This window comes from Poecile atricapillus, chromosome Z (genome assembly GCF_030490865.1).
Source record: "Poecile atricapillus isolate bPoeAtr1 chromosome Z, bPoeAtr1.hap1, whole genome shotgun sequence".
NCBI classification, from domain to species: Eukaryota; Metazoa; Chordata; class Aves; order Passeriformes; family Paridae; genus Poecile; species Poecile atricapillus.
In genome coordinates, this window is record NC_081289.1 from 80,002,467 (window position 1) to 80,074,555 (window position 72,089).

At 39.4% G+C, this 72,089-nt stretch overlaps 1 protein-coding gene across 1 annotated transcript; it reads right to left on the reverse strand.

Moving 5' to 3' along the window:
• Nucleotides 1–2,145: 2,145 nt before the first annotated feature.
• Nucleotides 2,146–53,123, reverse strand: ST8SIA4 (ST8 alpha-N-acetyl-neuraminide alpha-2,8-sialyltransferase 4). Its single transcript, XM_058827512.1, has 5 exons — nucleotides 52,697–53,123; nucleotides 50,486–50,617; nucleotides 40,566–40,823; nucleotides 30,528–30,821; nucleotides 2,146–6,899 (listed from the first exon to the last, which is right to left on the reverse strand). Exons 1-5 carry the CDS (start codon nucleotides 52,807–52,809, stop codon nucleotides 6,617–6,619), a joined length of 1,080 nt encoding a protein of 359 aa, XP_058683495.1. The 5' UTR covers nucleotides 52,810–53,123; the 3' UTR covers nucleotides 2,146–6,616.
• Nucleotides 53,124–72,089: the final 18,966 nt, after the last annotated feature.

The window sequence follows — 72,089 nt, forward strand, 5'->3', positions numbered from 1 at the left end:
GAGAGTGATGGATTTAATGGGCTTTAAATATACTGTATGGTACTTGCAGTATTATCTACTGTTTCTACATTACTTCATACAATCACTGAGCACAGTTTTTTCCATTTTATTTAAAAATCAAAAGTGCATGCAGAGTTTAAATCTAGATCTCACTGAGTCAGTTTTGCTCTCCTGTGAATTGCTTCAAACGTTTTATAATAGTTTCTATTAATGGGCTATTTGGGCCAGGACCTCTCCGGCCTGGCTGATATCCAGTGCCTGGGAGCCTGGGGTCTCTGCCCAGATGGAGCACTGTGTTTTTTCATTTTCAAGCACACAGAGAAGTGAAGCTGAGCATACATCCATCTGATACACAGAAGACACATGGGACATGGCTGGTCACTTGCACCGGCACTGCACAGTACCCCAGGGCTCCCTACTCTTCCTCCGGGGCTGGCAGGCAGAAGGTTCCTGATGCAACAGTCTGGGAATACTCTCCAGGTTCATGAGCATACACATGTCCACGGAGCCCTCTCTGCCTGCCTGGCATCCCTGCCCCCATCCCAGACCCCTCTTCAGACCCATGTGCACTCAACTTTCTGGCTGGTCCCGACAGAAGCTAAGCCCACCCAACCAGGTTTGGGGAGAACACAGACACTTTGCCCACACAGATAGACTCTGATCCGTGGTTCTACTGCAGCAACCAGGGCTGATCCTGTCATTTGCCTCACTCATGCAGAGCCTGCCCAGCGCTGGTTTTGGGAACACCCAGCATTCCCTTCCCCCGACAGGTTAGGGAACACTACTTGCTACAGTGCTGACACTGAACCACAAAATCATTAAGGTTGGAAAAGACCTCTGAAATCATTGTGTACAACTGCTAATACAGCACTGCCAAATCCATCACTACACCATGTCCCCCACGTCCGACTCCACCACTTCCCTGGGCAGGCTGTTTGAATACCCTAAATACCCTTTCAGTGAAGAAATTTTCCCTAATATCCAATGCAAAGCCCCCTGGCATAAAGCCCTTCATTTGGGTGATGGAAAGCGCATGGGAAAATTGTATATTTCCAATAAAATCATCAAAGTTGGAAGCGCTGGGGGGTCCTCCCCTTCTTTCACTCTGATCCATAGGATGAGGGGATTGGAGGGATCCAGCTGCTGGCTGGGACTGGGACAGACCCTTAAAAACAGCTAAACTTGTCAGGATTTGGGATCTGCCTAAGCACAGACACCTCAGAGGTATCGATATTATCATTTTCCCTGGCTGCTTCTTTAGAGTTTTTTGTAATACTTACAGAGAGTGACTGAGAGCCCCACCACTCGCTCCAGCAGCCACCGCCACAAGCCAGGGGCACCCACATCCCTCACCAGCTCTCCAGCAGCTGGCACCCAATCCTCTCACAACAGTCCCCCCTCATCTGGCACGGGGTCCCTCCAGAAAGCACATGCATGGGACAGACAGTGAGATTACACAGAGAAAAAGGTAAGGGGAGATTTAATGGACTGAAGATGGACTGGGGCAATCAGCCCTAGGAATCTGCCAGACAGACAAGCATACTGACCCGCCATCGTTTACACACAACCAGCCCCTTTTCTGTCTATTCCTCTTCTCCTCCTCCCCTGCACACTGCCCCATTTGCAAAGACTCACCAGCTTCCCTCCAACAATCCTGGATCCCCAGGATTGCATCCTTATCAGTTGCAATATACCATTTGCCCCCAGTTTCTTGATAGCTGTGCAGTCTGACTGATGAGGTTGGCTTCTTCTCTTTGTCTCCATTATGGTTTGCCTGTCAGGTTTGGGTCCACATACTCTGCTTCCCCCCTTCTCCTTAGTATCCCACTTGACAAAGTCCTTGATCAGAAAATCACACTGGAATACAAAAATCCTACACTCTAACCTAACCATTTTGTGTGACTCATCAGTTTTGGTTCTCATCTCTGCCTCCCTTGTTAGTGGTCAGACAAGTTTGTGTCTCTCTGTTCCTGTTTATGGCTTCCCCCTCTTCTTAATATCCCCTTTTGTGTTGAGAAAGTCCCTGATCAGACACCTTAAAGGAGCAGGCACTCCTCTTCCACAGATTCTTACAATTTAGCACAAGATTGATAAAATTACCATAACTGTGTTACAAAGGAATATGAAACAGAATATAGCTGAAAACATGAGAGGAAATTTTTATTTTTCAGTTATACAAATAAAAAACAATCCCCATAGCTGTACTTGAAATCAGACTAACAGTGTCAAACATGAAAATTCTGAGAGAGTATGTACCAATACTTTAAACCACTTAAATTGTATGGCATACACTCAGTAGCAATAGTACTGTGCAGGTAGGAATCTCTGTAAATGCTCTTCCTTTATCTACATTTATAACAATTGTGCTTTTCCCTACACAAAGTAACAGTGCTCTTAAAAATAAATAATGTGCAATTTCAGAGTTCTATCCTGAAATACGCTAATCTAGATCCCCATCTAAATCCTGGACATCTCTCTCCCAGGAAAGTCACTGCAAAGAGTGCTTAGCACTTTGCTAGATCAACCACTAAAAAAAGGTACCGAACCTGCACCAGTTTTTCTTCAAATCACAGTCAATTAGAGAAAAAGTACTGACCTCAAGCACATGTTGCTTATTTTGTTTAACAAAAGAATGATACAGTCGTTATTACACGTAAGACTCAGATCTGAAAGGTTCAGTAGATCTTTTATCCGGAGAGTGGCTCAGAGCTGTGGAAGAGAACTGTCCCAAGGCTGAAAAGTTAACAATCAAACATTTATCTATTATTTGTATGAAATGTGACAGACTGTCACAGAAACATTAACATGTATCTTAATAAGCAATTTACAATCAATTTATCGGGATGAAATCAGGTTATTTAATGCAAAGCTGCCATAAGCTTTAGAAAAATATACATGTTCTGCTGTCTGGATTTAGTTTCCAGTTCTTATTTTTAATGTACATTTAGGAACTACAGCAGGTAATTGGTATAGCTGATGAGAGAATAAATTTGTACAAATGTGAACACAACTGATTGGCATTTCAGCTGTTCCTCACCAGGGCAGATAACATTACAACATTAGGGATCTTCCTTTTTATCCTATTACTTCGTATTAGTTGTCGATAGTGTTGGATTATAAAGGTGGTAATTACAACATAAATTGATTATCTGCTCTGTGCTGTGGGCAGCAGAGGTGCAAATGTAGATAAAAACCAGAAATCACCCAAGGCAGCTATGAAGGTTTAAGCTGTTGACTGCTAACCAATGAAGGACCACAAAGTGAAATCTATTCCATCTCAAAGTCTCTATACAGCAGTTAAGACTTGGCTGCAATGCCCTGGGTCACCTTTAGGTAAAAAGTCACAGAGTGGACATAATCTGTTTTTCCATTTAGGTCCTGGGGTGCCTTAAGAGAAATGCTCCAAGAGCCCCAGGAGGTGTAAGGGAAAGGTAAGAAGGGTGTCTGCAATGACTCTATTGCTGCAGCTTCTCAGCTGTAGAGTGCAAACAACAGGGTAAATCCTGGGCATGTCTCATCTCAGGTCCCCACAGACCAAGCAGTAACTGGGGGTCACAAACCATCTCAAAACAACCTGTAGCACAACAAACCACACACCAGGGAGCCTCCCAGAACCTTTGGGCTTCACATGGACACAGGTCTTATGCAAGAACAGTAGTGTAAAATGACCCCAGTGCTTGTGAAAACCTACACAAAGTCAACTGCTGCAACTGCTACAACTACTGCAACTTGCCTCAGAGAATAGTTTGAGACCCACCCCTCAGTACATCACACCTCAGCTCAGGATAACGTGAGGCAGGTGAGAGAAGAGATGTGCTGGTGTGGAGTCCCATGGTTTTGGGAGGGAGGCACACCTAGGTGGTGGTTTGAGGGGAGAGTACTGTGAGAAGGTTGGGTATGGATGACAGCAGGGTGCCCTGAGCCTATAGCTCACAGTGTCCAAGAGTGCAGTACTGAAGGTAGAAAGCCTGCAGAAGATGAGGTTAAGGCCCAGTTTTGAGGAGGCATGGGAAAATTCTGTTGTCTTTGAATCAGGTGCTATTGTCATGTCTTATCCCAAACCAAGTCAGAGAAATTTAGTGATAGGATAAAAATCTGGACTCCATTGCTCATATACCAACATTAAATTCACTTGCAGAAAATCAAATGTGAAGCATGAAAAACCAAGGTTTAGGCCAGGGTTTAATTTGTCTACTGACTATTTAAGGGAAACCCTCTCACCTATCTTTCTGTTTACATGCTATTCTTTTCGTTTATTCATTTCCACAATTTTTTATTTTTAATTCTAAGGAGTAAGAGAGTCCCCGTTGACTTTGCTGTCAAATACAAAATCAACTGGCCTATTCAAACCTTCCACAGGTGAACAAAATCACCTGTCAGTTAATATTTTAGACTACTTGAGCATGCTGTTTGTTGATGGCCTGACACTAGAAAGAAGACATTCCCAGAAGACAAAGTTGAGCAGATGTTTCTTTGAGCTTCTGAGAGACTGGCAATCTGTGAATTCTTTATTTCAATAGCAATTCTGTCAATGTATATGAAATATGCTTTAGAAGATCAACAGTAGAAAAACCCTAACAGCAAGAACAGGAATATGTTCACCCTTCATAACAGAAATAACCTTGTCTTAAGATGAAGGTGTACATAATGAACAAATAGCACCCTCTGGTTTATCAACAACAAATTCTGCACGGCTGTTCAGTTCCTTGCGATGCCTTGGTTTCAGTCAGTTTCGTGTTAGGACCACTCATTGCACATCAGCACGTGGCCACAGTAAACTGTTCTAGGTAGGAGAATCTGGTGAGTAAGGAAAGATGTTACTGTGTCTTACATAGAACTGACTTTCTACTTCCTGTAACATTTGGCTGCAAGGTAATGATTTAGCTACCAAATTTGCATAGTCGCAGATCTCCAATCATGAATGACGAAATACATGAACTTAAGAGGAGAAAATGGGTAATAAAGAGCATTTTCAGGTAGTAAATGTTTTTGAGAGCGGTGATACATATGAAATTGCTCAAACTATTCAAAATTCAGCGGATACACTGCATATCATACTTGGAGACCAGGACCTAATGTAGTTCTGAAAACATAACAAGAAAATACCCATATATTATACCTGCATGCCTCCTCCTTATCCAAGCATAACAGGAAAGATGTGAAACCATGATGTTTATCCATTTATGTGCTCCTTTAGCACTAAAATATATCACAGGATGACAAGTTTTGTTTCTTAATGTATGCTGTACTTACACTCCACCCTCTCCTATGCTCCTGTAATAGCTTGTTCTCTTTTTTTGGAAAGAAGGAAATGAAATAACTCTTGGTGTTTTGGATAAAGAAGACTGATGATCAAAAAAACAACTGTGAGATAATGCAGCTCTGTGTTTTTGCAGTCAGTTACCCATCAGAACACCTCGATGATACAAAACAGGTATATTAAATAAACAGATTATTTAACAGCATTAGAAGTTTAAAAGAACTGTATAATCTGAATTTTTTTTCCAATAATTGGCTAGGTATTTTTTTTCCTTTAGTTCCACTGTCACCTGAGTTTTTTTAGACTTTTCCTTTCCACCATGAATAAAACCGTATATATATATATATACACGCACATATATATTTGAATGCACAAAGTAATTTCTTGAATCCTGCAGATTTTTCTGAAGAATTCTATAAGCAAAGGTAGTAAAGAGGCTTTGATTTTAGATACTTAAAAATATAAACAAAAAAGAATATTTTCCCTTAAGCAGCAAAGAAACATAAATCCACACTATTTCTCCAAGATAAGGAAAAAATGTGTAGAAAAGTAATCTTTGGCAGTGAAAACAAGGGCACCCTATGCAGTATCTTCAAATCCGTACAGGAGTGAAAAACTTCTCTTTAAGTCAGACCAAAATGTTGTTTCATGTAATGGGTACTGACAACAGTATCTAGAAAAACAATTGGGATGTTAAGGATTGTGTGATAGCAGGATTCAACACAACAACACTTGATAAAATATTTGATGTTCCCCTCCACCCTCCCATGCTTACAAATCTTCTTCCTTAGGACAATTCCGTAAGATGAAAAATTACTCATAACATCCTTGAAATCTTGAAAGAGCTCCAAAACTTAAAAGCAACAAAACCCAATCAATGGCAATAAGAAAAACAGCAACAAAAGCTGAGGTTACTGATTAGTTTGATCTTACAGACTTCACTTTCTCTACTCAAATCCATCATGATATTTTCTGCCAAAGTCTGATTTATTTACTCAAGTAAATATTCCATCCACTGGGTATTGTGTGGGCTGTCTGATCACAGTTGCAAATTGGCAGGCTCTTTTTCTTCTTCAATTCGTGATGAATGTGTCACTGCATCCTGTAAACACTACCGAGCATACATTCAAGCTTTGTTCTTAGTGAAAGTGGCACTTACTTGAACCCTTGCAGTCAAGATAGCTTAGTTATATAGCACTTCACAGGTATAATAGCTGGTTATGTACTTCTGATATGAGACATTTTTCCAATGAGTTAGTGGGTAATGAAAAAAATCCCCACTGTGGTCCCATTGCTATTCCACAACATCTTTATAATGAGGTGTGTATTCTGTATTTGTTGTACTTAACATGTGCTTTATTGCTGTATGCATTTCCCTGTTGTTAATTTAAGTGCTCCTCTATTGTGTAACACATACAATGTTTTAAACTCTAATGGCATTCTATGAGGACTAGCATTAGAAAAGTACCGATACTTCAGATTATCATAATAGTGATACTTGACTGGTTTTCCGTGTAAATCCTTTGGGAATGGCCAAAATCCATACAGGTGAATTTCGTCACAAAATCTGGTAGCAAGCGTATACATGAGGAGACCAGTGCTGGGTCGTTTGATGTGGACCTTGTTTGTCAGCCAATAGCTGCAAAGAAAGAAAAAGTGCATAAGAAACTCATATAACTCATATAAACTCACGTAACTTCATGTGAATAAATCCTGTGAACTTATTTTACCTACTATGCATTCATTCTACACGATGAAAAGGTGAAACTGCTCTCTGACCTGAGATTGTAATGACACTGTTCTGGTGCACCTTCATTCCTCCTAGAAGAGGTTAAGGGAGACCTTATTCAGCACAGTGCTGGAAAAAACCTGGCCAGCTAAGGGACTTCAGGCTTTAATCCCAACACAAGATCATGTCTGCAGAAGCTGGAAGACTGTAGTTCACCTCCTGAGCAAGATCAGGGAACAGTCTCTTGCTACAAAACCTGACCTGTTGTGGTATCCTGTTGCTATATTTTATATATTAGTAAAGGCCTGTATGCACAAACCAGCCTTTGAAATAAGTAGTGATATTAAGGGCTAAAATCCTTGAAAGTTGCCTGCAGAAGAGAGAGTAAACCAAAACAATATTCTTGTGTAAAAGGAAAAGAATGTAAACCTGTGTGTGCTAGCCAATAGTAGCTTGCTCTGCCCGCGGACCCTGTAAAACCCTATAAAAGGTGTGTTAATTATAGAAATAAATGGCATTCACAATTACTTCTGTGAAGACTGGTGAAGAGCTGGCGGTCTCTCAGTAGTATCCAATTCATGTGGTCGAGTCAGCCCAACACTGAATATTTGACTGGCCTAGTGGTTATGTCACAGATTGCTTGTCTAAGTAGAAAGCAAGCGGAAATGACAAGTATAAGAATGTAACTTTCAGAAGCCAGTAGAAGAGAAGCTCGATTTACTCACTTGTAATTAAACACATAAAACTACCTGTTGTTAAAGGCAGTCTCCAGATAAGCAAAACCTTACACTACTGATTTTTAAAAGGTTTTGTTTTGCACTCAAACATTCACTGGTCTGACTGAGGCTACAGGACAGTTTTCCTGAGCCAGGACCAAGCAGTCTGGTTATGGCTTTAAAAGCAGTAGAGAGTTTTCAAATACACAAATGGAAGCTTAACTGGATTCTAGCACGCAGCTCATGTTGGTACCCTCAAAGTCTGTCACCAACATTGTTCTACGTCTCTAACCTTTAAAATCAGAACCTCATTAAAACAGTGTCAGCTATTATCGGTAAAACACTTCTCCCAGGTCTGATTCAATAGAAAGTCCACTAGTACTTTATGGAAATAAAAAAGGTCACTTAGATTCTTAAACCTGGTCATTCTGCTGATTCAGACAAACACCAGTTGTACTGATCGGACTGTGGAAATGTGTGACTGCAAGTAAGGGAAGTAATTATTACTTGGCCTTACCACACAAATGTATTACCACTGTAGTGTGCCACTGTACTCAGCTATCAGCTGTTGTAGTTCATAGCTTGAAATGTATATTTTCCCATCTTTTAGTTGTGATTTCCCCCCCAGCTTCTCTTTCTCCTAATTGTTTACCTGGACTCAAGTTACCAAGGTTAGTGAAGTTTTTCTCCTCAGCTCCACGGCGAGAGGCCCGATAGAGTGGAGGGGAGACCCTGCTGGCATTTCCAGCTGCTTGAAGTTTACAGGACACTCTTCTTTCCAACATCGAAGTTTGTAACTCTGTTTTTCCTGTCCCAGAATGCCTCTGAGCTATGGAAGCTGAGGAGAGCATGCTTACCTTCCCTTCCCTTTCTTTCCCCCCCTGTGTTGCCAGGAAACCAAGCCCCCCCTCTCTCCCCCTCTGCCCCTCTGTGGAGAATACTCCTACACCTTTGTGGGCATTTGAAGAAGTTGGTGTCTCTTATTTCTTATCTTGGTGTGTGTAATCTTGATTTGTAGAAAGTTTGTAAGATGTACTAACTGAGAAAAATAATTGGTTCTCTCTCTGATGTTCCCTCCCTCCGAGAAACCCTGTTAAAAGAGACCCCCCAGACCCCAAACCCTTGGTCTCTTGTCCTTTGGATTCCCCTTCACAGAAATAAACTGTGGAATGCAAACCAGAGAGAGAGTTCCCCCGCCCCCGATTTCTTTACTCACTCTATAGACTTGAATTCTTGAAGAAAATCAGTGAACCCCACAAACATATGCTGGCTCAAAACCTGAGTGAAGAGAAACCTCATCACTGAGCTAGCCAGGCCACACTCGAGAAGATCGAGTCAATCAGCTGTGAATTGCTCCTACCACAGTCTAGGAAGAAGGTCAAGGGAGACAAGCCTCACCAGACCAGAGTTAACCTTGTTTTAAATGGGATTACAGTAAGGCTGGAACTTAAAAATTACACATCACGAGTGCTATAAAGGCATTAATGATGTAGCAGGAGGAACCTCCCACCCCCTAATATGAGACAGGACAGCAAAACTACATCTTTAATCAAAGCTTGAAGTGTGTTAAAAGCACCAGATAATATGCAACAGTTTTATTAACCATTCCATTGAAACTGGCCTTCTCAGTTTCATTCTTTTCCAAAACCATAGCCTTGAATCACAGATAGGTATGCAATGTGAAAGCTAGTCTGGTATTTTTGGTGGGTTTCTTTGGGGTTTTTTTTGTTCTGTTTTGGGTTTTTTTTGGGGGGGCTTCCTTCTGTTGTTACTGGCTTTTTTTGCTTTATCTTGGTTTTGGTTTTTTCTGCAGTATACTCAAGTTCAATTTTTAAAAGCTGAAGGACCCTGCAAGCAGAAAACAGTTCTGAGCTGAGTAACTACTTCTCTGAAGACAGCATAGGGAAGGACTCAGAATTTTGCTTGGCTGTAAAAACAGCATGGCAAAAAGCACATTTAAGGAGAGAATGCAACTGGGAATGGGTACATTGACAAATGACACATGCATGTATCATTTTTCATTGTCTTCATAAACATCACATTTTAGACATAACATGCTAAGGAGTTTACTTTTCAGTCTGACAAGCAGCAACTCTGTAAGACAAGATAAACCAAAGGAGGGACTCCATTCTAGAAAATAAATGCTTGATTAAGGAAAAGTTGCTGGAGAAATAAATCTGAACACTTTCAGCACTTCGTATCACTGACACAGCAGAGCAGATTAAAAGCTAATTACTTTATTTTTGTAGAAACTGGTAGCTGTCTCTTGAGAAGCTTTAATCTCATGCAGTCATCCATCTACATGAGTGTTTCTAGCCAAAGAGCAGTCAAAACTGGTGCATCTGGTACTACAGGGTACCACTGCTATCATTCCAGCCTTCCAGAACAGATGCTCATGCAGAAAGTTAAATTCATGAATAGGCAACTATTTGAAAAGAACACTACATCTTACTTAAGCATTTCCACCCAGAAATAAGTATGTAATGAAGGAATAAAGATGCAATGAAGACGCTCTTAGAATTTAAGCATATCTTCTCTTCTGTTTGTCATATTCAGTATTTGACTGAATAATATTTGTATTATACAAAACAGAAGTTTAACTATTTGGTATTTCTTAAAATTGAGAAGATCCAAACTGTCTCTCTGTATATACTGAAAATAGAGCACTTGATGTAACTACTATAAAAATTTTATAACTTATAATTTATAATTTTATAATTTTAAAATTTATTTATAATTATATTATAAATTAAATAATAAAATTTAAAATTATAATATAATTAAATTTATATTATAATTTTAAAATTTATACTTTAAAATTTATAATTTTATAATTATACTTCACATAAAAGAAATAAAATAATGCAATAAATTAAACAGTTGGAGGCACTCAGTGCTCTAGGCTTATGCTTCCTATCTTTGCAATTCCTGGCTCCCAACATCTGCTTGAATTAATAGAACTGTCAAGTCATGACAGATCTCACTTAATCTTTGTGATTTTTGTTCTGAAAGATATGTGTTAACTTTTCGGTTGCTCAGGCAGCTGTTCTAATATCAAGCTGAGTTGAGGCTGGTTAAGGGTCAAGTGATGTTGTAGATGCTTTAACCAATACTCATTTCTGTACCTGTTTTTAGTTTCTGGAGTTTTATTACAGCTTTAGTTTGAAGCATAAAGATACTCTCTTGATCTACTTTTCTGGGATGCACTCATTCTCTGTTTAACTAAGATTACATCATGAAGGAAGCAACTAAGCATAGAATAGAATGAGAAACTCTTCCTTTTTCTCATAGCTGACCTCTAGATCTTCACCCATGACCAATTCCTGATTTCCCAGCTGGATTAGGAATCAGCTTAACTGACAGGACTGGGTGGATCTCAAAATAGTCATTACTGTGAAGCCTCCAACTGGCCACATGGTGTACCACTACATGCACTCAATTTCTTGATGCCTCATGCTGAAAAACAACTCCTTTGTGGGGCCTGAAGGCTGAATTTATTGAAGATTAGTGAATGTGCAATGAATAAACACTCAATTCTATAATTTCTGTGACTTGAAGTTGAGTAGCTTGAATTCAAGGACATCTCTATTCCAATTACTTTAAAATATATGGCAGATGGTAGTGTAGTAAAGACACTGGCAAGACACCATGAATTTCAACTAATGGTCAAAAGTAATCTCTAGGGATAAGTGAAAAAAAGGACAAATAGAGAGCAGACTCTCTGCAAATGTAGAGAGTAATAGAGAACTTTCTGCAATGAAAGGAAAGTCAGGTCAGTACTTAGGTCCATGTATTGCATTTTATAAAACTGCCATTAATAAATACCATGTTGGCAACAGGTAACTAAAAAACCCCACAATACACTGTAAGAGTAAGGGTCACCTTGCTGACAGCAGAGAACTGCTAAAAATGCCGCCTCTACGAAAAGAAGGGGTATTTGAGCAGGTACTGGTTCCTGTAAAAATGCCCTTGTATGCCTGCTATCATTCACTTCAGCTCCTCCTCCCAAATCTAAGCATCTTTGCCTCCAAAACGTCTTACCCACTTCAGACATATTAGGTAGTGAGCCATGGCCACATGTCTGAGACTTCTTCTACACAGTCCAATATGGATCTCTTCTACAGTCATTTCTTTATACAGAGCACACACATTTCAAATAGATTTCACATTATTTTAAAATCTGAACAATGATCTCTTCCACGTTTCAACTGTATTTTACATTAAAAAATGAAAATAATCCAAGACATTTTTGGTATTTGTTAGTACCAGAAAGAAATACTGTCAATAATGGATTTGTGTCAGCATTATTCTAGAACTTTGTAGTACTAGATGCTTTACATGTTTTTTCCTTCCTTTTATTATTATTACCTTAATGAAACCTAGTTCTTATATGCAGTTTGACACCATAAATTAAAGACATTTTAAAATTCTGTATTCAAAAATGTATTTTTAGTAAAAGATCCTTCTTAGCTTCTACTAATACAAAAACTATAAAAATTATATAAAAATTGATTTTTAATTGAGTAGGTACAAAACCTAAACATGTGAACCATGAGATTATTCCTACTGGAAGGAATGTTAGCAGACCTCTGACAGATGTTAGACCAATCTCTTTGTCCAAGTAGGGTTCCTCAGCCATTGCTGGCTGTGCTCCAGCCCGACCACCTTTGTAGCTCATTCTTAAGCTTGCTTCAGTTGGAAAATATCTTTTGTGCTTTAGAGGGCCCAAAGGTGCTTAACCAGGTGGGAAACTCTATGTTTAAAATAAGCAATGAAAAAGTGGAAGTCTGCCCTGATGAATATGAGATAAATTATTTACAACCAAAAGCATTGTTAAAAGATTACTTTGACACTTACATTTGTCTTTGAAATATGGAACATCAATATTTTGGCTTTTAAAAATACTGAATACTGTTTTTACCACACAAAAATACCACCTGTAGGTAGATATGCAGTCAAATTCACCAGATTTTCACCTATATCTATCCTCATATTTATGAAAATGGAATGTTCTACTATCAGCATGACTGCTGGAAGAATGTCAGTTGAATAGCATGTTACTACCTGATAATGACTTCTTGCAGCTATTGACAAAAATTAAATTAAACACATAAAACCATAGACATCTGTTTTAAAAATAGTTAATGTTAAAATGATCTTCTGAGGAGACTCTATTACAATGACTAATGCATGCAACAATTGATGCCAATCATCATAACATAGGAATACTGCAGTATTCAAATTACAATTGTTCATCCTGCCATTGTGGAATAGATGAGTTCTGACTAAACTAAAACATGGGACGTGCTTTCCCATGGCTGTACTCAGTGAAGTGTTGTCTCAGACAAAGAAAATCAGATATGATGGGTTACATTCAAATACCAGGTAATTAAGTGTACTTAGCATCTTTATTTGCCTTATCTATAAATTCCATAAGATGTCATAGCATAAATAGAACCAGTATCTGTTTGCACATATTTCAATGGATTTTGAATTCCCTGTTTCTGGACAGGACTGAATTTGAGGAAACATGTATGTTTAAAGTCTGAATAGCTCAGAAGATTTTACACTGAGCTATGTTTCTTGAGATGTCCAAGCTGATCTCCAAGAAAACCTCCTCAACACAACTGGCTGCCACTGAAATACTGTTCCTTTTACAGACAGAGAGAATATTTTTAAAATGATCTGAGAAATCATATACGGTATTCGAGAAGTAAAAATATTAACATTAATAGGAAGGTAAGGGGAAAAAAATATTTTGAAAGATGACAAAACATCTCAGTGTTACTCAAAAGTGTCTGTGTGAGAAGCTCAAGGATGTATATATTGTTTTGATTACAACTCCCTCAAAAAATACCTCAGGACAAGACACAGAGTAAAGCAACATATGCTATTAGAAGAATAAAGTAACTTCTGTATGAAAAGATATAGAGTAGCTTGAAGAAGACAACTAGGTGGGGAGATGGCAAAACACTCCAAAGTTATTAAGTGGTGAAGGTGTTAAATAGGAATTTTATTACTACTTTAACATAAGCACTGTAACATAAAAAGTTATGGACTCAGTAAAGTAATTTATTAGCAGGTCTGAAATAAACAGATGAAGGTAACACAATGTTGAACTGGGAATTCAAGGCAATACAATGTCTTGGATGCTACTGGCAACTGACTAAAAAACCCACAACTTGTCAATGTTCACAACCCAGTGGTGCTGATGAAGCTCCTTCTCAAAGGTTTGCTAAACTGCTGGTGATGGGAGTATGTATCTCAAGGTAATCTTTCCTCTTTTTTCTAATTATTCTTCTGTTTCTGTGATGGCACCCGGCACTAGTAAGACTACAGGCTAGAAAGGGATCTCTTAAATAGCCACTTTTATGTTCTTGGACCCAACATCTGTTTTCTAAATAAGGTTTTAGGGCAAATATCTTCCTCTAATTCAAAGAATAAATCATTTTCTTGTGCTTTCTTGTGTTCAGTGGGATTAATCACACCTGTTGAGGGTAAAGTGTCCTTTTTTTGTTTTGTTTGTTGTTCTGGCCTGCCCGTGGAATTTTTACCCATTAGCTGCGGAGACAACCTAACTGTGGGTATTTAGTGGGTTCTCGATAAAGTACAAAGAGTGGCCAGGCCCAGGGGGGAAGGGGGCAGGAAAGGAGGGTGGGGACAGTTTTTGGCTGGCTTTCTTCGGCTTCGGGAAAAGACATTCGTTTGCTGGGTCGCGGAGCTGCTGCGGTGGAGAGAAGAGAATTTCACCATCACCCAGATGGAGCTGCTGCTTCTTCTCCTTCTTCCCTCTTTGTTGGTGGCCTCGCACTCCCTGTCCTGCTGGGACGTGTGGCAGTGCCAGGCACCGCTGTGGAGCTGCTGATCCACCTCACCCACCGGCCCAGGATCTCAGCTCATCCCTGCTGTTCCAGCCGACTGTTCCTCGGAGCCCTGCAGGAGCACCGGGATTGACTGCCCGAGGGGTTTGTGAAAACAAAGCCTCTCCTTCATCCCATCTCAGCCGAGAAAGCTGTCCCGGGGTCCCTGGTTCTGTTTTCTTGTTATTGCTGTAGTTATTGTTGTTTGTTTGCCTGGTTATACTAGTAAAGAACTGTTATTCCTATCCCCAGATCTCTGCCTGAAAGCCCCTTGATTTCAAAATTATAATAATTCGGAGGGAGGGGGGTCTACATTCTTTCATCCCAAGGGAAGCTTCTGCTCTCCCTAGCAGACACCTGTCTTCTAGAACCAAGACAACACCAATGATAGTAACAACCCTTCAATATACCATCTCAATTTGTGTGAATGTTTTAATTAAAAATGCACTATTTGTCTTTTTCTTAATGAGATGCTTTGTGCAGAATGCTCCACAAGGAATCTGAAGTATGAAAGAATTAAAGTGTGAACAACAACACAGAAAATGTGACAGCCAGCACAAAAGCACTGCTGAGTGTTTGCACAAGATCAACTTGAAAGTTTTCAGTGTACAATATTTTCAAAGAGCATACAAAAGACCCCTCTTTCATTGAAAGGAATAAAGCCCTTTAAGAAGAGCTGAAACTCCATCAGAGCTCAATATATGTCTACTGTAGAGATAATGGAGCAAAACATAGAATTCAATGAATTAGAGAATCACAGAATTGATTCAGTTGGGAGGCACCTTTAAAGATCAATCAGTCCTCTCCCCCTGTTCTGGGCATGGACTTACTTCACTAGACCAGATTGCTCAAAGCTCCATTCAACCTGGCCTTGAGCAATTTCAGTGATGGGACATCCGCAAACTCCCTGAACAACTTGCTCCAGTGTCTCAAACCCCTCATGATAAAACATTTATGCCTTCTGTCTACTCCAACCTACCTTCTTTCAGCTCAAAACCACTGTCCTTCGTACTGACTTGGAGAAATAGGTTAATAGTGTCTCCCTCCCCAGCTTTCTTGTGGGCTCCCTTCAGGTACTGGAGGGACACAGTAAGGTCTCCCTGGTGCATTCTCTTATCCAGGCTCAGCAAGCCCAGCTCTCTCTGCCTGTCTTCAGAGGAAGGATGCTCCAGCCCTCTGATCATTTCTGTGCTGCTGCTCTGTATCTGTAGCAGCAGTCTTCTTTCTGCTGAAGATTCTAGAGCCAGATGCACAATTCCAGGTGGGGTCTCAGCAGAACAAAATTGGACAGAATGAACCCTCTCGACTTGCTGGCCCTGCTCCTTTTCATGCAGCCCAAGATACAACTGTCTTTCTGGGCTGCAAGTGTGAATTTCCAGCTCACATACATATGAAGACATGCTAAGGTTTCCTTCAGCTTAAGAAGTCCTAAATCTCTCAAAAAACATTTTCAATTTTTTTTTTAAATCAATTTGTAGCCATAAGCTAGAAACCACCAGTGATAAACAAAAAGATTGCAACAATTTTTCTTTTACTCCCCACATAGACATTATAAATTAATGAACTACCTTCACAATTATAAAATTGAAGTCAATGTGCCTGTGTGTAATTTCAAATCAATCTGTTTTTAAGTAATACAGACTGAACCTGCATCAAGTGAACTATTTTTTGTTATACATTTGTTGGAAACTGCTAGCATTTCTGGGCTTTTTTGCTATCTTTAACCATTCCAACAGTTAAGATGACTATTTATTATTTTCTTTATTTTTTATCTTGTTCCATGGAACCATTTAAAAATATGGAAAAATTAAGGACTAAGATAAAACCTTAAAAATGTTGGAGAGCATTTGAACAGTGTGACTAATAGATGTAAAAATGGTGCTCAAGAACCTTTACAAGGATTTGCAAGGTCAGACAGATGTTTTTAGATGGTACATAAACAGTCAAATCTAAGTGAAATACAGTGTCTGTGGCAACATACAGTAGCAATGATAAAACACAAAAGAGAACGAATCTGATAAATTAGAAAGAACTAGAACAATCAAGTTGAATATTGAATGTAAACAACTATTTGCCATAATTTCATAGTCCTCCTTTGTTTCACTCTTTCTGCATGGAACCTCAGAAGCTAAACTAGTTACCTATGTCTATAACTATAAATCACAGTAACAAAAGAAAAAAACCTTGGCTGGAAAAATTCCATGGGATTGCCATTCTGGAGAGCATATTGGGCCCAATTCTAAGAAATTAAATACTTATAAAAGTAGGTAAAAAGAATGCAATTACATTTTAAATAAATAGGGCTACAAATTGTTTCAGAGTGAGTCACTGGCCTTTTCTCCTCTTGCATAGGGTGTAAATATTACTTATTTTCTTCTCTAGAAAGGGTACCGGTATTAGTTTGGATTAAACAGAAGCAATGAATCAAAGGGATGATTCATAAGCAGATTGAAGATAACACAACAATATTTGATTGGTTGAAAAAAATCAGTAAAACAAGATTACCTACCACTATTCCACACACAGAAACTTATGTGAAGGTGGGAGAAATAAGCCTGGAAGTAGGAAAAAGTGTCAGGCAAAAAATCCCCACACGTGTAGTGTACAGGAAAGTTCCAGAATTTCCTAACAACAACATGAGAAGGCAGTCACAGGAAAGAGATATTTCAGGTTTTAGGACCTTTATAGCCTAAGCTTGTATTTTGACTCATGCTCATGATGGGTCTGGTTTAGAAGTAGACTCCTCCCCTGAAGAAAAAGTTTGGCTGTGAGTGGTAACAACTGCTAGAAATAACTCCTTTGCTCTCCACTCATCTTCTAGGGCTCCTTTCTCACCTAGTGGTAGCACAAGAGACACAGCTGCTCTTCCCTCCTACTGGAACATTTTATTGACCTAGAGGTTGATCCAGACCAGCTGTGACACTGGTTGGCTTCCTTGTCAGGGATTTTGTCTGTGGCATCAGGACAGTTGATATCAGCAGCCATCCTCAAGGTGCAAGACAGCGATACAAGCCCAGTCTTCTGTGACTTCTTCTATTTCTGGAGCTAAACTGAGAAATCTGAACCCAAAAGTATACCCCACCTGGATTACAAGGGCAACTCCAGCAGAGATTGTGCAGGATGATAAATAAACAGCCTCAGAAAGAATATTGAAGCAGTCCCTTGACAGGAAACCTTGATAATGTCTTAGGTCAGCAAAGGTACCGCTGACAAGAAATTAATTTTAACCATGTTCTGCACAGTAATTTGGTTATACAGCCAATGCCATGGGGTATCTAAAAGCAAATGTTCATATTAAACTTGAACTTCATTAATCTTGAACCCCAAACTGTGTCCTGGGGTTTTGACTTTTTCTGGAAATTGGTAAGGGCATAACAAAAATTACATAATATTTCATTAAAAATTACCACAAAAAGACCTACCTATCTCCCATGCCAAATATAGGCAAATGGAGTGAAAGACTAATTAGGTTTGTAAAAAGAGTGCAACTGGCTGGATAAAACTCTTCAACTGTATTAGTGAAAGGTTGTCTGGGAAAGCAATGTCAAATTAAGAACATGGAGAAATCTTCGGTGGAACAAAGATGTAACAAATTCAGTTAAAGGATAGTAGACTAAAAAAGAACTATGAAACCTTTCTGTAAAGTTGCAACAGTAAGGTATATCAGAGTGACTGGGGACATTGCCAAGTGCTTTGAAACACACAGGTAACTTCTGATTAAATTAATAAAATATGGATTTCAAAAACGTACATAAATTCTTAATACTTTATGAAATAAAATTCATTATATAAAGTATTAATTCTTCATATTTTATGAAGTCATTACAACAACTTATAATTGATTAGAATTTTTCCTATGAAAATTTGAACAGAATATTACTGGAGAGGTGTATTTAAAATTAATAACTTGCCCTAATTCCAGCTTTCACCATTAGATCTACTTTTTGCTGCTGAGGGAATATCTGTTCTTATTCTAATGGCCAATGAATATACTTCTGTAACATAAAAATTTTATCCAACTAGTTTTCTCTCTTTTCAAAACAACGCAAATACAGACATGTCCAGAAGATCTAATATGTGAAGAATAAAATGCAGTGCCCACTATGCATAGTAGTGAATTAGGAAGACAAAAATGGAAGGGCCCACTCAAATTGTTAAATTCTGCCTTTATCACTTCAAAATAATTTATCTGGTGTCTAGAACATCCATTCCACAGGTCTGTATTCTTGAAAGACTATTTTCTAAAAACTTAAATCACCTGGTTAACTCTACCCTAAAAAAGAAAAAGCTTGGCACAAAAAGTAGTATTGGATTTTCTTTCTGGGCCCAATACAAAATAAACAGTTATAAATGTAGGCAAAAGAAAACAACTAAATTTTAAGCAGGGCTACAACTGGAAATGTGTTTTAGAGTCAGTTGCTTTTAGAGGGGCTCAGCTTGGGATTTTTTGGTCCCTGCTATGGAATATTATATTACATGCCCAGAAACAGGGCAAAATTTATCAAGATGATCCCAGTATGAGTACTCTGCCCACATCTGAAACCATTTCATTAATGGCACGGATACTGAAACTCATGTTGAAAAGTGCAGCCTGTAAATTTTAGAATATGGTCAGGATGCTCTTTGCTCATTGGACTATAAACAGTTTTAACCTGCTTTCAGTTTGTGCGAGCTGCCCTTTACAGCTGAAGTCAAGAATACCTAATATCAGGCTGGACACAGTAAAATAACATGTTCAGTGCTATGCTGCTTCTTAGACAAACTTCAGTTGTATAGAAAACCTGGTCTCTTTCGATTTAATCAATACAAACAGAAGTCTCCTCTGTAGAGATTGTTAAAGAAAATGTGCATTACAGGACCTTAAATTTGATCAGTGCAATGAACCAGAGTAGATGAATCAGATACAAAAGCTATTGATTTTACAATCTTTCTCGGGGTGATTTATGATGATAGTCTATTCCACAATCCTCTGCTTTATGCTCAAAAATGGTAGTTGTACCTTTAAGGCCTAAGACTGTGTTTGTGTTGGGCTGGGGAGGAGGGAGCTTTGGGGCTTTTGGTGGGCATGTTTGAAGACTCATTTCCCAGGTGTTCCATGGCTCTGTGAGGTTCAGTTCTGTTTGGTTAGCTTGGCTGCTTGGCCCAAGGCAGCCTTTCCCTTCCCTGGCCTGGAGCAGCTGCACTAGGAATCTTTGATTTGCCTTGAGGTGAACTCAACAGGGGCAGGCTGAGAGTGGAGTGGGACTGCTGGGAGCAGGGCTGCCCACGGAGCCGAGGGAGAAAAAGCACACCAAGAGGCTCCAGACCAGCTGTTTCACCCTCCACGACTGCTGTGGAGAGGAGGATGATGCCAGAGAGACACCAGGGCTTTGCCTCCTGCTGGAATTCCTCTGTGGAAGCTCCACTTCCCTAGGAGTGAAAGCTGGCACCATCCCGCACCACCTGTCGGGAAGAGGTATTTCTCCAGCATTTCCACCATTCTCTGGGCATTTTTGGGTTTTCATTCCTCTGAGAGTGCGGGGTGGAACATGACTTCTGACGGTTCGGTGTTGTTTTTCTTCCTCACCTTGTAGGCCATTTTGTTGTTAATAAACTGCTGGGTTTTTTTTGCACTTTCCTCTATTAGTATTCATTTTCTATTGGTGCAGGGGGCTTAGTTAAACTCTTTAGGAGACTACTCATTACAGTGTGTCCTCTCAAATTTGTCTCAAAAGTGAGACATCATTGTAATAAATATAGTTATGAATAAAAATTCGTAAAGACCTAAATAAATATATCTGTAGTATAATAACATGAGAAAATAAAAAATATAGTGTGACTAGGGATTCCTCCCTAGGTCCCGCTGCAAACATCCATTTTAGAGAGAACAATTCTACGGCATCGGGATAATGATCCTAGCCGGCACCCATCAGCCTAAAAGAATAAGCAGGACACGGGCCATCAGGCTGGACAAAAGAAACAAGCCCGGACGAGATACTCATCACAGGACCTGAACAAGCCTGACAAGCTGCAGGTGGGGAGCAATCAAACTAGACAAAGAAAGAAGCCCAGCCGAGATATTCATCGGCTCCAACCCCGGAGCCAACCACTCCGTCCTGATGGCCCAAACCACGATGAAATCAAGGAACACCCAGGAGCTTTTTACATATGAGAAGACTCTGCCCCACTGTCTATTGATTCAGTTCGCCGGTTCCAGGAAATCCATTCAAACAACCATCAAGACACTTTGTTGAACAGTGACTGCTCGGAGTTTTGGCCTCAGGGCACAAAACCCCTATAAGAACCCCAGACTGCAGCCCATACGGTGTGGATTTGGGAACACCTATACCTTGGGTATAGACCCCTGTCCACCCAGCGCTGCGCTGACCTATTTATTGTGGTTTTTCTCTTTCATTGCAGGTGCTTGAATTGTTTTATAACAAATTGCTTTTTATTGACCTTATTTTGCCATTGCATTTATAACATCATGGTTCTCGTTGAATTAACCAACCGACAAAGAGAGGCTTCATACAAATAAAAGCATACAATTTCAGTAAATGAAGGAGGAAGAAGTTACTCCTTAGCATCAAGATTACACAAAACCTTTGACCAGTCAAAAGCATTCACTGAAGCATGCGCAATCACGTGTTGAAGAATGTGTTTGAACAGAAACAATTTGCTGCATCACAAATTAATGTGGAACTCAAAGTGTCAGACTGCCTTTCAAACTCCATTAAATATGAAAAGCACACTTAAACAATACAGAGGAGTCCACATGCCAAAGGACCAGTGTCTTTAAAGAATTAATGAAAGCTCACTGATCACTTCCTATTAAATTCTACCTCTTTGCAAACAATGCCAACCAAAATGCCCATTAAATAGCAATGGGATTTGACTGGAGCTCTGTCAAACCCATCAACCGGTTTCACAAGGACATGCAATATACCAAGGAAAAAACAGTTTTCAGTCACTTCTACAATCCATTAGAAACAAATATATGACACCTATGTGGAAGGCTGCAGATCCAACTACTGATTTTACATGCAGTAACTTCTCAAGAGAAATTTCTGTGATTTTCAAGTAAGAAGATTAATGGATGTTTTTACTCCACGAAGATTTTCTGTCTTTAGCTTGGTTTCTGATGTGACAGTCTTCTGCATCACCTTCTCTTTCAACTATCTATGAGAGGAGCATAGAGAAAAATGACAAAAATCTTTGCCATTATTGGCTAGTATTAAAAAAAATAGAAATGTGTTCTCTGCATTGTACAACTTGCTTTATTTTCTTTATGCAGGTTTCATACACTTTAAATCTGCACTGCATCAAGAAGCATAGAGTAGGTAGGTATCTACTATTTTTCACTTTATTACTGCTGTTATATATCAAATAAAGAAAAAAAGGAATCATGAGTCAAACCACTTCACTAGACTGAAAGATTGAAACAAAGCAGAATTTAATAAGGATAAAACAACCAGGTTGTGTAAATGCATTTTAAATTATTTTAAAAGGAAATAGTTCTCACTTTATGGATTAAATCCTTTAAACAAAATCTGAGCTGTCTTACTGCTACTTACAACTCTTCATACATTGTCAGTGGTTTTACAAAGTTAGCATCAACCATGTAACTCAAAGTCATTTGAAGTGAGATCTTCAAGTCATTAATGCTATAGAAATAAAGTGTGTTTACACACTGGCCCATTTCCCAGATATTCTGCGCCCAGAACTTGCCTTGCATATTATGACCAAGTTTACAGAATTTGAAAATAAAAGACATATTTCCTCTTCTCTTTCACCTCTGCTTCAAAGAATGATTATCATACCAAAAAAGCAATGATGGCTTAGCAATCTCATGAGTTAACACAAGGAGATCTGAGGCATAACTTCGTGCTCTTCACCAGTCTTTATATATTATCCTTGCTGGTGAGAAGCCTGCTATTCTTTTAACAGATCCATTTGGAAAAGATGTTTGCTACTAACAACATCAGAGAACTGACGTTAACAAATGCATGAACCAAATCTTCTTCTACCCACATCCTCTCAAACCTGTTCTTTCTCTCCTGAATTCATCCAGTTCTTTTTCCAAAAGACTCCAGAGACAGTAAGCATCATCCCTTTGGATCTGCTCCCACTGTGAAATATCCCTGGGGGGGAAACCCACAAACTACAGCAATTCTTTGGAAACCCACAGCAATACCCTTGCAGGCAGCAGAAATCCCAATTGCCACCAGTAATCTAGGGGTCAGGCCTGCATTTTGTTTCCAGCACCAGCATGCAGCAATACTCCCAAAGCAGGCTGAGCTGCCCTATCTGCTTGGCACTCATTTTTCCACAGCACAGCTCATAGCTGTGCTCCCAACACACCCTCCAGTGGATGCCTTTTAGGGAGGAGAGTGCACTGCAATATGAAGGAAGGGCTTATCGCCTTGATCTTGTCTTTATCAGACCCCAGGATTTCTCTTTAGTGATTTTTAAATGACTGCTAGCTCTGCAAAGGGAGATAAAACTTAACACTGAAATTATTTTCTGAAACCTTGTCATCGAGAGCTATGTTCTGTAAACCACCTTTTTCCGTACTGCATTTCAATGCTCTGTCCATTATGGACTGAAAGGTGAAAAAGCAAAGCCTGACCGGTAAAGCCTGTGCCACATGTGAATCTTTCTCCTGCCTCATTAGCCCATCTGTATGTTAAATTTCATCTGAGGCTAAATAATTTGATAGAAGCATAAGTTGTGCCATCTGTTGGTTTCAGTATGACTGTGAAACACCCACATACTTCCCTTCTGCCACTCCTGCTAGTGAGTGTGCCCACACTCATACCAAAATGAAAAAAAAAAAAAAAAAAAAAAAGAAGAAGAAACAAAAACCCCAAAAACCCCCACCTTGTGAGCCTCAAAAATGTTCTGAAACCAGGGACTGTACTTGTTTTCAGCGAGGCTCTATCTCAGATTCTTTTACAGGTCTCCTTTTCTTGCACAAGAAAATGATTACTCATTTTCTTTGGAAAGTCCCCTGTATCCCAGAGGTAGACAAAAAAGTACAAATACATGTGAAATGAAAAAGCAAGTTCGAGCAATAACTTTTGCTAAGTCCATTTTCTTTGACTACTTCACTAAAGATACAATACAAAAATGCAAATTGTGACACTTGCTTCCACTATCTATAGACTAGAAAACATCAATAAGCTGTTTTCGCAGTGCTCATGAGGTATAGGAATTATAATATTTCTATACAGAAATATTGCTTAAAAGAAGTTAGAAAGTAATTATTTTTCACATATTATAAAAGTAACTACCATTTTCCCAGTTTTTCCTATGGCCTATTAATTTACCTGTTAAGGACAGAAGGAGAGATCTCAGAAAAGGACTTCAGTACAGAAGTGTTACAGTATTGAATTCATGATGGGAATCCAAACAGCACTAACTTCCCATATATGCATGGATACATCCTCATGGCTCAAAATGTGGATAAGGATAAGCCTAGCACCTAAAAACAGGATTCACAGGAGCAACGTCTGCTGAAAGAGACATTCAAGAAAGAATGGAGAGGGACAGAGACTTTGGTCTAGAATGGGAAGGAAATGAGTACTGGTGAGAGACTTCAAATCTCATTCCATCACCTCAACTACAGTGTGCTTCCTAACAGCAAGGGAGCAGAACCCAGATTTACCACCGGACAACTTGGTTATTTTCTTTGAAAACATGTTCTGTTCTTAAAACATCACACCAGGCATGTCAGCACTGACTCCCAAGGGTCTGAAGTAGAGGTATGCTCACCCTTTTTCTCACTTTCTAATTATTTGAAACAGGCTTACAGGCTGCCCTTAAAAGCCTATACACAGCTTATGTACCCAATAAACAAATTCCTTCCCTCACATGGGGCCTGACACTGCCGAGATGCTCCCACTCCCCACTCCTCAGTGGGGTGGGGAGAGAACAGGAAGAGCAAAACCAAGTGAAGTCAGGGATCAAGACAAAGACAGCTTACTAGGTGGATGAAAGAGCCGCCTCCCACCTTCTTCATCTGCTACCACAGCTGTATTGCTTGCTGAGCATGATGCTGGATGGCACTGCATTTCCTTTGGTAACGGGGAAGTTTTGAGGCTGTGCAAGTGCCATTCAGGCATAGCTAAAACACTGGCATGTTATTAACAGCTTCCTACCCACAAATAGAACACACAGAACCTACATTTTGGCACAAATATTCAGGAAAGTAGTAGCCATTAATCTTAGCACTTGGTAACTCCAGACAAAATATCCCTAGACACTTCTCAGTGCTTCTGATCTGGAACACCTAAATCCCTCCCTGTATACCAACAAGAACTTAGAGACTTCAAACATATCCATTTAAACATTTTTGAAGGAGCTCATATGCATTAGGAAGCACAGCTACAGAAGACACTAAGCCAAACTGACACTGTTTATGTTTGTGTCAGTGTATTATTTCACTGAAGCACTGCTGATATTAAAAGCCCAGTGACCTGAATTGACCAAAGCAAAAGGCCAAACCATATTGTGCATACAGCTATAGCTTTGTTTGCTTATTTCCACATTACCTCAGTAGTAACCACTCATATGAAGAAATCTGTTACTGGCTGAATGCTTAATACAACCTCTCCTGATCACAGAAGCTCAGGAAAGATCAAAACTAAATGCACACATCTTTAAAAACTCTTGGAAGGCATTACAACCAAAACAAAAATAAGCAGAATTTTCATTATTGTCTTATCTTGGAAACATCACTTAAGGAAGAAAACCTAACAATCTTCTCATGCATACATGTTCCAGCCAGAATCAACAGATAATTCATCTCATGTATCAAAAAAAATCACAAGAGAAATTATTCTTAATTCTGTTAATACTATATGGCCAGCATCACTCTCTGTGGATTCCAGTCCTGTTAGTGGTTAATCAAAAACAGACAACAAAAAATGTTTCTAGTTTGCTTCTCACTTGCACAGCTACAGATTTTTTTACAGGAGTATGGGATTTGTAACACATTTTTATGATTTGCAGAAACTCAGGTTTTATGTAAGGGGAAAACAAATTTTTAAAAAATCTAAAATTAAAAAAAAATCACAGTAAGTACTAAAATAGTTTTCAAATAATTAAAAATTTGCAAATACACTGTATGAATAAATTATGTGTCACCCCCTGATTAGGTCCTAGGAGTCATTAGCATTAGATAGAGTGACATTGCTCATGGTAGACAATCTAAGCAAGAGAACTTGAAAATGGAAAATTTCATTCCTATTTTTTCTTTTGACTAATTCTGTTGCTCTCCACTACTTGAAACTTGAAGTTCAATCCGGGAAGAGTAAGTTTTACAAGTGTTAGGTATATAAACATTGCTGATAAGGGGTAAAACATTTGCCTTAGTAAGAGATGAAACCGTTCTCCCAAAATAAAAACCTACAGAAGTCTATTGTCTAAAGGCAAATAAGTGTAAAAAAACTGGACAAAAATATTCCTATTATCATGATAAACTTCTCTTGGCTTACCTGGCGGAATGGACCACGGAGTAAAAAATATAAAAAAGCAGTTTAGTGCACTGTCAGTTCTGCTTTCATGTTCTCTGCTTCCACTGTGCTTGCCTCCAACGAAAACTCTCTCTTATAAAGTGAGATATCTCTTGACAGACCTTGCTAAATCTTTCACAAATGTGATAAAATAGGACAACTTGTGCAAAGGAATAAAAGCTCATCCTGTGAAACTTTGAACTATATTAGGGCATATTCTTAAGAGATGCTGGGGTGCTGCAGCTCTGGCAAGAAGCTGCTAGTTTCAGCTAGACTGAAAAGTCAACCCTGGAGTGTCTCCACTTCAAAAAAAACCCATCACTTCCTGCTCCCTGCATAGGACAAGATATTGGGATTAGACGAACAACTTCATACAATAGATTAGGTCCTTAAAATCCAAGCAAACTGGCTTCGCATTTGTTTGTATAAGTTGAACAAAGCCAGATCCAAGGATACACTATGCTAGGGCATAAGGTACTATAATGTAAACCTCTTATTTTTAACATCCACTTACATAAAAAACAGGAATGTACTCCACTGAAAAGTAGCTAGTGTGAATTTTTTCCCAGTATTTTAAATATTTATATACATGATGCAAAAGACACAGTCATTTTATATTTAGAATTCTACTTTTAGCATAATGGCCATTTTTTTTTCCTCAGGTCATTTATTCATCCACGCATTCTAAAACATCTTTTCTTAATAAATATATTTAACTGAAAGGGGAAGTCTGTTAGCAGAAAGAAAATAAACAGAAGTGTTGGCAACATAGATTACCCACAGTACTTGTTTCTCAGGACAGAGCTGCTGGAGAACTACTTGATTTCTACATGTTTCAGTTTCTTAAAGTATTTTTTCTGTAACTCCCAGAGTAAAGAACTCTGAAGATATGTGGTAAAGTTGTGTTGTAAAGGTCACTATCATCCAAAGAACAGCTGTTTGCTTTCCCTTATAAAGAAAAAAAAGACCCTGCACTGAGAAGTAACCATAAATAGGCACAGCATGCTCCGTGCATAGGCAAAACTCAAGAGATTTCAGTGGGAGTTCTGCTACATTTAATGCAGGATAATACTGCTTTTTCACAGGCAGGATCAAGGAGGAAATAAGCAGAGCACTGGCAAATCCCACAGGATGTCCCCACAATTGTTCCATATCCAAAAGAGGGGAAGGAATCTAATGTGAAGCAATTTAAGTGATATTACTGCTGAGTGACTAATAGTTCAAAATATCCAGTTTCCTACTGGATTGCTCCAATCGGAAGAGCAGCCAAGAAAACATTCTTGCACATCAAGATGAGCATGAAAACTTTGTTTCATGGATTTAGGAGAGGAAATAGAAGAAAAAACCTTCTCAAAAAACTAGTGTATTTTAAACCTGTATTGCTTGTCAAGGCAAGGGGGGTGGTGGTGCTCAGCCACTTCAACAGATATCTTCAAATATTCACCAGCAGAAGCACAAAAAACAAAGAGCTGTGCAACCAACTAGATGTTTAGTCTCAGGAACCCGCTCTAATCCCGCCACGGACTCTCAAGGCAGGATCCACAGCAGAACATCCTGCTGATCCTACTTCTGAGTTTTGCTGTCTGCCACCCCTAGAAGTAAACAATATGATCTGGACTCTAATCCCAGCCAGCTCAGTTCCTGTTTGTCTACTGTTTCATCCACATTCAATTACAGCTCTGCTACTGAGACAAGTCCCTCTAAGACACTTTCCACACCTTAGAGAGTATAACTGCATTTGGAAAGTAGTACTACAAATAATCCTAATTAAATAGTTCAGCATTAAATCTCAGCCTTCTTAATAAAAAGTTTCTGAAATTAGTCACTGAAGTAAAGAAAAAAAAAGTTACATGGTTTGTTCATTGTAATTACTTTATAATTAATATTATTGACAGCGACATTAGAGAGCAAGTAAATGTTTTTAATCAGTTAAGACGTTAATTTAAAGATCTCAGTTCCACCTTGAACTCTGTCATGTATTGATTGCCTCTTTTATTTTGTCAATATCTGCACAGTGACATTAGAAGTTCCATAAATTAGCTTTTAGAGACACTTTGGGAAAAATTCATGCAACCTCTCCCAAATCATTTTAAAATCTCATATTCAAAACTTAATGATCAAGAAGTGAAAAAGTAAAATAGAGGAAAATTATCACAGGTAACCACTTGATCTAAATCTACCGAAGGAAAAAACATCTGACTACAATGGGGATTTATGATACTACTGACTTAAAAAGCAGTTGTCATGCTGGATTTTGCATGTATATAATCTGATATTAAAACCTAAAATTCTTAAGATTACAGAAGAGCATCCATTACTCACAGCAGTTTTATAAAGCATGAAACCAGCAAAACAGTAGTTTCTTTTTCCAATACCACATTACCTTTTTTTTACCCCCAAAAGTGTGTAACAAACAGAAAAAAAAGCTTTTAAGATTATCTCAGAATGCAGCAATCTGACCAATAGAAAGTATCTTATCAACAGCAATCTGGAATGCTATGTACTGCTCATAAAGTTTCTTTCATTAAAAGAGAAGGAAGCACAGGAGTGAGAATTTCATTGCAGTGCTGTGATTGTAGCCAAAATGACCTGTTACTAGATAAAACTCTAACATAACTTGATACTGCATTAGAAATAAAGAATTTGGCCTCATTAGATCAGAAGTCTAAGAAACTTTATGTTCTGCCCTTAGCAAGTGCCTAACACCACATGCTCTAAGGACAAATGAAGGAAATGTTACAGTTTGATACATATAGAAAGGAATACAGACAGCACTTTCCCAACCTTGAATCTGCACCCTTCAGCACAAGATGTTCTCTACCTGTATTAAATATGTCAGGCTGGAATCACAAACCATATTAACCTAATAATTATTAGATAGTAAATTATTTGGCCCAACATTCACCGTACTTCCATATTTTAATAAAATTTTAGTTTCACTAAACCAAAGAACTCTTGGTATCCATTTAAATTTACTGTGGAGTTTAAACTCCAGATTCAACAACTGGATGAATCCACGTATCAGATGACGTTGCTAGGTATAATCTAAAATACAGCTCAATCCAAATTTTCAACAAATCAGATGGCAGAGCTTTTGCTGCCTTGTTTAGAGAGACTATGTAGGTAGTAGTAATATTTTTAAGACAAAGCCCCCTAAAGGACCTTCAAATTGGCCAGCTTAAAAACTGCACATTCTGAATTGTCATTCACATTTGATAATTTTGCCCAGATTTAGCAGCTGGAAATTAAAATTGTTGCCTGTGAACAGGAAGCAATCTCTGGTTTATATACCCATTCAAACCACTATACCCACGTACCACAGGCATTTTGAATACTCTAAAATTCAACACAATCATGGCCCATAAATAGCCAAAGTCCAAACGTCTAATGAAATTGAGTAACTCAGTAAAAAAGTAAAGGTTTTCTGAAGGATTTCCTAATTTCCAAGGCAATAGATTATTTTTTTCCAGTGCCAGAAGTGCACCACAGAGGGAATGCAGCAGTTAAATCTGAGACATGGCAGAATATGCTGAACAACTTATGTCCAAGCTTTATTCTTGTACTGCATTGGGATAATGGTTCAAACATTCTTTCTAAACTTGTCTCTGCTGCTGTAACAGTAGGAACAGCAACATAATCAGTAACTGGTGTACAAGCCAATAACAGCACTTGAAGGTATCTCCCTAACCCCCACAAACAGCACATTTCAAGGAACTCAAGCTGAATGTTACCATAATGTCATAATTGGATGTACAAACACACTGCATCACCATCATCTTTGGAATAATTTTCAGGCATACCTCAATATACTTGTAGTATACAGTCGTGACAAATACATTGGATCCTTCAGCTGACAGTTTTACTTAATTATAGGGTTAAAAAGAAAAGTATTTTCTCAAAACGTGGATACATCTTTTTTCTAGTACGTGGTTTCATTAACATTTTCAGTTATTCTAGTCAATGTTTATGAATTGTTCAAGCATCTGGAGAAAACGAGAAAGATTGCTCCAAATCCTAGATATTTTATGAAGGAGCTCAGTACTTTCATTATTGCTGCCAAACTTCATTATTTACAGGGTTGCTTTCTTACCCCTGATGCTATTTAGAGATTTCATTTTTTATCTTCACAGTTGTTTTCCAAAGAAGACATGTAGCACTTCCACTGTACACTGAATTCAGACTATTTTTAAGGTTAGCTTATCACTAAATGATGGTACATTTTTGCACACAAAAGTGCAGTTAGAAAAGTTATTGTGCTAATGGATTTCAGCTGTTTGCAGCAGAGCTGGCTAAATGAGTGGCCAGCATTATCTACCAAACAAACTTGTCATAAATGCAATCCATTATATCAATAAGGGGAATACCATCATGCTCCTTTCGACACACATCTTTTTTTTCTGCGTGCTAGGAATTCTAGTTATGAGTTTCATTGTGCTGAGGACAGACCAGTCTTTTCTGTACACTTACCCTCTGACAGCATGAATAAGTCTCAGTGATGGATAGGCGGTTCGCACTTTCAATTTATTCTTAAGGATTAATGCATTAACCCACTCCACATGCTTCTCTCCACCTTTGACCATGAAAGCTGGGATCCAAAGGACACTGTCATTCAGCATGGATAGTCTATGCACAAATTTTTCTCTGTCACTCTCATTCCGAAAGCCTCCAAATGCTCTTTGTACAACTGATGGGTTCATGGTAATAAAATCAGATTTAGTTCCCACATCGGCAGCAAACTCCACCACAGGAGCTAGATTGCACCTGAAGAGGAAGAAATTAATGGAAAAATGAAAATAAATATGAAACATTAACTCAGAAAAATGTGTGCATGAAGGGAAAGCTAAAAATGAACATGCAAGCCCAATTCAATTTAATGTGAGAAAAAAACACCAGTGGTAATAGGTGTGATAACACATAGTATTTTACTCAAGTTGGACAAGAATCAGACAATTTTTAAAAAAACATTAAGCGTACAGGATGCTGTGAGAGAAAAACTTCCTCTTTGTAACCATTTGGAAACCATATCATCATGCTCTAGAATGCATCAACATCTAAAGCAGGGCTTGTGAATAATATGCTTTCTTAAAACTGCTACCTTTCATTATTGATTTATCATCATGTTACCAACACCTCTCACACAAAGAAAGCCATGCTAGCAAAATAAAGCATAATTTATACAGTTTAGTCCATGCATTTTTATTTTACTTTACTTAAAACAAAGTATTTAAATATTATTTACAAACTAACTTTACTGCATCTTTCAATGAGTTTTTGGTATCATCACTGCAGTTGATGTTTAAAATTTAGTATTTCTATTTGACTTAGAACTGCGATTTTTGTAATATAAAATATTAATATAAAGTATTATATAAATTAATATAATAATTAATATATAATTATATAATTATATTAAATATAATTATAATTAATATTATTAAATAATAATTAATATAAAATATTGAACTTTCAATTTTTCATTCATACCTAATTTTCAAACCTTTCAAGCCTTTTTCCTAGGATTGAGAAGTTCTCATTATGCCGTTGTTCAGCAGATTTTTACCCCCATTACATAAACACATACATATGTAATCACACATAGGCATTCAGTGCAGGCGACAAAATGCGATTCAGAAATTAGTTGTGATTTCAGTGACCAGTATGATATGACAAACAGATCATCTCCACAACATTCTCAATTAATTAGCCTGTAGCTGGTATGGCCCAAAATTGTACCCTGACACAACAATATTTTCATAACTTAACAGACTGCTCTGATGAGGTAAAGGACGCTGAGATGCAATGTTGGAACAGGCTCCCCCAAAACATTTGCATGTTATTGCACTCCTAATATACACAGTATTCCATTAATTCTGCAAATTTTTATCCACTAGTTTCTTCTAATGCCAGATATCCAATGATAGAAAAGTAAGTCAGCATTACTTAACATCAACTGACGACCTAGTCCTGTCTGACAAAACTAATTACCCAGAAAATAATTTTCATTATGTAATTATCAGGTTAAGAAGTGGTCCTCTCTTCTTCAGAAAGATGTTCGGAAGATTATAAAGCAACTATATTCCTAGGAGATAAAGAAGTCCAAGTTTCTGATAACATGTGGGCAGATGTAGGCAAGGAAATACATTTACATTCTTCATTATCTTTATACATCTATTTCACAAACCATTTGCAAACCTGCATTTCAGCCTTCTAAGAGTAATATCTTCTAGAAAACGGTAGTTAGAGCATGGGAAAAACTCATACTGAATTTAATACTGGCTTTGTAAGTTTTTTGTGGAAACTTTAATGCATGAACTTAAAACCTGCCATTATTCTAAGTTTTTCAAACTCTTAAAATCTCTAAGCTTACAGAGGCATCTAGCTTACACCAATACTATGTACTATGTTCTCCTAAAAGGCAAATATATCTATAAAATATTCCCAGTAAAAACACAGGGGTTCCCTCACATGAACTTAAAGTCTGGTAACAGATTTTCAACTGAAAAACACACTGCAATGCTGTCACTAAAAAGACCTCTAGGATAAAAGGGAAAAATTAGATAATGTCTGAAATACCATGTAGCATTTGAGCATGTGTGAAACAACTGAGCTAGTAAGACAAGCAGACCAAAAAGTCTCAGTGACTGAAAACCTGTTTGTTCCAAAACCACCTGTTGCATGTATTAGTCACACTGGGATACATTAAGAAAAAGTGTGGGGGAAAAACTGCTAAGGGCTGTAGTTGTATGCCATGAGGAAAAAAATGAAGAATGGAGTAGGTGCTTCTACACCACACTTTCACCAAACTGGGTGATCACCCCTGGGTTTGCTATGCCACTGAACACCCAGAACATACACAGTCTTTTAGAGAGCAGAGCTTAACAAAGAAAATAATGCAATCAAAATCACTAAAGTATGCTCAAATGAGAAGTCAGTTATTCCACAGAGATTCAGTTCAATTTGTTTTGTCACTAATAAGTACACAGATCATGTATACGTATACAAAGGTCCAGTCCACAGTATTCATAGACCACATTTCAAGTCAATTTTAAATGAAAGCCATTAAAATTCCCTCCAGTAAAATGGTTGTCATTTCCATTTTATCTGGCATTGAGAACCAAAAGAATATTCCACCTACAGTAGAATAATGCAAGAAATGGCCATGAATCTGCACACTTCTTAATCTCTAGCAATTGGTGGACTTGTGGTTTACAAGTTGAAATAAATACTTTAAAACACTATAAAGCCATGGGAAAGAAGTGCTTTATACTGATGCTTTGGTTCATTAATATCTTCTCTTCGTAGAGCAAAGCGAAAAATACTAGTCACACAGTAATAACTGCATACATTTTGAGAAGACAAAAAATGAAAATCAGATTGTTGCTGGCAGACGTATTAAATCTTTTTGAAACATAAGGCGTTACACCTAGATTAGTGTCAGTAACATACACTCCCTCCTGAGTAGCCTGCAAGGTTTCACATCCTGATTCATATCCAAATTCTTGTAAGAATCAAAACTGGAATCTTGAATTCAGTAACTCACGCCATTTTTAAGATGTAATTGGACATGAAAGAAGAATTAAGTTTTGAGCAAGTAGGAGAGGAAAAAAAGAGTTGAAGACTGAAGAGAACCTCACAGCTGGACTACACTCAATCTACATGCAAGAAGCACATTGCCCTAATACTTGTGTGTATATAGCACATCTTCTCACCTGATTCTCCAAATAAAGGTGTGCAGCAGTGCTGTGGTAACTTTTACACATGCCCAAAAAAGAGAAATTAAAAAAACCCAAAAAAACCCCCATGCACGAACTTCCTATTTCCCCAACAAATTTAATTAATAGTTAGGTGTATGTATTCTCACATATTCTGCATACTTCTTTGGCTACTGAAAAAACTACAGTTGCTTTAAATTAACTTCATAGGAATCTGAATTAATAATGAATCCCCTAACATACCTACTTTATCTCAGTCCTCATCCATGGCACAACAGAGGATGTCTCATAAGAGCTGCAAGGTTAGATGCTCAGGTACAGTTTTTCAGATTCTATTCACATACAACAATTAATGAGGGCTTTTTAGTATGTGCCGTGTAAAATATTGCCTTGATACATCCCTTAACTACACAAGTTCACAAAACTACCGAACTTATGCCTTCAGTATGAAGATGGTTTTTGTAAAATCACCTGCTGATAAACATCATTAATTCCTGTTGCCCAGATTTGAACTTATACTTGTAACCAACAAATTCTTTCTTCCCAGCATCTGCCTTAACACTAGTGACTGAAATCCAAGTTATCATCAATCGACACAGCATAGTGAAGGGTCAGAAAAAGTCTAAGTGACATTTTAGAAAGAGCTGCAAAACACATTATTTACGTCTTTATTGGGTGTCCTGCTGCAAAATGACACATGGATTAGTTTTGCTGCTCTTTCCAGTACTATTCCTTTGACAACAAAATAAAGCAATGAATTTTTATATCACTGAAAGTTTCTGCATATATAAAGAATGTATTAAAAAGCCCCACAAAAACTACAGCAGTGAAATATTGAAAATTATACTTTAATGCATGAAAACTAAGAAATTGAACTTAGCAGTATCCTGAACACCCATACCTCTGCCTTTTTATGTGAAAATACCATCCCACATTACTATCTATAAAGAGTATATTCTATAGGGCAATTATGAAGTTCCACACAATTCTTATAATTCTGATACAGATTTTTTTAAAAAAAACCTGCAACATTATAAGGACAGAAGGAGTTAAAAAAAATTTACCCTTGCAATAAATTCAGAAAAAAATATTATTTTCACTGTTTTGGGGGAGCACTTTGGAATTGTCAGAATAGAATGTAGAAAGCAGCATCAGTTTGAACTTTCCAAAATGGAGAACAGCTACAAAGGAAGTTATTTAGATTAAGACGGCTCTGAACTTTTTCACCTCTTAAAATGGGAAACAAAAGCATACTGTTCTGGTATTCCAACTGTTTAGAATACTACTAAATTAAAGGCTATTAAATTATATAAAGGCTGTTGTTAAATCAAATAATTGTTGATTGTATTATCAACAACTGGAGTAAGTGACTTTAAAATAATAGTATCCTTTTTCCTCAGGATAACTTTTAGATTCAAGGATGATTCAGGCTAACCCTATCTGCCTTACATTTGGATGCTTACAGGACATTAATTTATTTAAGCAGTCTTTTCAGAACCCATTATCATTTGTGTATGTGTATATGTACATATACTAATATATGTGTGTATATATATATGTATATATGTGTATGTCTATATATATGTACATATACACATGTATATATGTAAAAGACACTTTTTACTGGTATTTCCTGAGTGTTCTAATTTCTGTCCTTAAATATCCTCCTAAATCACCTCCTTAAAGACTAACTTCTTTAAAAAAAAACCAAACAACAATCCTAAGATGTGGCTACATGAGTGAATCCTTCTCCAAGGCTCTCCTAAAGTGGAGACCACCCACACCTGGCTGACTGGAACAACCCCACCTGTGCTCCTCTTTCTCAGACACTCAAATCCCTGAGCAAGAACACTGGAAGATGATGGCTTTCCTCTGCTTTCATTTAATGTTTCAGTGTAGTGTGACAAGTTTAAGGAAGAAACAGAAGGCAAAAATAGAGCTTCCACATTTGAGATCTGAAAAGGGTCTAATGAGCTAGTCATGATGTATTCAGATGTTATTTCTAGAGGAAGACTCATACTTTAAAATATGTGTGTTAAATTGGCAACTTTGCTTTCAACAAATCTTCTGGCTCCAAGGATTTAGCTCTACTCAGCATGGTGGCCACGGTCCAAGCAAGGTATACCAAAAAAATATTTGGACATAAAAGCTGATATGAATTACAAAAACCAAGTTCCAGGATATCGGTAAATTGATATGCTAAATATCTTTGTTTAGATATTTACGATTTTTTTTTATAGCACCTGAAGGAACAACACACGTTAATGAAGCCTCTACTCATTTGTTATGATTAATTTAAATTGCTCTCCTGAAAAAAGATACCACACTTTCATGGTATGATTAGGTCTGTCCTTTTCTTCTGCCTGGCCATATCTGCTGTCTTTTGCTAATACCACATATGATGTTTGCTTCACAATTGCTTACAAAAATCAATACACTAGGGAGAAAGTCAAAACAGGTTATCCTCACCTTCATACAGGGCAAACCAAGATATCTGTGAAACAATGCATTCTTTCCTCTCAAAAGGGAACCCCCCCCCCTCCCCCCCAAAAAAAGGAAAGATTACAAGCTTTTTCATGTCAACTTTACTAACCACAAGGTTTAACTAGACCAAGTTAAAAAAAAAAAGTCCAGTAGTAGAAGTTCCAGTATTCTCGAAAAACAGAGCTGCATTTGCCCAGCAAAATTTTATGACTAGTGATGGCAAAAACATACATTTCATTCCTAAATGGCAGAGTCACCAGGAAAAAACTCCAGTGGGAAAAGAAGAGTGGTAACATATAAACTTGTCACTTCAATATAAAGTAAGAAGCAACTAATATTTTCTTATGCCTGTTCCTTGTCAGAGCAGCCCTAACATACTGAAAAGCTTCACTCAGCTCTCAATACTGTCCAACTGAAACAAAATGGTGGACAGAAATCGTATCCTCACAAAAAAGCCACAATATATTTACTATTGTTTGTTTGAGTGGTTGGTTTTAACCAAGTAACTCCAAAACTGAACTTGGCCTCTGCTTTTGAATAGGTCTCATCACAAATGTCAAATTAAATTCCTCTAAAAATAAATAAATAAAACTACTTATTCTGATTTTTATTATTGTTCAATTTCTAAATACAAAGCTGAACTACCTGGTACATATTGGCTTCCAGAAGTAATACCAAGTTATTACTTGGCAATGCTTAGTACTGTTATTTTACACCTGCCCATAATACAGCTGCATTTCTCAGAAAGTCCAATGTAAGCACTGCTTTTCAAAATATACCGCTTAATATAATCAGATCATCTGATCTGTAAGATACAACCGCTAACTCAGCCCTGGCTTGGTAATTTCAGCATGAGAAAGCGCAGACAGTGTGGGAATAAGATATATCCAATCAGATATTCTGGAATGCTTCATACTCTCTCTGGGTATAGCATCAGAATGCAGCACACTTAAGCTCAGCACTAGAAGAGAAGCAGGGGCACATAGATCAATTATCCCCTAATGGGGTAAAAAGGCAAGGTACATGGGAAACAGAAAATAGTTCATTGTCATCACCGTTTGGGATCTTTCTAATAGCAAAGTCTCCCTGCTTCCCATTTTAATTAGATGGACCACATTTTCTACTGCCAAAATATGCATGACTTCGCTAACCGCATGAAACTTCTGTGTGTTTGTCCATTATTATTAACACCTTCACATTACCTTTATAGGATATTATCATACTGCAAACATTGCTGGATATCTGTTGTGTCCTCTTCATTGTCACAGACCTTCATTGTCAGTTTTATCATTAAATTAATGGTATTGCTAGTGTTAACTCTAACATAAGAGCTGCTTCTCTAAGAAACAACTCTCAGAGAAACAATTTTCCTTCAGATTTCACCTCTCTCCCCCACATAAATACAATCAAAATCATGGGAATATATTTAACCAGAATAGTAATAGTAAATACTAGTCACAGCATATAGGCACAATGCACTTGGCATCAGAGGATTCTACAAAAATGTCCAGATATACAGTTGGATACATTCAGTAACTCCTTTCAAGAATACCATCATACTGCACCTAAGTGAGGACATTTCACTTCCAGAGAGGTCAGATAAAACTGAAAAGATTAGCAGACACATTACCATGTGTCATGGTACATCTTAATACCAGAATCCTAACAGCAATATAGGTAAGTGCTTACGAAGCACTCCAGAACTTCATAATTGCACCATGTGATTACATATCAAGTGATGTACAACTTTTTCTAAACAGAAGATGAGGAATATAGGAAACCAAATCTAATGAATCATTTGTTTTTTTCTTTAACTTCAGTTGCAAACAAATTCCTTGCTATTTAAACAGATGCTATATAACTATACATGCATCTAGACTAAAACAAAAAAAATATCATATACTTTAAATTATACTATGCAAATTCTAAAGCATTTTAACTTTCATTTGTAAATTAAAAAAAAAACATTAAAAAAATCACTGCATTGAAACTCCCTATAGGCAGCAGGGCCAAGCATGTTATTCCCAAAACATTAGATTATGAATCACTGTATTGTCAGATCCACTAGCTGTTACACAGATCACCTTAATTTTCATATATCATATGAGAGCTATTTCATGGAATCATAAAATGGTTTAGGTTGAAAGGGGGCCTTAAAGATTATCTAGTTCTAAATCCCCCACTGTGGTCAGGGACACCTTTCACTAAACCAGGTTGCTCAATGTCCCATCCAACCTGGTCATGAACACTTTCAGGGATGGGACACGCACAGCTTCTCTGGGCAACCTGTTCCAGAGTTCCTCACCATCTTCACAGAACGTCCACATCTCACCAGCCTAAAGAACTGATTAGCAACAGTAAATTCTTACTGTTCCTATTAATCTTCATCAAGTCTTTAGAGTATTATCTTTCCTCCATGTAGCTGAATTAGTTAAAATCTCCTATCCGATATCATCACCTGGTTTCACGGCTAGTTAAAACAAGTAGAAGAGCATGGGGATGACAGCGAAGAAATTCAGCACATGATTTAAAATAAAGTATGTACCTTGCCTTCTCTATGAACATTTTAATCTAGAAAATCTTAACTTTTCTGTAGTCCTGTGTCCTGGAATGACGTTATTGTACCCCCTATTGCCTGCTTTGTGCCCAAAAATGGGTCCTATAGCTTTAAGCTAAGCCCAGAGAGAGGAAGAGGAAAGAGAAGCAATACAATTTTTTCACCGCCTGTGTTTAAAAATACAGATAAGACTCTCAGTTTCTCCCAACTCTCAGCTTTTTCTCTCCAGAAAAAAGAAACTGAGTAGCCTCTTTGCTTTTTAACCTGGCTTTTTTTTCGTTAACTGAAGCAGAAGTTTTTCCTGGAACTGTACTCTTCTCCAATCCAGAACACTGAAATTCTGCCCAGGGGCCCCCCACGCTGTCTTGTGGCCCAGAGGCCAGCTTCAGACTTGGAAAATGACTGAACCACACCTACAGAAAAAACCCTCAATCTCTTCAAAGCAGAAAAAAGTTGTATCCTTTAACATTATTCGTTTTCTTCATACCTGAAAACAACTCGCTTGTTAAAAATCTTTTTCACTTTCTCCAAGAAAAATCCTTTCTAACCTGTAAGAACCCATAAAAAAAGAAGTTGCTAAAATCTGCTCTTCATTAAAGCAAATGACCTTTCAGAAGGTTTCCTCATAAATTTGTCCAAAAACCAAGACATCCTGTTAAAAAGATCACATTTAATCTCAGAGAGAGTACAAAAGCATGCCATAGGCTAAATGCAGTTTAAAGCTGTGGTAATTACTGTTGGATTTACTCTGCAGTAATAAGGATGTTAATTTGAATAACTAGTGGTAAGTAAAACTAATATGGAAAATGAAAGAGAAGTGTGTTACTGCTTCAGCTGCAACTTGTTAAAGTAACTTTCAAATTAAATACAAAACTCATGCATATTCTTCTTTTACTTATCCACAGAAAAACTGTTATTTTTCTTTCCCATTTCATTTTATTCATTCCTTTTACTACTTATTGTCACAATCATTGTTAAAGGTGAAAAAACAAAAAGCAAATAACTCACAAGGACTACTATTTCTATATTGCTTTGTGTCACAACCCTCCTGTTTTCTGCCCTTTTAACCTTCTCAAACCAAATCAATTGAAACTTTGCTTCAAAAGCAAAATTACCCATCTCTTGCTCAGCATTTTCTACATAATGACAAGATGTCAAATGAGATCAGGTTTGACATGACACATGAAATCCAAAGGCCCTCTACTGTGTGTGTTTGCAGAATGAATAAGAAGTGAAACATACCATTTTTTCCCCCAAACTGCAAGAATAGGTTCTTAAACTAACATGAACGAATGTACTAGGATGACTTCCAACTACCTCAGCGGCATCCTGGTTTAACATCAATACACCACACTGAAATTTTACTACATGCTACACAAAAGTAATGTAGTAATTTACAAAAGGCCATCTGTGCTGACCAAAAGCTATGAAAGAGTATTTTTAAAAGAGAAACCATTTTGCATTTATTCTACCAAGACCTCAATACGAATAATTCTGTCTGGAATAAGAACAGCAAAAAGCAAAATTAAGTAATGCAAACCATTCTCCCTTGTTTTATTTTCACTCTAAAAATAATCTTCTTGTCAATAATATAGGCATAAATTTAAATTTTTGGAATCACATGTCGATGGATATTGTTTCAGATTAATTTCAAATAACGCCTGTAATATGTACCTCAGATCAAAACATTTCTCCCAGGTTTTCTCCAAGAAACATAGAAGCCTGCATATTCAACAGCAGATAAAAACTTACCTTATTACGAAATCATGGCTATCAATCTCTTTTCCACAACCACTCTTCAGAAGGATGCCAGAATTCCCAACAACTGCACAGGTTTCAAATCGGCGATTTTTCATCGGGGAAACTTCAGGGAGAAGGCTGTGCAAATCCTGGGAAATGTTTAGAGTGCGACGTCTGTCCAGTACGTAATGAATTACATCTCCTGGCTTGAAGCTGCTTTTGACCACCGAGACATCTCTTTCTGCATCCAAGAACTGAAGAATATTCTTCCTGCATTGACAGAAAAAGGCAAAGGTAAAACCCAACACTCCCTGCTTGAATGGAGTCTATCTAACAGCAATACAAAATAAAGCATACAACATAAAGCAGAGGGTAGCCAGTGTCAGTCCTGCCAGGGTAACTTCCCATGCCCTTGGATGGAATTGGAGCAAAGCTTTTATGGAGTTCACACCCTGGTTGCAATGTAACACACAAACACTACAGAACTAGAGGTTAATGACACAAAGGCATAGAGAGACAAAGGGAAAAAAACCTGAAAATTTTAAGGCATACTGTGCTTGAGTATCTTCACAAAATTTTGGAATTATGACATTTTTAAAACCAAACTTAAATACATGAAGTATTTGTGATCAGGAAATGTAATCTCTTACAAATCTGCCTGGCTCAGGAATGGCCATGTTTTCTTATAGATTCCTATTCCTATAAAAGCAATATATTCAGTTTAGAATAAACTTCCTCCCAATTAACAGAAGTTTAGCTAAGGCTATCCTAATTAACTTGATACGAGAACACACCCAGTCTTTTGTACCAATTTAAACAAAATCAGCTTAAAACAAATTGCAAATGAAACAACTGCAGCTCAGGGTCCAAATAAGCTGTTAGCTGAACTCAAATTTTCTTACATACTCATCAATTCACTTTGCAACATTTATCATATTTTATGTAAATAATTGTTTAAACTATTAGACAGGTTTAGACACACATGACCAAATATGAGGGTTTAATAAACTGCCATGTATCAAGTGAAGTTGAACAGCTGTATATTCCCAGCGTGAAGCAAGCAACTGAAGAAGAATGTTTGCTTTTGTATCAGCTGAAAAGTGAACTCATGCTTTCTGCTCACTGGGTCACCCATGGATCTTCTGCCTAGGTGGAGGTAAAGCACCTCAACCTTGCCTCTACTTGCAAAAGTTTCCAGTGCTGATGGAAAAGGTCACCCTGCTTTTGGTGTTGAAGAATGCTGAGACCAGCCTGACCCATCAAGCCCAAAGTTAAACACTCAGTTCTGTGAAGAACAGTCTTTAGTAGAAACTGGCACTGGTGAGGATTCAGCAGAGCTCCTGATAATGGAACCAACAAGGGACAGTACTGGCGACTGATGTAAAGCTGCTGAGCTGACTGTCAATCACTTTATAATACAAAATAATACAAAAGCCAAGGCCCCTTTTCTAATGGCAGAGAATTCTGACACACTCCTCCTTGGCTGGAATGTGTGTATAGCTTCCTTCCCTGAGTGGGAATCCCCTTCAAGGTTACACCTTAAAGCTGACTGAGAGACTTGCCCATGGTCACTGGTATGGGAAAGTACCATCAATATCTACTTGATTATTTTGCTAGGTTTAATACTGTAGCTTCAATACGGCTTCAGTGAACAGTGCACTATACTAGAACTTATAACTATAGCATGTATTAAATATAAATCTTTTAGTCTAATTATTATCATTACGACCATCAATAAATAATTTACTTTAATCACTTAAGTGTATTTGGTTTGCCATCCTTAATCTTGTGGGACAAAATTGCATAAAGGTTCAATTGCACTTGCAGAATCCTTTAAACATAAACTGTTGACCAAGTCTGTGGTTAAGATTAGATCCAATCATACTTTGACTCCTCTCTGAGAAGGAGTTTAACGTGCAAGGGGTATAGAAAACAAGTTCTGTACCTCATAACTTAGTGTGATGGATTCTCTAATAAACTCTGTCCAAAACTTCCATTCTGCCCATGACAAGGTGGGGACTGGGGTCCAAAAACTAGCACATGTTCAGTATGTAGGCTCAGAAGAGATATTTAATGACTGCAATGTAATGACTAATGTATGCAATGACTAATACCTGCACTGGCAGTGTAGAGCAGTTTTCAGTACACCCTTGACACAAAAAGCTGAAAAAATCCCCAGGCCAGAGCTGTGGGAGCCACTGATACCTCAGGACTGAAAGTGAGCAAAGCTTTACAAGCTTGTGTCCCTCTGTGAAGCAGGTATGTTTGTGAAGAAAGATCCCATCTGAAGCAAGTACAACATTCTTATGGACCAGACAGAGAGTGGGTCTTTTATTTTTAAATCTACCAGACACTTTTGCCTCTGCAAGTATAACAAGAAAAGAAGAAAAACAAAACATTATATTTTTCACTGTTGTCACTAGGTAAGATGGACTTTAAAACAAAATGGATTATTTTGTTGACTAAAAGAATGTTATTTTTGCATATTAAGCTTCTAGAGACTAAACTTCCCTAGAGCACAACCAAACAGGAAAAGATAACTAGAAATGTTCTTCGGTCAGTTGCAACACTCAGTCACAGCCATAAAGGGAAAACAATTCCCCACAAATTAAAAGGGATGGACTATAAAACACCCATGCTCACTTTTGTTGCTGCCTCAAGAAAGAGGAATTTGTCTGAATCTTGGAATCAGCAACACAAAATACTCACCATAAAACTTATCTTAATAGGTACAGGAGAAGTGAAACATAATAAAAAGTGTTTTTAAGTAATTCCTACTTCCTAAACTTGGAAAAAAAAAAAAAGGGAAAGAATATCTGGAATATGTTGGGCTGTTACAGCTGTTACATATGAAGGGAGCAGCATCAGAGCAAAGGCAACTTACGCTGAGGCACATGAGAGACTCAGAAAAACATAGCAAGACAGAGAATCTTAAAATCCTGAGTGTAGCTTTTGGTAAGGCCAGGCAAGATATTTCTGTAAAAAGAGGATGAAGACTCAGTTTTGGCTTTTAAATTGAATGGACTTCAAATCTCTGTGGGTTTGACAGCTTAACTTTGTGGGCACTCTGCAACAAATAGATCAGCTGATTGATTATTGGTACCAAACAAAAAAGAGCATGAAAGAAAGAGCTGCCCAATCTAGAAGTATTAAAAATTACTGCCATTATTCATTACACAGGAAGAGAGCTTCTACAGCTGGGGCCGTAAAGGACAATATGAATGCATCAAAAGCTACTAACATGATCAGCCAAGCTATCAGCATACTCATTTCACATGAACTCTGACTTGAGAAGGGATGACCACAAACGAGTCTCAAAACCTCAGAAAATTATGTGAAATGTACAGAAACTATATTTCTAACTACAAAAAGTCATATGATCACCAGAAGATTTGCTTCAGTCCCTGACATCTAGAGAAAATTGGCCTAAAACTGTCCACATTAGCAAAAAAGTGGCAACATTTCTGCATGAACACGGGATCTTCTGTATTATTTTTAAAAGTAAGAGAAAGGCAGTGAAGTTACGCAAACAGTGCCAAAACAAGCAAAATCACTTTATCTTCCATAATTCATTTGGCAGCTTGCATTCAAAACTTATTTATCTATATGATCCTAGAAGTCCTCCAAAGAATTTCATGTGGACCTGAATTAGAATCAGATAATCGACCACTCATTTAACACAGCTGAAATTTCCAAAATGTCTAAGGAATTTATTTTTCAATAACATGCTGAAACAGTCACTAATCTTAGAATCTTCTCACATATTTAAAAATATTTTCTTATCAGAGCTGTCATTAGCATATTTAGTTAAATGTGCACCCAGGTACTGCAATATGCAATAGAATCCTTGTATAAGAGATATGTAATAATGCTAACATTAGAATATTTTTATTGATTCATTTGCCTGTATCCAGGTATCTTTTAATACTGCAAGTAGTATGATAAATAATGCAGAATCCATGTTATTGTTTTAAGTCCCTCTGTGCTACTGACTCACCCATACCATGGGGACAACAGTACTTCCAATTTTCACGTAAGTGCTAAGAGAAAAAAAATTATTGAGGGATATAACAAATACTGAGCATAAATACGAGTGTCTCAGTCACTCTTGATGCTGATTAATAATAACAACTTATTTAAACCTCTTTTCTGTCCTACAAAGAACACTAAAAATAGCACAACAAGGTTATTCTGATTAAACAGACATGACAAAATAATGACAAGTAAGAATTAATCCATTTCAGGCTGCATATTAAATTCAAAAGTAAGCTTAGTTCCACCAAGGGAAAGAAGAGCAAGATTTTTAGCAAACCTTGAAGAATGGTGCTCTGCAACCCTAAGCTAAATTGTGTAAACAAACAGTTTCATTTGAGGTTGTTCTTCAAGTTTTCTAATGACAAATAAAACTGTATCAGGGGGTGATCTGAGCCGTTTTATGGGTAGGTGAGACTAATTGTACCCAAGCAGCTGCTTGGAACATGCTTAAATGACTCAAAAAAAACACAGCATCATTATCTGTGGCTGACCTATGGATCTTCTCTGATAAGCAAACAGATCTCCATAATATTTAAGTACCAACTGAAACTCCTGGTTATCTGATGAGATCACGCAACAGCAAGGTCTCTGAATAGCTTGCCAAATGTTAATAGTATTTACTGCTCTGGGGCAACATGGTGAGATTTTTCTCATGATGCATGTCTCTAGTTTTATTTTGTACTGTGGTCTTTGTACCACAAAACTATTATATAATCTCAAAGTGTTCTTCATCTGCCTCTGAACTGTGTGAATGAACAAAAGAAAATAGACCACGAGAAGACTTCACTTTTAAGATTACAAAAACATGTATATTTTTAGACATTCTCAAGAAAACTGAAATATGACCTGCGATGTTTTTTCTGGGAAAAATCATTTCTGTAGAGGAAGGGTTGCCATAAATCATTGCTGCTGGACTTGAGTGGACCCCAGGCATGAGGGGAAGCCTCTGGAGTGCATCCTAAGTGCCCAGGAGGGCTCACCAGCAATCCCATTATGGAACAGAGATGCATTAAGTGTTTAATTGTTCCTCTGAAGGCCCACTTAAGATGTACCTTTATCTACATGTCCCCCAGCCCATGTTTATCTAATATGTTCCCAAAAATCCCTTGTGGTGGGGACTTGACACCCTCCCCACGCACCTCCATCACCTTCCCTGGCCTTACTGGAAGCACAGTATTCCTCAGACCTTTTCCACAGCTACTGAAGCTGCTTTTGTTCCTTATGCCTTCCTTAGGACTACACCTTACTCTTAGCAACATCCTTAATTTACCTGAGGATAAAAAAACACTCAACTTTTTAAAAAACTTCTATGCTGTAGATTTCTAATCCCTTCTCTTAATCTCCTGCAGACTCTCTCAGACTAGCCTTCATAAACAACTCGACTTTCTAACCCTAGAAAGTCCTGACTCTGCTTTGCACTCTGCAGCTGGAAGGCAGAAGGTGGCTCTCAGCCTTTAGAATCACCAGGGATTGACTATGGCCTAGATAAAACTTTTTTTTTTTTTTGACAGCTAAATTTGTTTAATTAAAAACAACAGGAAATAACAAGCTCTATGGTAACAAAAGGTCACAGCTTGCTCTTGTACATGACTAAAGCTCCAGCTCCTGTTGTTTTTTTGAGAAGGCAGTGGGGACCACAGATAGTTGCACAGATATGTGCTGGGTTTTATTATAGTACGAAAGGAGGTTTTTAGAAAAGCTCTTCCAGGAAAGCAGCCTTTAGAATCATAGGATAGTTTGTGTTGGAAGGGGACTTGAAAGATCACCTAGTTCAACCACTAATTTGGATTTGTTAGAAACATACATAACTGGAAACAGCCCTGGAAGAGTTCCTAGGAGCTCCCAGCTGATGGAGGCAACACAACCAGAAGTGCTGTAACACAAGAGAATGGGCATGAAGAAGGAAGAGGGCTTTCAAACAGACAATGACTCAACTACTGCTTATCACAGGAAGATCATCCATATACCAGCATTTCATGAAGATAAGCAAGGCAGAGTAAAATAGATTGGCATGCAAAAATCCCCTGAGGTTTATTATGACTAAACCAAACCAGAGAACCCCAGATTCCATGTCTTTGACACAAAAACGATCAGAAGGAAACAATGCAGAACAGCTTCAGAACATTGCTCCAAAAGCTTCAGAGCGATTGCAGTGCTCCACAATTGCTGGCTCTGTATTTACTGCTTACACTTCAGGGACTTACCACAGTTGTTTCACACTAACTTGTAAGACAAAAATTGTTAATAATCTGAACCTTTTGAAGGAGGAAGATGCTTTTTTTTCTTTTCTTTTTTTTTTTTTTTTTTTTAAGATGCTGCTGACATCTTAAAAGTTCTCTGTACACTTTTCTGACAGGAAATATTCTGTTAAATTGCAGAGATGAATACATTCCCAATGTACTTTTCAAAAATTTCTCTTTCCTGCAATTCATAACCACCTTATGCTCCTTTCAGCATAAATTAACATATTTATTTAAAAGTAAGTAGAAGAAAGTGACAGACATTGAACTGCGGTTCATTTCACACAGGTCACAGACGTGCTGTTGTCAGCCCTGTGTGCAAGGCCTCCCCATATAGGTTTGCACCCATCTCAGCCACATCCCTACTTTCTGAAAATACAGCCTTCATTACAAATGAAGTCTCCTTATTTCCATAAGAATAAGGAAAACCTCCACATTGCTACAGAGAGTAGAAAGGATGCAAGACATGAAACCATAGCAGGTGGTGGACTATTCATGATTGAAATAATTCAGATAGAAAAGGGGAGCCAAGAAGGTGCTCCTCTCTTTGCCACAGGAATTATCAATTCTTCAAAGAAGTTCCCAGCAATGAGAAGGTATCAGTTGCAAAAATCTCCTCCCACTAAATCAGTCATTGTCAAGGCAGCATATTTCACAGTCTCAAGTAATTAGTAACACACTTAATTTCCACCTCGATCACAGAAAGTCTAGCTCTTTCTTCGTAAGAAAGATCCTGCTTAGTATCTCCAAAGAGCTGCTGCCCTCCCAAGAGGGTTGCTACACTCCACAGGCTGCCTTCTCTGGCTTCAAAGTCCTAGACCATCAGAAACCCACTGGAAGATTTCCATCCTTTCATGTTTCCTGATACAGGAGAGAATTACCACCCACTGACTCCTGTCTGAGCCTGGCCTTGCCAAAAATTCCTAAGGCCTTTGAGGCTGAAAAACACATCACTAACTTGAGCAAAAATAAAAGGGCCAGCGATGATGACCCCACAAAGTCAACAAAGCAATAGTGAAGTATAATATTCTAGATGCAATCAACAAGATTTGACTCATCACTAACCAACAGTCCTTGCATGAAGCTAAAGTCACTATAATATACTTCCTACATTTGAAAATTGCTCAAGTGGGTGCCAAGCTGATGTATGACACAAAACTATCTGTCATTTATGGGTGACTATAAGTTTCATGAAATATCTTTATGATGCACACTAATGGCTTCACAAATTATTTCTCCACTGCTTAGAACTGAAAACATTTTATATATTATTCATCAGGCACTAGCTTGTATTTTGTTTCACTCTTACTGTTACTTCCTATGGTCAACCTCACACCACAAGATCACCAACCACTGTTCACGTTAACAGCTGCAATTATAGACTATGAATCATCTTCATGGTCTACACAGTGCATGTAACATATTATGGAGAGCTCAGCAGTTAGTTAGACCACAAGAATAGTGTATGACTTTGCTAGACACTTTTAAAGTTAGTCCTGATAGATGCGTAGGTGTAAAGCTACAGCTAAAATGCTTCTTACTGCTGTACCATGGAAGAAAGGTGTACAGCAAACCATCTGTAAAAGTGAGAGAATGTACATGATTTAGTCAGCATCAGACTGAAAGACATCACAAGGAATTGCATGCAGCTTCCTCAATGGAAAGCACGCCTGACATCCCTCCCTCACCACTGAGTACCACAACTGAATATGCTATGCATGTCAGCAAAGATATTTTCTGGAAAGACTATGCCTGGGACTTAGTTAGCACTGACTCCTTCTGTAGAGTTCATGTCAACTTTTGGCCCTAAGTCACATTAATCTAAAATAATTATCTGGTTCACACCTACTTTCTGCCCCAGTGTTCCTCTGAAAACAAGACTGGCAATGTGGACTGCTCAATAACCTCAGCTTTATGCTCTCTATGGTACAGAAAATCTTACAGTGGAACCTCTACTTGCAGCACTTCAGCCAGCGTGCAAGACACACTGTTTTCCTCATTCTAATGAGGTAAAAAAAAAAAAAAATCCTTCCCTGCAAAATATTTAAAAAAACCTTATATATAGAAGTGTTTCTTAAGTACACAATAGTAATTTATTAAATAAGAGAAATTTCCCCCTCTGGAAAACAATAAAGAAAAAAGTTACTTTGAAACTCATTAATTTAGTAGATTGAGATGACACACATGTATTAACAGGATGAAAATACTAAAGTATTCTCCACTGCTTTACCTCTTTGAATAACGTATTTTGAATTTGGAACAGGTATAAAATTGGCATAACCCATGATTAACTTTCTCTCTTAATTTTAACCAAGAGGTTATTTTAATATTTTTTCTAGTTTGGTGTTTGGCTGGAGCAGCAATGTGTATTGGTTTTAAATGCTTCTGAAATACGATACTCAATTTTTCAGTAAAATGACTGAGAATAGTTGTCTCTACTTATATTCACGCACTCATTTCCAAATCAGCTTACTCCATAAGTAGAAAAAGCTGTTTTCTCCCAGCTTTTGGACCAGTAACTTATGATACATACATTTCTGATCTACCTTTATTTTCTGCAGGCTTTAGAATTAGGGACAAAATAGCAGTCATTAAAAAAATCCCTAAATTTCTCCTTCAGAGAAGCCATGCCTTTATACATGGAAACAATGCCTGTTTAAGGGGTTTGTAAACTGTCCTTTAATTTAAAAAATTAATAAAAAAAAAAAATTAAAATAAAAAAATTTCAAAGTAGAAAGGGAAATCACACAGAAACTGCATTTTAATTTGAACACATTACTATGCAAAGTCTTAATTTCAGAAAATCGAGTCTAATCTACCATGAGTTAAAAATAGTTACTTTCCCTCATTTTTCATAGAATGCAACACTCCTAGATCACCACACTGACAATCCACGCTCCATACGCTTCTCTCATGGGCCACCTTCCTGATGAAGATGGGGAAGATACGACACGACACACTCAGAGACATCTTGCTACTCTCTGTGGCCACAAGGTGCAGAGATCCACCGTAAAGACACATCAGAACTATCACTCAGTTTAACTCTGCTACTGGGCTGCCCCCTCAGCATAAGCCTAATGCTCTTTTTAGCCTTTCTGACATCAAGAAAGGAAACTGCGTAAGACACAACTGCTGTCAGCGTCTCACCCTGTGACATGGACCAGCCACAGCCACAAGCAGATTCACACTTGATGGCCCAGCTATTGACTCCTGCACCTCAGCTGTCTGCCTAAGCTCCTTCTGTAATCAAGGGAGGAAAACTGGTATGCCCAGGATACCTCCACCTGATCTATTTCAAACATTTGGGATGACAGAAAATGTCATCCTAAAAGCACCAGTTTCTCACCACCGACTGTGGAAGAGCTCTAGACAACCAGCTTAAATATGGACATGAATAATACAGACTGATTGCACAGGTCTGACAGTCGCAGCCAGATGAAAACATTAATTCTTATGAAGGATGACTTCACTTTGAAGCCTAATGTACTGCAGTTGTATTTAACACTGAAACCTAAATAGATACAATTTAAAAACATCCACCTGCAAATGTAAATCAAATTACTGTTTTATAGACCAAAGGAGTTATAAAGCAACATGAATGAAAAGAATTATAAGCAAGGTGGAATTAACAGCTTTTTTTTTATTTCAGAAACTCACCTTATTTCCATCACCAAAGAAGAATTGATTTTCCAACCTTCTGCAGCATGTTGGAAGATTGAGGAGCCAGCCTTTCGAATTATCTTATCAGAGCTATTGATCATTGATCTACTCAAACTCTGCTCACCATCTCTGTAATGCAATATAGAAAACACACAATTATGTCAAGGCTAACTCCAGTTTAAGTAATTTGCATCCCAAGCATCAGCAATATATCCTTTTATTCACAACAAAAATTAGCAACTACCTCTTAGCTTTCTAATGAAAATAAACCGTAACAGAAAAAAAACTAGAAGACAGCTATCTGTAATAGGAGACAGCTATCTGTAATAGTTGAATATGCAAATTAAGATCTTAAATGTTTGTATTTGTTATGGAATATACATATTCCAATATGTCAGTAGTTCCAAGAACTACAATAAACTCCAAACTGTGAATCTGGACAAAAACTTCATTATGTTTGTGAGGAAGATTCTGCACTTCTAACTTCCACATTTCTAGTAGTAAACTAAGAATTAGGTGTTACATTTTAAGCCTTTGCTCAGTTCATAACCTGCAATACTGGCTTAGCAGATATCTTTGGCCTCCTGCTGATGCTAAAGATTTTTAAGCAGGTAATTCTGGAGTTTAATGGTATACAAAATACAACATTTCCCCAACACTCCATGAAACTTTTGCATGCACACATCCAAAACACCCCAATTGTCTTACCCTGTCCATCACTCTTGTAACTTTTTGTCAAACCTTAAAAATAAATACAGTAAGCTTTGGGTGATGACCACTGAATACCTGGTGAGCTAACAGACTTAAGTTGCAGTGGCATTAGCCAACAGGTTCACATAAATGGGACAGAGAAGTCCAAAACACTACAAGCACAATTTAAGGTCAGGACTGAAACTTATTTTTATCTCCACATCTTTCCATTATCGTCCATAGTGTTTCCTTCTAGATGCCAGAGCGATATTCAGCTGAGTTCAAACACAGCTGTTAATGACAAATATATCAAAGTTCTTGGATATAAAAATCTACCACAAAAAATGTCTTGTAACTCAGGTGTGCACAGGACAACATTATACAAAAATCTGTTTATCTGTTAAATACCCATGCTCAGAATACCTGACCACAGCCCTTCAAGGCACAAAATGGTGAATATGTGACACTGTAAGCTTTCCAGGAATTGCTGAGTTGTGCTTTTCTGGGGCTGTAAGTTTTGATAACAACTGAATCACTGCCCTTAGTAAGAAACACAGCAACATTACTGCTGTACATAAATCAGTATTATTTTGTAAATACACAACAGACTAAACACAAGCTAACCTGCAATGGGACATTAATTAAGCTAAATTAACAAAGCTGGTAATATGTAGTAATTTCTAAAATGTGCTGTCATTGCAAAAGGCCCTATAACTACCAAACCAGTATCATACACTTCAAAAAAACCAGCTTGACTGAAAACCCGACATCTCCAGAGAACAGCTGCAAGTTGGGAGAAAAATGGGGAATGCAGGCAATCACATACATAAAGAGAAAGCTGAGGTGCAAACAGAAAAACGGCAAGGTACTCTTTGCCTCTCGTTTTGAGTAAACGCCAGGCAGCAAAGGGAAAGCATGTAACACATGGTGTCAGCGAGGGACCAGCTTTCCAGTGGAGGAAGCTCCAGAGCTCACGGGGATGACCCACACTTCTCTCAGATCAAGAATCCTTAAGAAAAAGCCAAGTTAAGCAAAGCTCCCAGGCAAACTTCAAAAACGGAAGCAGGCATTCACCTGCATCCCAGCACGCTTGCCCACGAAAGGCAAGGAACCAAGGCACAGGGGCTCCGGCGGCGGCCGTCGCCACCTCGGGCCGTCCCGGCCACCGGGCAGCCGCGGACAGGTGAAACTTCAGAGGAGCGCCCCGTTACCGCGGCTGAGAGGCGACCCCAGAAGCAGCGCAGCTCCCGTGCTCTCCCGTACACTCGCACCCGCCCTGCGGCGGCCGAGCCCCAGCAGCGAGCCCCGCACTCCGCCCGTCCCGCAGCGGCACCCGCGCCCTCCGCAGCGCCAGCCAGCGAGAGCGCCGAGCCGCGCTGGCACCGCCGGCTGCGGCCACAGCCCGAGCAGCGCCGGGGCACCTAACAGCCCGGGCGGGCACGCGGAGGGGACCTCGGGCAGGGACACGGCCCCGCCGCCCCCTCGGGCCGCCCTCCCGGCGCGGCGTCCCGCAGTTACCCGGCCAGAGGTATCTCCTGGCGCTCTTCGGTCCGCGTTATTTCCTTCGTCTTATAGAAGATGAGGAGGAGACTTATGGTGCACACAGTCCACCTCTTCCTGACGGAACGCATGTCTTCTGCGAAACGCGGGCCCCCTCCCCCTTTTCCTTTGTTTATCAGGAGTGCTGGAAACAACTGCACACGCGGCACGAATTGCTAAAAACAGGGCGATGTGGTTTTTTGTTATTTGTTTTTTCCCGGAATAATTACAGAAGATAAGATAAAATAAAATAAAACCAGGCAGGAGCAGCGGCTGGGGGGCTCGTCGGCGTTTACTTTGTCTCTCCTTCGCCCTGCCAGGCAGCTGTGGATGCAAACGGTGACTCGCTCGCCTCGGCCAAGGGGACGGCTCGGCGGCGGAGCGGCGTGTTAGCCGACGCAGGAGCGCTCCGCGGCTCCGCTCCGCGCCCGGATCCGCTGCGGCGCCGCTCGGCCGGAGGCGCGGCCAGCGCCGCCCTCAGCGCGGCGGGGCGGGGCGGGCGCGGCGCGGCCAATGCGGGCGGAGCGGGCGCTGCCTCGGCGCCGGGAGGAAGGCGGCGGGGCGAGGGGAGGTGGGAGAGGGCTGGCGGCAGCTCCGTCGGCGAGGGCGTCCCTTCCTTCCCTGGCTCGCGTCGGTTGTGCCCGTGTTGCCGGTTGGGCGTCTGGAAGTGAGAGCGAAGGAGCGCCGACGCTGTGTCGCTGAAAAGGAGCACGCTTCCTTTTGCAGAGAAGGATCGGGGGTTTTGTTCACTGGTAATTTATTTTTTTTCCCTCGCTCCCGCTATGTATGACTGTGGCTTGAGCGAGGCACTGGACGTGTTTCCCGGTCTCCCTGTCCCAAAGCCGCAGGAGAAGGCGGGAATGGAGAAGGGAAGCGGCGTGGCCCCCGCGCACACCCGCCTGGAGTGCGGCGAGATCTACCGCCCATGACCCGCTCCCCAGGGTCTTGTTTCGTCCACACGGTCTCAGCACGGCCGTTCTTAACTTCTGCTGAGACAGTTTTTCTGAAATGTACAAGAAAAAGGGGGACTAGCCACGAAACCCCAAAACGTAACGAAGAAAAACCCAAACCTTTGAGGTGGATAATGCAACATGAAAATTAAATTATTTGCTATAATCCGCTTTTCTCAGTATTGTTTTGTCTCTTTCAAAGTGAGTGAAGTGCCTTGGAAACATGCTGATTCTGTGTGACAGGGATCTGTCCACAACCCTGAAGTTTGCTCTTACGGAGCGAGTAAGACCAAAAACACACTTCTCCCACGGGGACCCAGGAAGTGTTTGTGGTAAATCTGGTGTGACTTCTCTTCCCTATCTTAGATTACAAGCAAGAGCTCACAGGATGACAGAACTTTCCCTGGGTCTATTAGGTCTGATATCTTGTGTCCAGAACTGAGTCATAACAGACATTTCACAGGAGGATGCAAGGAAATTTGGAAGTAAGTACAGATTTTTCCTTCCCGGGAGAGTACTCCCTCGCAGGCATTAGGAGTGAAGAAAGGTTACAGAAGTTGTTGCAAATCTTAAGGCTGCTAATAGTTATGTTGGAAAAATCAGTTGTGTGTAGTAAGGAAGTTATTATTCAGTCTCAGTGGAATGGAATGGAAACTGCAATTTCCTTCCACACAGGCCAGATCAGGGCTGCATTTTCTGTGCTCTTTGCTGTGGCTCTGGTAACTTAGTGATCCCTATAAGGCATTAGCAGCAAAAGAAGAAAAGCCCATTCTATCTGTGAGAGTGAAGTTCAAATTTCCCATTGTAAAATACCTGACATTCTTTTCTAAAAAAAAAAAAAAAATTCAATGTAAAACCCTACTTAATACCTTTGTAAAAACTACATCACATGTTCAGCCTAACATTCAGGGTTCTGTCAGTGTTGTTAACCCTGTTGAATATCTGCGATAATTTTTTTTTATACCATATAGAATTTTTGTATATTAGATTATTTTTGTAATTACATGGACTCATTGAAAATATGTGTTGAAAATGTATATAGAGGATCCTGAATTCACCTGTCTTCAGAGGTGGTTTGACTTGATTCCATCCACAACTACCAAAGGCAGCTTACGATACAGTTAGCCACAGCAGCTCCTTGATTTCGTGCCAGGCCACATGTACATTCAGAAAACAGTATTGGCTCTACCTTCTTCCTTGTCTACCTTCTGCTGCACTTCTTCCTCCCTCAAGGTTAAAACCCAGCTCTTCTGCTGCTTCATAAGAACTAATTTTCACCCCACACAAGAAATCCCTGCCTGCATCCAAGAAACTGATGTTTGTGCCATGCCCAGCAGTGCACTTTTCTCTCCCTGCTCAGTCTGATTGCAACCAGTCTGACTGAAACTGACCAAAAATGTTCAAGCTCCCAACCGTCAAGACTCTAAAAGTTTTTTCCATTTACTAGAATGTAAGACTGTTGGTTTATACTTGAGTAAAATACAGAGTAAACCACTTCTCAACTAAAGTATGGTGTGCATAACGACCTGTGGCATTTTCCTGAAAATTTTGGCTGTTCCCATGCCTGTCATTCTACTACCATGAAAACACATTTCTGGGACAAAAAAGGACCGTGGCAGCCTGAGACACAAACCAGCTCATTGCCTACAGTGATTCACTGTCTTCACCTTCTGCCCATGCCATTCAAAGCCCTGATATTACCTATCAGGATCCCAGAGTCTCAGAAGCTGCTTAAATGTGGAGCCAGAGCAAGTTCCCAATTTGTTTATTTCTCTTCAAAATCACTTCTGAGCTTTCATTCAGAAATAGGCTTAGAGCTCTTATGACAGTGGGGAGGACCCCTCTCTTAGCTGTTCTCCCCTTCCTTAGGTTTCCCTCCTGGTATAGTTTTATTCTCTAGCTGTACACTCAAGTAACAGGCAGATACAAATAATATATATATGTATAACACATATGTAATATAATTCAGCCAGGTGTTACATTTAATTTACAATGATAAAATTTATTTTTACAGAAAATGAGTTAACTATGCAGAGTTTAAATATTCATACCTAGTATTTCACCAATTCCTTTATCTTTCTTTAATGTGTCATCAACAGCAGTTCATACCTCTAACAAGCTATCTAAATTATGCCTTGAAATTATTTCCTCTTTCTCATACATTCTAATGATATTTAAATAATGAATAGCATTTATATCAAATAGTATGGTTTATTTGACATGAATTAGAGGAATGGTTTAGCTCTGTGAACCAGAAACATGTTCAGTAAATCCTATTTCATGGCATCTTGTGATAAGAGTAGAATTTCTTTTATGAAGACTACTGGAGGAGCAAAAATGTGAATAATACAAATAATCATGCATTTAAGCATTTCAAATTTCAGAGCGCTAATCAGTTTCTATGGCAAAGAGTTCTTGAAGGACTGCATTTCATGCTGAAGATAGTAACTAGAAACATGAAACATTTATGTTTGTTAATGTGTATTACCATATAAACTCCTTTTTTCATTAAGACTATTTCAAGTTTTATATGGGTGGCCAGAAATCTCTTCTGAATTAATTCAGACTGTTTTATCACTGAGGATAGAGAAACACTAGAACAGACTTCCTGGGAAAGCTGTAGCATTTCAATCACTAGTTGTCTTTAGGACCAGTTGCACAAATCTGGATTTTTAACTCAAGGTGGAAGGATGAATGAGGTAAATTTGTCAGGTACCCTCTAACTATTTTTTTTAACATGTCATTTTAATGTCAGTCTATCAAGTTACAGTGAATTTGGCTGATTCCTATATAGCAACTTTGAACAAAATACTCAATATTGTGGAAAGGTCATGTGTTCGTACGTGCTTTTGTTTCAGGAGCAGGCAAGGCTGATGTGGCATTCTTGCATTTGTTTAACAACATTAACTCTGATTTAATCCTATGGAATGTATTTAATAGTATTCATTTTTTTTTTTTTTTTGTAAAAGCCCAGCTAAAATAATGAAAGATGCTTTTTGAATTTAGAAGTACTACTGCTACTTCAATCTGTTGTCATTGGAGACTTCAATATCCTTCAATGTTTTCTTTGATGGTTCAAGCAAAGGTACCAGGCATCCCCGTAGTTGCTTATGACTAATGTGCACAGAACACTTAAATTACAGAATTGCTCTTACAGCTTAAATTTGAATATTTTCTATGCTTCTTATTATAATCATCTGTACATACTTTCATCAAAATGTCTGCCTCTTGAAGTATTATCTCTTCCTCTTGTAGTAGAAGTCCAGTATTACACTTTTAGCATTTCTGGCATTGCAAATAGCGCACATCAGATACTTCATAATTATAATGCAACAGCTTTTCCATAGGCAGCAGAATAAAAGGTAATGCACTAAGTTGCGTTTTTGCATGGTTATTCTACCATATGGGACTCAAGGTTTGGGTTGATGGATATTAAATTTCTCTTGATATTCAGAGGCACAAAAGTCAGGTCAGAATCCATATTCCCATTCACCTCCCCTGTCACTTTTGTGATCAGCATGCAGTGATGACTTAGTGCTTGCAATTGCATTGCAGAATAACCGCAGAATGATTAATGAGGAGACAGTTAAAATAAACTTATCTGAATTTCTCAGCCATTTATTTTGTGTGTGTGATAGGATTCCTTTCTCTAGAAGAAATTCTGCAGCAATTCCTTAGGAAAGGTTAGAAGTAAATCCCAATGAAGCCATACTCTCTGTTTTACATCCTTTTGTGCAGTAGTGTATTTAGCCACCCCAGATAAAGTTGCAGTGCAACAGCAAGAAAGAATGTTTAATTTAGGGGCATACACTGTTGTGTTTATTGCATTGCATACTTCCCTGATCGATGCACACTTTTATGTAGTAGGAAAATACAAGCCATGTCCATATTTCAAGCAGTGTGGTCATGTAGATGGGGACCACTCTGAAAGAAGATATTGTCAGTTGTCATGAACTCCTCCTTACTTTTGTAACATAGGATATTGCAAATGTCCCATAAACATTGGTGATAAAAATGCTAATTCTATGCTAATTCAAGATGGCTTTCAGCTAGTATGCCTTTCAAGGCTAAAACCTCACTGCTATTAATCAAAATGTCTATCACATGCATAGGGATGTGAAATTTGATAATGATGAGCTGCAGTACTTCTTGTATTAGAGTGAGGCTCAAGACAGCCTGTATTTTTTGTAATTGGGATGAAGAGAAAAATTAGGGAGCAGAGATAAGGATTAGAGAACACTGGGAATCTATCAGAAGAGAAAGATAGACAAAGAAGTAGATGTCGAAAGGTAAGGATGAAAGGATTAAGGGGTTGGCAACTGGGAGAGAGCTGCATTATAAGGGACCTTTTCATTGAACTTGGGAGGAAAATTAAAGTTGTTACTGTTAGAGAGTTTATTGATGTTATGACAAAAGTTAGCTATGTTTAATTATGTTGTAAAGTTGTTAAGATGATTGTTAAGATGATTGTTAAGATGGTTGTTAAGGATTTTAGAGTGTTCGGGGTTGATACTGGATTGGGGTCGGGTGGGATTGGTAAGAGATGTAAGGGGGGCTTATGGGGGCCTGGAATAGAACATTCAAGAACAGGATGTCATCAGCACCGCAAGTAATGATTGGAAGAAACATCCACCAATCATTTGACGCCCTGGGAAAATGATTGGACCAGGATGAACGTGGCCATGGACCAATCAGAGCCCAAGAAAGCAGCCAGTCCTGAAATGGATCCAAAACGGACCAATCCAACCCTAAGGGAGGGTATAAAACAGGGTGTTATGTGTTAGCAGGGTCGTTTTCTGTTTGGGAATTTGTTTGGATACGTTGTTGCTGTCCCAGTTTGTAACGTGGAGCACACAGGCCTAGCCTGTGTTCTCCTTTGGCTGCAGCTCAGTATTAATAAACAGGCCAGGCTTTAATTACATCAAAAAGTCTCAAGCCTTGTTTATAAAAAGCTGTACCTGGTCAAATGAAAGAAATTAGAGGAAAAGTTCAGAGTCCAGAAAGGGCAAAAGAAAAATTATGTCTTAGGTTACAGTGTAAGGGGTAATCAAAAATGTGTATTCTATTACAATCTTCCTAAGCTGTTAAAACAGGTGGAGCAGTGTTCTTTATCTTCTCCATGAGTCATCCCTGATAACTACCTCCAGGGGCTATCTGTGCTAATGTGACATCAAGGCCTCACTGCATGACTCTAAAATTCCACCATCCCACTGTAAGATGCTCCGCCCAGGGGGAGGAACCAAACATTCCTACCTGGGTATAATTTGAGGCATAGAATACCAGACAGCTCCTACCACTGGGTTCCCAGAGGACAAGAGCTCCATAACCACCGCTGGACCTCCAGAGAAGGACTTTACTGCAGGATCACTGCTTTGACAGAATCACATCTATCACTTCAACAGGACTGCAGCCACCATTTAATGGGACTGTTGCCAGCACCCTGACCAACAGGGTGCTAGGGTGTATTCTGACTCTGTCAGGTTGTCATGGTTTTAAACCAGTAACTAAAAAAATAACTTATTTCTTGCTGTGAGATATGGATTAGAACAAGAGCAAAACAGGCTTAAAACTTAAAAGGAATAAAGAAAGTTTATTAACAAACTATAAGAATAAGAACACCAGAATAAACTTCCAGAAAACTCTTTTTATCCCCTACTACCTACCATTCCCTTGTTCACATGACAACAAAGACAAAAACTTTGGAACTTTGGTGTTTAAAACAGTCCCAATTCTTGCTAGAGTCTTTTCATCAGTTTTTGTAGAGAAACAGAAGTCTCTTTCTGCTAATTTATGGAGTTTCTCATAAGAAAACTATTTCTGTTATAGTTTTCTAATGCCCTGATGTCAGCTGCCCAGAAATCCTGCCATCAGAGCTCACTCCTCCCATTTCACACACTCTGAGGTGTGTATGGGCCATGAGTTTAGGGATGGCATTTTAAGGATGAGTTATTCAAAGGCAAAAGTCTTCTTCATCTGTTTGTGTGAGCTCTACTAGAAAACAGTTTTCTTATTGCCTCTCAAGGCTTCAAATCTTCCAGCACTTCACTGTATCACAATTATTCTACTTTTTACTCAAAATTTACACTTTGAACACTCCATTCCTCCCTACATACTCTATCATGAATTAAAAGAGTTCTTTCAGGACTTTATTGTCCATCTCCATAGCTTTAACAGAAAGATATTTCAGCTTATAAAAGCATCTCCTTATTCTCTACCTTTCCTGAAGCTTCTTTTCTTTCCTGTCACTGGTAGTTTATAAAGTCTCTTTTCATGTTGATTACTCTCTTTTTCTTTCTCTAGATAAAAAAAATTAATCTGCAAGTCTCATCTGGGTAATGAAAGGGTTAAAATCTTGCCCAGGCTTTTGTAGATGGTTCTGTGATCTCTGCTGGAGCAAGAGCTGGAGCTGTCTTCGATAGAAGATTCTTCATGGCTGTTCTGGAAAGTGTAGTCACCGCCTCAGCCCGCCGCAGGTTCAGAGCCCTTTTCTTTCTTCACTCGGCAGTCTCTGGTGAATTCAGTCACAGCAAAACCTGCAGCCGAGCTAGAGACCAGCTTGGTCCGGCCAGAGCCCAGGGCAAGCCCCCCGCAGGCCCCCATCTCCCATCTGGGAGACACAGCAGGCTCAGCCCAGCCCCCACCTGGCCGCATGGCCGAGCAGAGAACGAGAGGCCAGCCGGAGCTCTGTTACCTTTCACAGCCAGAAAACAAAGAAGCTAAAAGTGCCCTGACTTTACATCTTAAGGTAGGGTTCACAAGTTGATCCCATTTTTCAATGGTCAAAACTGCTGTCAATTCCCAGTAATGACCGATAATTGGTCAGGAGAAAAAACTCCCATCAGTCACCAGCAACTTCAACTTCCTTAGCTCTCCAAACCACCTTAAAGGTAAAGTCACCCCATGACACAGGTTAAGCCAGTGTTTCTGTGCAGTTGCTTTTATTTAAATTATCCTGTGAAATTGTAGTTCTGACTTGGAATCTCCCACTCATTTGCTTTCAAACTAGTACAAATGAAGAAGTATGACTAATCCAGGCCTACTGAATAAGCAACATAAGAAGTGCATGTAGCTGTATCTCTTTTTTGTCTTGATCTGTCCTTCTTGCAAGAACACACCCTTTGTCTCACTTAATGTGCCTGAGCCTGTGATCAAACCCTAAATTCACTTAATTGATAAAATTCTGCTTTGGAGTCTGAATGAAGAGTTTCTCTTTCTAGAATATAAAACATGACTGAGCCATCAGACTGCTTTTTACTTAGATTTTTCTTTTAGGTCAAATGAAAGAAAGTGAAGTAAATTTCTGGCCATATTTCCATGTTTTCAGTTTAATTTGTAAATTGCAAAAACATTTGATATATGGCTGGATAAACATTTACAATTCCAGAAAGCAATTTGCTTTCTGATTACTTCAAACCTCCAACTCCTCTCTACATTAGGGCAACAGTGCAGATTTTCCTTCAGACTTTGAAACTAGCAAAAATGGTTTAAAGTATTTCCAGGCAAGACTTAGGGAATTAATCAAGACAACCTTCATTATTGTCCAGCCCAGCTGAGACGTTCCTTATGAGTTATGGAGTAATTCTGGAGAGTTTCAAAGGACTCTGTACACCTCCTTATGCTATTAGTTGAACTGGACATATTGCTGAAGGAGAGAAGAAAGATCACAGCTATATGTCACCATTGGGGTACTCCTAATTTGTTTGTGCTTGGCCTGCAGTGAAATCTTGTCCGAAGTGCTTCCTGTTAGGTGTCAAGGTTAGGGTTTAGGTTTAGGGTGAGACTCCTGGGTTTGGGGCTACAGTTGGGGATCAAGAATTAGGGTTATGGTTGGGGTGTTAGGGTTAAGTGTTAGGGTTTGGGTTTGGGGCTAGAGTTGGGGTCAGGGCTGGGTTTGGGGCTAGAGTTGGGGTGCAAGAATTAGGGTTATGGTTAGGGTGTTAGGGTTAAGTGTTACGGTTGATAATATAAATATGTTATAATAAATAGTAATAACAAATAAATAATTAAAATTAATAATAAAAATAAATAATAATAAATAATAATAAATAATAGATAAAAAATAGATGCATAATAAAGGACTTTTCTGTTTCTCATGCTGGCACACTGACAAAAAAGTTGGAGATACGTGGTAAGATGGGAGGAGACACAGCCAGGACAAGTGAGCACAACTGACCAAAGGGATATTCCATGCTATGTGACATCATGCTCATTATGCAAAGTGGATGAGGAAGGGGGAAAGGATATTGGGAGGGGATGTTTGGCATGATGGTGTTTGATGTTTGTCTTCCCAAGTCATCCTTATGTATTATCCCTGCACTCCTGGATATGGCTAAACATCTACCTGTCCATGGGAAGCAGTGAGTTAATTCTTTGTTTTGTTTGATTGTGTGTGTGGTTTTTGCTTTCCTTATTAAAATGTCTTCATCTCAGTCCCTGGGTTCTCTGTTTTTTACCCTTCCAATTATCTCCCCAGTCCTACTGGTGGGTCAGTGAGTGATGGGCTGGGCTGCTGGCTGGGGTTTAACCACAACACCCTGTCTTGGTCCTGTGGTGTTTCCAATGGCCCTTCTGAGCTAAGAAATGAGATCAGACTTAGGCAGATCATCTCTGGTTTTACAAATTCTTTCAACATGGCACAAAATGTCCAGGCTGATATTTTTCTTCTATGATTTAGGCAAGCTTCTAGGGCTGAAAGGCCTGGAATCACAGCAACGTGACCTTGGGTTTCCACACAATCCCAAACCCCTGCACAACAGTTTGATTAGCTGTAGTTAAGACAGGTTGTCTAGACACCTGCTACCAGTGTGCCCTCAGTTGTCACTGCAAAAATGAAGTTAAAGGAATTATCTCAAAGTCATAAAATAACACTTGCTTTACATCTATTAATGTAGAGATTGCATGTTGATTTATTTTTCAGTTTGTAACCATGGTTATAAAAGCAAAGGTGACTTTTTCCTGTATTTGGAAGTCTATGCTTTAGTTTCATTTATTTATAACTCTATGTAACACATTAGTGCATGAAGAGAAAATATATTTCCTAATTTATTTTTTTTTCTGAAATTATAAGACAATACTTCATGACTTTTCCATGACTGAGAATGGGAAAGAGATTTTCTGAGAAGCTAAATGGTGGATTTTTGAAGTTCTATTGTATTTTAATAACAGTGAATGTCATCCCAGTGAGAACCATAATTTAATAAAAGTTTCCATCCTAGATACCCACCTAGGCTATATAGATTTGAAAATGGGGAAAGAATGTTTTTTTTCTGAATTCAAACCACAGCAGCAGCTATTCAGTCTTTGGGAACTAATGCTCATTTTTATTACTCCTATTTTAAATTTTACTTAATTTAATGCTGGTTAAATTATATAGTTAGACTGTGCAAAATTACCTGGCTTTTATTGCTTTGTGCTGGATGAAGCCATACAAAAGAGTTTCCCATGCCTTCAAGTATATTTTCTTACATATTTCTTTGACAGTAACAAAGAAAGGGCATTTGCTGAGTTTGACATTTTGTTGAGATTTTTTTTTCATTTCTTTTTCCTAAATGGAAAAGCATAATTCAATAACACCATTATGGCATCCTTGTAAGTTTCAACAAAAAGAAATCTTCTCCATATCCAAAAATGAATTTCTGGTCATTGGGACAGGTCACACCTAACATTAATTTAGCCTGTTCTTCACTCACCTGGCATACAAAGGATTTGGACACAAATTTCTGTCAAGAAAGGGATTTTTCTCTGCCTTCATCAGCAGTTTATAGACCTTTTAGTCCTTTATGGGCAGGTGAACAAGCAAGCCCTTTTGTTTGACAGCTAAAATACCTTAACATAATCTTATATTTGCTACAGACAAAAGCATGTGTGCAAATTGTTAATGCATAACTAAAATACGCTGTAAGTTTATAGCACACCTTCTGCTGTGGTGATTGTGAAGCTAATTCTCAGCCTGCATTGCTATGATCAAGTTCATCTTTAATGACCGCTTTCAATGACAGTTTTACAGCATAAGTGAGACAAAGTGGTTTACAACATGACCTGGCACTTAAAACAAGAATCCCTGCTTCATCTACTCCATTCCAAGAGTAAGTCAGTCATATCCTCTTCAGGTCAAGTCATTCTCTTAAATGCAAGGATGTTCATTTTTTTCCTCCACCTCTATTTTTTATTTATTTGCAAACTAGGATTTGGTATTCCGATAACAGATGACCAGAGTCCTGGGTGTTTAAATTCCCATGGGAAAGCCTGCATCAGGAATTTTCAGTCCACAGAGAAGACACTGGCAGCAACCTGGGCAAGAAAAATCTGCAAGGAAATTACATTTCACATATGTCACCCAGGTCAATAGGAAGACATGTGAATGAGACCTAAGATTGTGTTGCTGATCTGCTGATTTGGTGTTAAATTTTGATTGACTTCAGCAGTGTTATGTTATCCCTTCTGCTCACCTAACTTCTAGTCATATACTCAAGATAGGCAGCCACTGAATTTTAAAAAGACATATAAAGAAAGATATTCCTTAGTGTTCCCTAGTGTATTTCATTAAATCTCTTAGACTAAAAAGTTTTAAAGGGTTCAAATAATGCAACTTTATCACATAGAAATTGAAGTAATAATCCAATCCTATTACTTGTAGTCTCCTCAAAGACAGTATGGAAGGCAGCGATTTTTTCTGTATTCTGATGACTCAGGAAAAGCATACAAATTCTTAACCAGTCACAGTTATAGAAGTCCTTTAGAAGCTTTTCAATGCTGAGACTTTTTCTTCTGAGGAAGTGTAAGCATTGTATCTGTTTCAGAGACTTACTCTTTTGACTTTTATAAGTATGATTTGCATTAAATAAAAGGCAGAAGACCTTTTAGTTTTGCTTAAACAACTTTATTTTTTAGTGCTCTTTAAAGAAAATTATGTCACAAAATCAAAAATAGCTATTTTTGATAGAAACAAAGAAGATCACTATTTTTATAGTTCAGAAAAATACTGTGGAAAGTAAATTTGATTTACCAAGCTTATCACAGACTGTGAACCTTAACATTAGAGCAAAAGAAATACTTGGTTTTGAAATCATTGGTATAGCCCTAAAAGAAATAAAGCAATATGTGAAAGGAAGAAAAAGTACATATGTATACATATATGCAAACACTTGTAAAGTGCTATAAGTCACAAGATGTGAATATTCTCTAATTACAGAATTACAGTGGAAGAGACAAATCTGAGTCTGAAGTGCTTGAACAGGAAATCACCACTTAGCTTGGAAGAATTTTGGGAACTTATTTTTACATACATGGTTTTTTCTGACTGGGGAGTAGGAAGATGTGTGTTGGTCTCAGGCTACAGAAAAGTATGATGAATCTAGGATTGTGTCCAGAAACTGGTACTTTGAAATTATTTTTCTCAGCTTCTGCAAAGTGCTGTAGTCTTGTTGTTTGCCCTCAGTGGAGAATTTCCACAATGCAAAACACAGATATGCCACATTTATGTCTGTTCTCATCTCCATATCCGTTCCTTAAAATAAAGGAAAAAAGCCAAGCAGAGGGTGAACAGACAGAGGAGAAGTGTGGTGCACAATGAAAACCCTCTTTGGCAGTGACTGGAAATTGCTTTGTAGTGAGGTAAATCCTACCAGCCCAAGCTCTGGCACAGAGCACAAAAACATTCTGTGCTCTCAGAATAAGAACTTAGGAAGCCCTTTTTTTCATAGGAGTATATGTATGAGTTCCAGGTGACATTTGCTACCTCCAAAACAATGGCTTTCAGATTTTATAATCTGTTATAGGAGTATGTCTTAGTACAGGTGCATTGGCATCCAGCATTCAAAAGCACCTGTGATACCTTAGTCTGCTTAAACCGCACCACTGCAAATGGGATTTAGCAGCACCTTTCCCTGAATCTTGGGCTGGACATTAATTAATGCTGGACATGTCTCACATCCAGGATTCCTAGCATTTCTGTCAGTATCTCAGATTATCAAGATCTGAGCTGTGTATCCTGCAAAGCGCCATTGTTAGGGCAATGGTTTTAGAATTCAAGCTGATGTTTTTGCAAGGAAAACTTGCTTATTTGGAGGTAATTAGTACATTTTCAGTCCAGGGAAGCAAGCAAGTTACTGATGAATGAGCTCAGGTTTGCTATCAAAAAGACCCTTGTTCTTTGCTAGGTTAACTTTCATCACATGCCATTCTGTGCTCTTCCCCTGTGAAATTGTTTCTACAGGGCAAGCCAGAAAGCATGAACTCCTCTCTCCAGGTGAAACATTGTTATGTATTCACAGACCTCTTTCTCCACTGACAGACCCTACACCATACAAATACTCCTTATATTTTATCCTCAATAGATACATCTTTTCTGGAAGGCTACCAGTTGTCTGGGTTTGTGAACACAATGTTTTCGTCTTTGTCTTGACTCCCCGTATCGAGTCAATTACCCACTGCGTTGCATATTGGCTCTGCTCTGTCTCCTGTACGGAATAGGAAGCTTTTAACTGACTGAATTGTGTGTCATTTGCTCAATTTCATCTTTAGATTTGGCTTAGTGATTGACTCTTAAAGGCTAGAAAATATACCCAGACTCTGGCAAAATTAATCTGATCCTTTACCAATCAAGTGCAAGTAATGTTTTTATAAGCTGAAACTTTATAACCATACTGAATAATATTTCTTAACAGTATAGTCCTGTATTTAAGCATTGGTCATTCTTATATTCCACCAGAGAGATGAAAACAGAAGTGAAAGACTGAAAACACTACATTTCAGCATGCTCTGCAGGTCCTTTACCCACTCCACGTACAGTCAGTATCACTGACCAACCCGGCAAACTCCGACACATGGCTTGCACCTTTGTTTCCGTGCATCATGTAGTACCCTGGCTCCCTGGCTGTCACAGCCTGTATCTCTTCATCTCACTTATATTGATACTGATATTTACATTTCAAGATCAGGATTTTTTTTTTTTTTTTTTGAGCCAATTTGAACTCACAGTTGTATCAAAGTACTGGTTTTTTCTTATCTCCAAGTTTCTTCTTGTCTCAGTGAGTTTTAGCAAGTTTTAGCTACCTCTCTGTTTTAGTTGGCAGCTCTGTATTCCAACTACTATCATTGCTCTCAAGAAGGATTTATTTTAATCAATGAATATTGCAAGACTTAATTCTTTTGTTATTTTAATAATTTTTACTTTTCAGTTGAAAACTGGTATGTTCCCTTTCCATATTAAGTAAAGCAGACCTTCAGTTTATGTCTCAGGTCTCCAGTGAGTATTAACTGAAGATACCACTTCACTCAGCTCCTCATAGCTACCCCATTTTAATTCTGCTGGAGCACTTGCCTGTCCTCTCCTTCCAGCCACCACATTTTTAAGTGTCCTGTGGGAATGCTCTTCTGTGGGTTGTCAGTCCATGGCTGCTCTGCCCTTTTTCAGGAAAGCATGAAAGAAACTCTGCCAGTCTCCCTGTAACTTGTCTGTGTGTTAGTGATATCCATTTTTAGAGTTTCTGTATCTGGGAAGTGAAACACTTTAAAACCAGAGGTCCTGACTGAAGCAGTTCCTACTTTTGCAGTTGGACTTCTCAGCTGTTTAAATGAGGTTGAAACAGAAGGAAAAGTCTCTCAGCAGAAGCCAATGGGAATATCTGGGCATTTTCTTCCTTCTTCTAGAAAGAAAAGAAAGCTGGGAAAGAAAATTTTGCTACCTTGATCTTTTGAACCTGCTTTAATTCTTGGTGATCTCCTTCAGTGTCAAAACAATGCAACCTTTTAAATGGTTTTCTTACCCATTTCTGAACCATGTGACTAGGGAGATGTGTAGGAATTGATGTTTAATTGAGCAGTTTCCAGCAACAGAGACTCCTTACGCTGTGAGACATTTGACCAGGCCCAGAAAATTAAAATTTTTCCTCTCGCTATCACTTCTCTATGCCATATTTCCATTAAATGGTTTGAGAAATAAAAAGAACACTGTCTTGGTTCTAGAAGACAGGTGTCTGCTAGGGAGAGCAGGAGCCTCCCTTGGGATGAAAGAATGTAGACCCCCTCCCTCCGAATTCTTATAATTTTGAAATCAAGGGGCTTTCAGGCAGAGATCTGGGGATAGGAATAACAGTTCTTTACTAGTATAACTAGGTAAACAAACAAACAATAACTACAGCAATAACAAGAAAACAGAACCAGGGACCCCGGGACAGCTTTCTCGGCTGAGACGGGATGGAGGAGAGGCTTTGTTTTCACAAACCCCTCGGGCAGTCAGTCCCGGTGCTCCTGCAGGGCTCCGAGGAAACAGTCAGCTGGAACAGCAGGGATGAGTTGAGATCCTGGGCTGGTGGATGAGGTGTATCAGCAGCTCCACGGCGATGCCTGGCAGGACAGGGAGTGCGAGGCCACCAACCAAGAGGGGAGAAGGAGAAGAAGCAGCTCCGCGACCCAGCGCACGAACGTCCTTCTTCCCCGAAGCCGAGGAAAAAAAAGCCAGCTAAAAACTGTCCCCACCCTCCTTTTTCTGCCCCCTTCCCCGCCACCCTGGGCCCGGCTACTCTTTGTCCTTTGTGAGCACCCTTAAGTACCGGTAGTTAGGTTTCCCAGCACATAATGGGTAAAAATTCCCACCTAACCCTCAACACTATCCACCCCGAATTTTTTCCCATACCAAAATGTTACATCAAATATTAAACCTTTAAATTATACACTAACACATACTACTTTAACTATATACATATGTACATGCAGATACAGATACAAGCACAGTGTCATGGGTAGTACCACCATGGGTAGGTCCCCTTGAGGTATGCACCGGGTCTCTCCATCTTTTTGCATCACCCACCAAGTGCAACCCGGTCCTTGAGCAAAGACAACCCCACGGATTGGATTGTCTTTGCTGGAGGCAGAATTAACCCAAACAGTTTTTCCCAGCATACCTCTCATATGTACCACTGGAACCTTATCTCCATCTGTCGTTCTAAAGGGCTCAGATTGGGCAGGGCCTGCTCGGTTAGTGGAACCTCGGGTGTTCACTAACCATGTGGCTTTTGCTAAATTAATCTCCCAGTTCTTGAAAGTTCCCCCACCCAGTGCCTTCAAGCTGGTTTTAAGCAGGCCATTGCACCGTTCAACTTTTCCAGCAGCGGGTGCATGGTAGGGGATATGATACACCCACTCAATGCCATGTTCCCTAGCCCAGCTGTTTATAAGGCTGTTCTTGAAATGAGTCCCATTGTCTGACTCAATCCTCTCAGGGGTGCCATGCCTCCAAAGGACCTGCTTTTCAAGTCCCAGGATGGTGTTCCGGGCAGTGGCATGAGGCACAGGGTAGGTTTCCAACCATCCAGTGGTGGCTTCTACCATCGTGAGCACGTAGCGCTTGCCTTGTCGGGTTTGGGGCAGTGTGATGTAGTCAATCTGCCAGGCCTCCCCATACTTGTATCTGGACCACCGCCCAACATACCAGAGGGGCTTCAACCGCTTGGCCTGCTTCATCGTGGCACACGTCTCACAGTCATGGATAACCTGAGAAATACTGTCCATGGTTAGATCCACCCCTCGGTCTCGTGCCCACTTATAGGTGGCATCTCTACCCTGATGACCTGAGGCGTCATGGGCCCATCGAGCTAGGAACAACTCTCCCTTGTGTTGCCAATCTAAGTCTGTCTTTGACACCTCTATCTTTGCAGCCTGATCCACCTGCTCATTGTTTCGGTGCTCTTCATTAGCCCTACTCTTGGGGACATGGGCATCTACATGACGGACCCTCACAGACAGTTTCTCTACCCTGGTGGCGATGTCTTTCCACTCATCAGCAGCCCAGATTGGCTTTCCTCTGCGTTGCCAGTTGGCCTTTTTCCACCTTTCCAGCCATCCCCACAGAGCATTGGCTACCATCCATGAATCTGTGTAGAGGTAGAGCTTTGGCCACCTCTCTCTTTCAGCAATGTCCAGGGCCAGTTGAACAGCTTTGAGTTCAGCAAGTTGGCTTGATCCACCTTCTCCTTCAGTGGCCTCTGCGACCTGTCGTGTGGGGCTCCATACGGCTGCTTTCCACTTCCGGTTCATCCCTACGATGCGACAGGAACCATCAGTGAACAGAGCGTAGCGTGTTTCTTCTGCTGGAAGCTGGTTATATGGTGGAGCTTCTTCAGCCCGTGTCACTTGTTCCTGCTCCTCTTCATCAGTGAGACCAAAGTTTTCACCTTCAGGCCAGTTTGTAATTATCTCCAGAATCCCAGGGCGATTTGGGTTTCCAATACGGGCGCGCTGCGTGATGAGGGCAATCCACTTGCTCCATGTAGCGTCGGTGGCGTGGTGAGTAGCAGGAACTTTTCCTTTGAACATCCACCCCAGCACTGGCAGTCGGGGTGCCAGGAGGAGTTGTGCTTCTGTGCCAATCACTTCTGAGGCGGCTTGGACTCCTTCATAGGCAGCTAAGATTTCCTTCTCTGTGGGAGTGTAATTGGCTTCGGACCCTCTGTAGCTTCGGTTCCAGAATCCCAGTGGTCGGCCTCGAGTCTCCCCAGGCACTTTCTGCCAAAGGCTCCAGGACAAACCATTGTTCCCAGCTGCAGAGTAGAGCACGTTCTTCACGTCTTGTCCTGTCCTGACTGGGCCAAGGGCTACTGCATGAGCAATCTCCTGTTTGATCTGAGCAAAGGCTTGCTGCTGTTCAGGGCCCCAGTGGAAATCATTCTTTTATCGGGTAACGAGGTAGAGAGGGCTCACGATCTGGCTGTACTCAGGAATGTGCATCCTCCAAAAACCTATGGCACCTAGGAAAGCTTGTGTTTCCTTCTTGCTGGTGGGTGGAGACATTGCAGTGATCTTATTGACGACCTCAGTGGGAATCTGACGCCGCCCATCTTGCCACTTTACTCCCAGAAACTGGATCTCTCGAGCAGGTCCTTTGACTTTGTTCTTCTTGATGGCAAAGCCGGCTTCTAGCAGAATCTGGATGATCTTTTCTCCTTTCTCAAATACTTCCACTGCTGTGTTCCCCCACACAATGATGTCATCAATGTACTGCAGATGTTCTGGAGCCTCACCCTTTTCCAGGGCAGCCTGGATCAGTCCATGGCAGATGGTGGGGCTGTGCTTCCACCCCTGGGGCAGTCGGTTCCAGGTGTACTGCACTCCCCTCCACGTGAAGGCAAACTGAGGCCTGCATTCTGCTGCCAAGGGAATGGAGAAAAATGCATTGGCAATGTCAATAGTGGCGTACCACTTCGCTGCTTTGGACTCCAGCTCGTACTGGAGCTCCAGCATGTCCGGCACGGCAGCGCTCAGAGGTGGAGTCACTTCATTCAATGCACGATAGTCCACAGTCAATCTCCATTCTCTGTCAGACTTGCGCACAGGCCAGATGGGGCTGTTGAAGGGTGAGTGGGTTTTGCTGACCACCCCTTGGCTCTCCAGTTCTCGGATCATCTTGTGGATGGGGATCACAGCATCTCGATTTGTCCTATATTGTCGGCGGTGCACCGTCGAGGTGGCAATTGGCACTCGCTGTTCTTCCACCTTCAGGAGTCCTACTGCAGATGGGTTCTCTGATAGTCCAGGCAAGGTGTTCAATTGCTTAATGTCCTCTGCCTCCACAGCAGCTATTCCAAAAGCCCACCTGAGTCCCTTTGGGTCTTTGTAATAGCCATTTCGAAGGAAGTCCATGCCCAGAATACACGGGGCCTCTGGGCCAGTCACAATGGGATGTTTCTGCCACTCCTTCCCAGTCAGGCTCACCTCGGCTTCCAACAGAGTCAATTGCTGCGATCCCCCCGTCACCCCAGCAATGGAAACAGGTTCTGCCCCCACATGTCCTGATGGCATTAGGGTACACTGTGCACCAGTATCAACTAAAGCTTCGTATTTTTGTGGCTCTGATGTGCCAGGCCATCGGATCCACACCGTCCAAAAGACCCGGTTTTCCCGTGCCTCTTCCTGGCTAGAGGCAGGGCCCCTCTAGCACTGGTCATCCTCTCCTCCCTGGGCATACATGCTAGAGGTTCCTTCAAGGGGATCATCCTCTTTTCTGTAATATCTGGCAGTTTCGTCACGGGAGGTTGAGGCTACCTTCACTTTAGTGGAACCTTTCTGGTTACTGGTTCCCTGCCTGAGTTGACGCACTCGTGCTGCCAGGGCAGAAGTGGGTTTCCCATCCCACTTTCCCATGTCTTCCCCATGGTCACGTAGAAAGAACCACAGCTCAGTTCGTGAGGTGTACCCTCTCTCTCTAGCTGGGGGACGTGGGGCTTGGAGTTTTGGGCTTGTGACCCGCACTGGTGCCATATGGGAACTGCTCTTCCTCATCTCTTCCCTCATTTCCCTCATCTCCTCTTTGAGTTCCTTAATCACAGCAGAAATCTTAGCCTGATGTGGGCCATGGACCATACTGTCATAATTTCTAAGCCTGGTGGCAACAGAACCCACCGTCTCTCGGCCGTTATCGGCATTAA

What these genes read in the sequence shown, in the direction of transcription:
- ST8SIA4 (XM_058827512.1), bottom strand. Translation starts at nt 52,809, where the DNA reads ATGCGTTCCGTCAGGAAGAGGTGGACTGTGTGCACCATAAGTCTCCTC. An exon ending in CAGGAGATACCTCTGGCCGG is followed by an intron (nt 50,618 to 52,696) that starts GTAACTGCGGGA and finishes ATTGCATTACAG; the next exon opens with AGATGGTGAGCAGAGTTTGA. An exon ending in AGCCATGATTTCGTAATAAG is followed by an intron (nt 30,822 to 40,565) that starts GTAAGTTTTTAT and finishes CTTCCTCTTCAG; the next exon opens with GTGCAATCTAGCTCCTGTGG.